Consider the following 72,089-nt stretch of genomic DNA (forward strand, 5'->3'; position numbering starts at 1 on the left):
TTCCCTACTATTCTGTTTACATTTTTACCATAAAGAGAAAAGCTTATATATCCAATCATTATATTATTATATTTTTAAATATAATTGAAAAATATATCAATTCAATGGATTTAAATGTCCACATAAGTAAAATATTAATGTATAAGACGAAGAAATTTGTAGTATACTTATATATGAATATACATATATGTTTGTATGTATCAAAACGTTTCATATTAAGACCCTTCTCATGTGTATTTTAATTAGAAACTTAATATTTAGGATTTTTCATTCTGTTTACATGTTCTTTTGACCTCTCCTGCACATACCTGGCAACCAGTTTATTTGCATGGCATAAATAGCAAGAGCTCTTACAGAGGTTACCAGTGGTGTCAGAGAGACTATCAGGTATTTCTGGAGGTCATTATTTGACATTATTAAATGCATTCAGCAGTACAAGACATGTAATTACTTCATGTGGTATAATACTATTTGAAGAAATTTATGTACAACGGTAGATGAAATTGCTTCAGATCGAACCTGGCACTAGGCAATCATAAAAAAAAACCCTGAAAAAAAATACTATAAAATAAAATTGACAGAAGAAAAAACTTCAGTCAGAAATTCTAACTTTAGTTATCCCATGATATTCACCAGGTCTGGGAATCTGAGTGTTTTTCTCAAGACAACAATGATTATAATAGTTCACCAACTACATGAACTGTTGTAGAGTTTAAATGTATGTTCAAAATCCTAATAAAATCACAGTTAAATTGGGAGGAACATGGATCCATACAATATGAGATAAGGAAACAGCCAAAGGGTAAACAAGTTTGCCAGAAATATTATTGAGGTAAAACAGGTAAAAACATTTACTTTTGGATTTATTTTTGTGAGCTGTTAATATACAAAGAGTCAGAAGTTTTATTTATTTTGTCACCTATTTTTTTTTGTTTTATATTTTTAATTCCACTGTACTAACTACAGAAAACACTGGTATTACAGAAAACTCTGGTATTATCAGGTATTTATAATCCCCCAATAACACCTTCTAATCTCTTCCTTTCCCTGGATAACCACCTCACAGCTCTGCAGACTTTGTTCTTTTAATCACTTCCTACATAATAACACTGTAGTACATGATTAAACACAGTCATTTTGACCTTTGACAAATACCTGGATGCACATATTCCCCAAGCACTCCCTGTCTCTCTTACACTTTACATTTCCTTTTAACACTGCCTCATCAGTTCCTTTTTCCCCCTCCTATTTTCTACAGACAGGACACTTCAGCCCAGTGGGACCTCTTCTGTTGTTGGAATATTCTTGAAATTTTAACTATTACCAAAAGAACAAGCATTCTTGACCTACTCCCAAAATTTCTATACATTGTGATCTTTGCAATCAGTCCATCTCATTTGCACCTTTGTCATGACTCACTTGACTTGGTTGTGAGCCAATTTTATGAAGCTGCAAATTTTTTTACAGTGTGCTGATTTTTAGATTTTTTTTCCTTTCTATTACTGTTGCTAATGGCTGTTCTTTATTCTGCTGTCTTCTCAACATATTCCAAGTTCTATCTGCATTTACATTTTGCCTATTTTAATTCCATAGGTACAATAAACCCAAGAAAAAAACAGTACATGAAATAATGTACAGCTACACCTTCTTTAAAAACACCATTTGACCTTGAATATAATCTATTTTAGAAAAAAATAAACAAAACTACTCTTTAATTTTTGTGTTCCCAAGGGACAAAAAGAACTTGAGGAAGTAGCTTTTTACCACTGCAGAAGACATTTTGCATGTAACAATACCCTTGACTGATTTTATTTGGGATTTTTCCATGGCCTTCACAAGGAATTTGGTCTCCTCCACCAAATTAATGACTTTCTCATTTCAGTTGCTAATGGGTTTTTTTCTCCTTGACCTTGGAGACATTCCAGGCTTGGTCAACCTCTTCATCTTCTTGCAGCTGTGTGCCACCACTGACTTTGTGTTTGTTGGATATTTGCTGCAACACAATTCCAGAAACCTCATTTCATTAACCTTGTGTCATCTGCTCCCCACCTCTGTCACAACTTTCACCTTATATCTCAGTTACTACCAGGTATTATGACCGGAGCTTTCCTACTGTGCTTTCTTACACACATCTCTACACCTTGTAAGTGAATAAAAATGTTAGCTTGCCTTATACATTTACTGTTAATAAACAAGGAGGATCACTGTAGTGGTTTGAACCAGGTTTTCCCCCTGAAGCTAAGAAAGCGGAAACCCCCAGGGCGTGGTGACACACAATCTGCGCTCCTCGAAATATAAACATACCACAACCAGACCGGAAGCGACGAGTTGTGGTTTGGTAGAAGAAGTGGCCATGTTGTGAAAGCCACAAGGAGAAACCAGCAGGCCCACTGGGGGCTGGGCCCCCAAAACCTCCAGCGGGGGCTGCGGGGACCTGGAACAGCATAAAGCTGGGCTAGGTGCCTGCAGCTGAGAGCTAAGAAAGTTTTCTCCACTGTGAGTGAGCAGAGACAGAGCAGAAGCAGAGAAGCAGCATCCAGAGACTGTGGCTGAGAGCCAGGACAGATAAGAACTGAACCAAACAGCAAACGGCATGCAGCAAGAGAGAGAACTCCTGGAAGGAGAGCCGAGAAAGACGAGAAAGCAGCAGGGAGAGAGGAAGCTGGGGTAAGAACTGGAATAAAACCCCATACCCCTCTGAGACCTCCGAGAAAGGAGGGAGATGGACTCCTATTAAGGACAGGAGCCTTGGAGTGCTGCAGCACCAGAGAGAGAGAGAAGCTAAAAAGCGAGGTTGTCCTGAGAGCTCAGCCAGGACAGTGTGTGGGAGGTTGACCTTGAGGCAGGGCACAGAAGCTCTGCAAGGGGCTTGAGTCCCCCTGAAGATACCAGACTGTCACGAAGACCCCCCGTGCTTCGTGGTATGACCGTGGTGGAACGACCTTTGTCTGGGGTGACGTAGCCCACGGAAGACCCCCTTGCCTGCGTCAAGGGGCTGAGAGGGGCTTGGAGGCCTCCCTTGTGAGTGCTGGCAGAGATCCAGCTATCAGCTGCTGCATGTGAAGAGGACAGATGACTGCTGTCATAGAGAAACTGCTGCTCAGAGACTAGAAGGGATCTGTCCTTCTTCCCTCCTGGACTTTTATTTGGAGGGGAGAAGAGATCTGATCCATTGTAAATACTTACGTCATGGTAGAGATAGCTGAGATTGTGTGTATAGTGTATTATAGTATTTATTTGTACAGTCATTGTAATATATTCCCTTTCCCCCACTCTGAGTCTCGTGTTTTGTCTGGAAAAAACACATCTTGTACTAGGTTGAGATGTGGGAGGGAGTTTGAAGACAGGGAATTAGATTTTTGATGTTCTCAAACCATGACAATCACTTGCACTAAATAATGTGGTTTAGTTTTGGTTAGTGGGTTTTCGGCTTTTTTAAATTTTCTTTTTAAAAAAATCTAAACATCACCACAAGACATTCATTTTCTAAACAAGACATGTTGAAATCACAAGCTTAAATTTTAGACAGTTAAGCTGAATGGACTAACTTTCAGTATTGAAATCCTAGAATTAATAGTAAAAAAATAAACCTGAACTATAAACAGCTCTCAAATATTCTTTGCCTTTCAATAATATTGGAAATAAAACTGTAAAACATTTACATTCATTTTTAACTTCGGACAACTTTCAAGGTTCCTAAGTATTTAAAAAACAAGTATAATAACATAATAATGAGCCTGTCATGGTTTGAGAGCCCCAAAATCTAATTCCCTACTCCAAGCCCCCTCTCACATCTCAACCCAATGTGAGATGGGTTTTCCAGACAACCACACGAGACTCAAAATGGGGGAAAGGGAATATATATTACAATGACTGTACAAATATATACTACAATACATTATATACAATCTTAGCTATTCTCTACCATGACATAAGTATTTACAATGGATCAAATCTCTTCTCCCCTCCAAATAAAAAAGTCCAGGAGGGAAGAAGGAAAGATCCCTTCTTCAGAGCAGAAATATCTCTAAGGCAGCAGATTCTCTTGTTCTCATGCAGCAGCATCTGTATCTGGATCGCTGCCAGTACACATGAGGCGTATCCAAGCCCCTCAGCCCGTTGTCTTCAAATTAGGGTCTTCCTCCGTGGGCTGTGTAGCAGGGACAAAACTCGCTTCACCACGTCATATCATGGGGTGTAAGACCCCCATGAAGGTCCCTTCCTCAGGGGATTCACCCCTGAGTCAGAACATCTCGGGCGGCTTTCAGTTGAAGGCCTTTGCCTCAAGAGTTCTACCAGAGCTCCTGTGCTCTGTCTCAGTCTGCCAGCTTGGTAGCAGCGGCGAGGGAGGAGGGGAGGGCCAAGGTCACCCCCTCTGCATTCCATCTGGTTGTCCTGGTTCAGTTTTCCAGGACTCCTGAGCTTCTCAGCTCCTCTCTGCAGTGTTGTTGCACTTTCGGACTTCCATTCAGTAGGAGTCCATCCTTTCCACTTAGGAAAGGTCACAAAAGGAGTTTGGGGTTTTATTTCAGTTCTTACCCCAACTTCCTCTCTCTCTGCTGCTGGCTCTCTCTCTCGGCTCTCTCAGACAACTTTGTGTCTTCTTTGCTCAGCTGCATGTTGTTTCTGCTGCTTATCTTCTGCTGGCTCTTAGCCACAAACTCTGGACACTGCAGCTGCTCTGTCTCTGCTCACTCACGGTGGAGAAAACTTTTTTAGCTTTCAGCTACAGGTACCTAGCCCAGCCTTATGCTGTTCCAGGTCCCTGCAGCCCCCTGCTGGGGGCTGGGGTGGGGAGCCCAGCCCCCAGTGGGGTTACTGCTGTTTCTCCTCGTGGCTCCTACAACATGGCTACTTCTTCTACAACCAAACTACAACTACCTGCTCTTCCATTCTGCTTGTGAAATGTTTAGATTTTGCAGAAGCGCTCATTGGGTAAGACTTCAAAACTTCAAGGGTCACCACCCCCTGGGGTTTTACCATTTTATAACTGCAGGGGGAAAACTGTTTCCCCCCACCACAGAGCCTAAGGAAAATAATTCTGGATACCATAGGAATGGGAGCAGCAGACACACAGTAATAGTAGGTCAGTGAGACTGGGAGGCATTTTAGTGGAAGAATTACAAGAAACAGAGAGTGTGGGGTTCTGGGTGTCAGTCCTAGGAGGGAGGGACACGGTGGCTGTAAAATTACAAGACTGGTAGGTGTAAAAAATTCACATCTATGTTCTGAGTGAGTGCCAGTGGCACTTTTATTATCAGGACCTTTAAACCACTCCCTGTCTGTGACCTATTCCTACATTAGTAAAATCCTGTGTGATTAACAATTATATGCCACCTTTGGGCAGTAGCTCAGAGTACTCTTCGCACTAGAAGCAAGGGAGGAATAGGCTGGTGAAACCTGAATGAACTATTTATGAGGATTATTTGAGTAGATGACAACCCTGTCTTCAAATGCATGATGACAGCCTCCTCGGAGATATGTAGGTACCTAACTCCAATATAAGAGTCTGCCAAGCCAGAGGGATGTGGGCACCTGAATACAAATCAGAAGTCAGCATTCCCAGAGAAGGAAAGGCTTTGCCTGCTCTTGTGTGCATCATATTACAAAACAAGGCACATTCACAAACAAGTGTAAGATGTCCAAATTATTATTACTTGAGGTTTCCTTTAACATATAAAAATTGCCAAATTGTTTTTTCTTGAAAACTCATAATTTTTTTCTCCTTGTTATATGATTTTCATTTTCTGAATAAAGATTTAATAATAAAATAAAATAAAAAGCAAAAAATAAATAGTGATCTAATATGTAATTTAAACAGAATTTCCCATATTAACTGGTCAAGAAAGTAAAGTAGAATATGTCGCTAGTCTGGCCACAGTTTTCAAGTTGTGTTTGGTTACATCATGATTTAATATGGACTCTTTTTTGAGACTTGGTTATTTCAATACAAAAGTTTATTGAAACACTGCAAACTGCAAACTTGAAATTTTTCTTAACAGGTTGAATATTTATGCTTTTAAAGAAATCCTTTTATGAACATTTATGCTTAGTAAATCATAATTATGTTGGATATCTATGGAAAACTGTGTAAATATGGCTGATGTGTAATTAAAAGTCAATCAGAATTAATTTTCAAGAAATAACTCAGGAATTCCTGGAAATTTCATTTTATTTATGAACCTATGAGTAGTTACAGATTATTTACACTGCATGTAAGAGGAGTGGGGTGGAGTGAGGTGGTTGTGTTTGCACATCTTAAGAGAAAAAAGAAATTTGCATAGCAAGGTATTCTAACACCAAGCACTTTGAACTAGATCAGTGACAGCAAAAAGTAACTGGTTTTGTGAGAAACCAGATCTAATGTAAGCATGGAGTACTGTTTTCAAAATATTTTAAAATCAAAAATAATTACATGAACTTACTGAATCAATATACTTCAACTTGCAAACATGTTATGAATAATAGGATTTACTTATGATATTGATAAGTTATTTGTCAGTTTCTAGTCATCAGAAATCCCTGATTTCTAGGAACTCAAAACCTCATGACGCTCAGGAAATTAAGATGTTCCTTGACTCTGCTCTTAATTTCAAGGACACAGAGTAAACAAATAACCATTTCAATATTAGACATGATAAAGTAAAAATGGTTTGTTGTGTTTAGTTATGTTGCTGTGTCCATACTAGTTAAAAATTTAAAGACATGCCTTTTCCTCCTAACATTTAAATCAAATGTTCCTTCAGCAAATAAGTTTTCATTGACTAGTCAATTTTATAAACTAACATCATATTCAAAAATGTACATATAAATATGTGCTATGAAACGTTTATATTTTCAGTTTATTTATATTGTCAGTGGTTGGAGGTTCTCAAGACTGGATTAGACAAATCTGACACAGTGTTGGCAGTAGTCCCACCCTGTGACAATCTTCTTTTGTGACTACTGAACTCAGTGAGGCAAATCAGTTTGAATGTGGGTTGTTAAGCTGAATCAGGGACTTGAAATCTTCTTTTTACAGATAATGAACTTGAGTAATATCAATCCCCTATATCATACTTACCTGTTTAAAATGAAAGAGGTTGTCATGCAGTAAAGTCTGTTCAAGCCCTTCTCACCAAGTACTAAACTGTATTACTAAATAAAAATTGGAATCTGTCAAGTAAGTTACTGTATAACCAAGATAAAATCAGACTTTTGTAAGATATAATGCCTTTATGCCAATAACTGCACATGTAGATGAAAAACCGATTATCAGGAGTAACTACACTACCTCATATATTAACCATTACTATTATTTATAGATGTTTTAATGATCATTATGTGGGCCAGATGTGTGAAGAAAACCTTATTTTTAACATCATCAAATTCCATTTTTACTTTCATATTTATCAGGTTTGGTATATATTTGTACTGAGTCATATTTTTTCCAGCGTTCAGAAGGAAACTATCTCCTATTCCTTTTGCAGTAATGAGTGTCAAATATACTCTGTTTTAAACCAGACTCTCCTACACTCTCCCATGGCTTTAAAAACCCCACACAAATGCAAATTTGAAGAATAGTGGATACCAATGCAAACATTTTTGCATAAATTCCTACTATGACTTTTTATTCAGTTTTCAAGTGCTCCAAAATTTAGAGAGAGCATATTTCTTATCTGGAATTCTTATCAAAGTGGTTGTAATTTCCTCTATTACAAGTCATCAGGCATGTATTCAGTCTAACACAGACTGCTGTCAGCAGGCAGACGTGACCTGGACACTCTTGGTTGGCAAATTCTTTAATATTCCTCCCTGCTCACATAGCCATTACCAAAAGAGGCTGCCACATGCAATTAAAGAGAACAGGAAGAAATTATTCACAATGAGAAGTACAATCATCAACAAAGTTACAGAGGAAAGAGGTTTACACAAAATGATATGAAGTTCAAATGCTTCCCTGAAAAATTTTCTGCATTTCTTTATCTAATGAGAATGTCACACTGCAAAAATCAATGCTTCTCTCTGCTGCAGTCCTGATTTTAAAAGGATACTTATTACATAGGAGCTGCTACTGAAGATGACCATTATTTCCCCATTCTATAGTTAATTGCATACTCTCATAAAGCTTTGTGACAAATTCTTGAGCAGCCCTTTAATTTCCCCAAAATTACTGGGATATTAGGCAAGGCTGTTTACAGTGAATTGGTATCATTTACACAAGTACACTAATACTACTGATACTGTCTTTGCTCCTCATAGATATATATAGTCACTTATTTCCTCCAACTATGGTCCCCCATAATATCTTTCTCCCTAATTTGGAGAGAAATAGATTTAATGACTGTTGAATAGAGGGATAAGAAAGTAGTTGGATGGTCACATCCAGAGAGTCGTGGTCAATGACTCAGAGTCTCAATGGACGTCAGTGATCAGTGGTGCCCTCAGGGGTCTGTGTTGGTACCAGTGTGACTTAACTTCTTCATTAATGACATGGATGGAGGGACTGAGGGACCCTCAGCAGGTTTGCAGGTGACACCAAGCTGACGGTGCAGTGACACACCTGAAGGATAGGGCCATCCAGAGGGACCTAGAAAAACTCCAGAAGTGACCCCTGGGAATCTCCTGAGGTTTAAGGCTAAGGGCTGGCGCTCTACTGGCATCGAGGCACCCCCAGGATCAGTCCAGGCTGGGCATGAGCAGGTAGAGCAGCCCTGGGGAGAAGGACTTGGGGGTGCTGGTGGGGGAGAGGCTGGACATGGTCCAGCACAGAAACCCCCCATGCCCTGGGCTGATCCCACAGCGGAGGCAGCAGGGCAGGGGGGGATTCTGCCCCTCTGCCCCCTCAGGTGAGACCCCACCTGCAGAGCTGCCTCCAGCCCTGGGGGCCCAGCACAGCAAGGACATGGAGCTGCTGGAATGAGTCCAGAGGAGGCACCAAGATGATGAGAGGGATAGAGCAGTTCTGCTGTGAGGAAAGGCTGGGAGAGTTGGGATTGTTCAGCCTGGAGAAGGAAGCATTGGGGTGACCTAATTGTGGCCTTCCAGGACCTGAAGGGGCTGCAAGGAAGATGGAGGGAGTCTATCTACAAAGGCCTGGAGTGACAGGACAAGGGGGAATGGCTTCAAACTGACAGAGAGTAGGTTTAGATGGTATATCAGGAAGAAATTCTTGGCTATGAGGCCCTGGCACAGGTTGCCCAGAGAAGGTGCGGCTGCCCCATTCCTGGAAGCGTCCAGGGCCAGATTGGACGGGGCTGGAGCAACCTGAGATAGCGGAAGGTGTCCTGTCCCTTGCAGGGAGTGGACCTGGATTGTCTTTAGGGTCCCAAAACATTCTGGGATACTATGATTATGCTGTAAGTGCTGCTAACAATGGCCCTGATCCATCGGATGCTCTACATAACAAGCTGGGGTTCTAAAGTAAGGACATTTCCTATATTGCTCCTCTAACTTCCAAACAGGAAAAAACAAGTAGAGGTAACTGTCTTAAAAAAGTAGGAACAAATAAAGATCATCATGTTGGCTCTAACAATGTACAACATTATTAGTTACCATCTTCCCTGTATTTTCAGACTGAGAAATTCCTGTGGCAGGAATAGGAGTTGGAGTGCATATTGTAGAGGTAAACAATGAAAAAGGACTAAGAATACTCATTAATTAATATGCACATATTCTCTCCAATTTCTGGAAATGACAGACAGAAGCATAGATTCACTGCAACACAGCATAAAAACAATAAATAAACTACTGCCATCTGCTGCTCGTGAGTCTGAGCTGTTGTGTAGTCATTTGGATTTGATTTACCTTTGTGTCATACTGGGAGGAAATAACAGACTTCTGTTTCAAATGTGTTTTCACACCATCAAAAAAAACCTCCTACACAAAACTGCTCAGCACCAGAATTTTTGACATAAAGTTACTTTTCCAAAAGAATATCAACCATTCTCTAGAAGAAATTAGGATTGCACAACTAGTGCTGTCATTCTAGTTTCTCTGAACTTTTGAGACATGTGTGCTAAACTTTGGTAATCATTTATTTATAAGACAAAAATGCTGAAGTAGCTCTGTAAAAAAGGGGCCATTTTTATTATGAATTCTACCAACTCTTTTTTTATGCTTGGTAAATCACCTGATTTGACTCTTTCTATCTCTGTGACTACAAATTTGTTACCTTCCTTGGTGGCTTCTTTAGAAATATATATGTATATAAATTATTTGAGGTAAATCTTAAAAGTATTGTCTCTTTATTTGCATGAATAAATGAAGTAATATAATTAAAAATGTCCTTGGAAAAATGAAATTATCAATTAGGTTACAATTATGGTATAATTAATCCTGTTTATCTTTAAAAAATAAAAGTAAGAAAACTCTATGCTCTGCATGGTTCCTAACTGCTGCTTTCTTAATTAGGGAATTCTTCCACGGGAGTACAGATAATTCTATTATTAAAACTTTTTTTGCTAATTAATCTTATTAATTATATTCTTGGGCATAGTCCATAACTGTGATGAAGCAACACTATGATTTTCTTCAGTTAGTGGAATCTGAGCTGCTTTCTGACCACGGTATTTGACAGACACACTTACCATCATGTTCTTCTCCATGGTGTTAATTAATAGTGTCACCTTTTTGAACAGGTGTTATTAAATACAGGGGGTCTTTTGCTATAAGATGATGTCAGCGAAGTAAGCGATACAGGAGCATTTTAAATTCACATATCTGAGGCTACTATTTACTAAATAACTATTGTATAAAAAAAAATAGAATCATCTAATAATACAATAATGTAGAGTAACCCTACATAGTTTAGTTGTGTATTTCAAAGGGATCTTTGAAAGTGCTCAATATTGGCCAAACCCCGCAACTGTTGCCCTCAATACCTTAATAAGAATGAGAACATTAGGTCAATGCCATGTGCTTCTCATAATCCAATAAGACACTTTACTTGTGATAGTTTGCAGAAATACAGCTCCAGACCATGTTCTAAAAAGATATGGGAAGTCTATTCCAGAAAAAAAGGTCATCTGCATTCCTGCTGGCCTAATTTCCGCCAGATGTGACTGCTCTCTGATAATAAAACATGGAAGGATCTTTAATAAAAAAAAAGGTATTTTGAAGCTATGAACACCAGAAATCTTTTGAAAGAAGTTTACCTAAATCCTTTGCAGTATCTGGGCAAAAAGTGCGGGTTTGATTTCTTGAGTAGGAAATACTCAAATTTAAAAATGGATTATTCAATTATTGTAAAGGAATTAGTGATGAAGTATATTTTAGGACTAATTAAAATATATTTTGATCAAAACCCAGAAAGCAATAGGCTTGTAGTCTTGTAGTACCTCCTTGTATTCAGCACCTATCAAAGAATTACTAGAATTGGGGAACTTTATGTATATCATGTCTATATATTTTATGTATAGTATTATCTACAAACCACTACTCAGTGTTTAGAGACTCTCCCTCTAAAAAGGAATCAGAAAATAACAGGTGATGAAAAGGGTTTTATTTTCTGAACCAACATCAAGTACTCCCAAACCTATTGCTGTCCAATGATAGCAGAGCATGAATACAATAATTTTGGATAAGTATTTTAGTTATAGTCCTCAATGCTTCTTGAACCACCTCTTCATAGTCCAAAGCCTGCAATTACTGTGACATTTAGAAACGAGAAAAAAAATCTTAATTGCATAATTTTGTAAATATTTGTTATTAATGGTCCATAGTTTAGTGTTGATAAAGCTCTTCTCTGAAACATGACAAATTGGTTCTTCAAGAGGTGCATCACAACCCAACATGTTTCCTCCTATCCTTGCATGCAAAATCAGTAATGAATGGCACAGTTTTTTCAGTCTTTAGAGTGGTGCAAATTAAGGTCTCAAAAAAATTCCCAAAAGACAAAGCTAAACATGTATTTAGTCTTCAAAACTAATATTTGATTATTAGAAATTACACGTCTTTCTAATATCTCTAGTAAACAACAGTCATTTAAAAAAAAAGTATGCCATAATACTGAGTTAATGAGTTTTCTCTCATTTTACGAAAAGACATAACAAACACTTTGAAATTAAAAACAGGTATCTTTTATTTCAGAGCTTGATAGAAGTTCTGCAGTTGGAGGAAGAATTAAAGTAGGAAAAGTCTGACAGTTTCCATCCAAAATAAGCAAAGGAGCTACTATAGATCTGCTGAAAGAAAAAGTGTCTCATGATTTTTAAATATACATCAGGTATTTGGAAATTCTTGAGTGCTGGATTTACACTGAGATCTTTGGAAGTCCTTCATGAACTAAAGCTCTCAGGCAAATCTAAGGCCAATTTTTCATTTATACAAATATCAAAAGTTAGATTCTGTGAGACTATGAAGACTGCAGTCCAGAGAAAATATTAGGTTTGAATCTCTCCCTTAAAATTTAACAACACTGTCATTAATTACTCCAGTTAAAAAAACAAGACAAAAAAAAACACAAAGCAAACAAAACAAACAAACAAAAACCCAAAACAAACCAAACAAAAAACCCCTAACAACCTAAACAAACTGCAGATAAATAAAAACACTGAAAAAATTCTGGAACATATTTCAACTGCAGATAAATTTTATGGACAATTTTACCCACTCAGGGAGAGTTTAACTGTATGTTTAAGTACCTAATATACCAAATCTTTTTTGTATGTATATCCATAGAGTATTACCATCTAAATCAATGTCCAGGAACCTTTGAAACGCACACCAAGGAAATTATTTGTAAATAAATGAACCCGCTCTGAAGATTTCTTTATCTTTTTTTTAACTCCTGAACCAAGAGGGCTACAATCTAAATGAAGCTTGCACCAAAAAAAAAAAAGTTTCATGAAATTGTAAGAAATTAACTGCTTTATTTGATCTTGCACTACAATTTTGTTTAATTTCAAGGTTGAGATTTTAATCTAAATTTCTTATGCTTGGTATTTTCTTTCTGTTCATTTTATTGATTTATGATCATTTTATTAATTTCTGTAAGTCCTCTTGCCATCAAAATCAATAATTGCAATGGGAATTTTGCATAGCTGTTGAAGTCCACAAGAAACTCATCACATACTGGAACATGGGAATTAATTACTCTGTGCTTTTGAAAACTGAAATTGCATACAGAATTAAATCTATAAAGGAAAATCAATTTAATGGGGGTCTCATAACAAGAATATATATTACAAAACTTGAAGCCAAAAAATGGTAATGTTTGTTCATAACTTGTATATGAAATAGGAAAAAGCCCCTTGAAAATTCATTTTGGTTAGAGGTTTGAGGAAAACAAGGTCAAACTCAAATGGGTGCAAAAAAAGTTCCTAGGATGCCCAAGGGAATTAGATCACAGAACACAGGAGATGGGTGATAAAAGAAATTACTAATTTGTCCTGGATTGTAAAATAGACATAAAATCAGACAAAAATCCTCCATACAGGTACCTCAGAAAACAAAATGTAAGAGAAGTTCTAGTTATACTCCATAACAATATTTGACCCAATATTTGCACAAGGACAAAGGAAAATACATTGATGATAATATTTAAGCTTGGAGTTCATTGATTGTTCCTAACAAAACAGCATTTTTTTTAAGGAAGACTGGTGGAAAATTCCCCTGTATCCAAGAACAGAAGCAAACACTTTTATGGTAGACTATAAAGCATGACAAGTGATTAACTCTATGTTTTGAGAGATTTTTTCAAACCCTAGGATTTTACAGAGAGTGTTTTACAGTTCAGTTTACTAAAATATTTTAGCTTTTACTCACTAGACTGCTATCAAATTCGTGGACATGCTCTTCATTGTCAAACCAAAGACAGATATGAAATACAGAATCCAAATACTGACAGTCACAGTGAGCTTCACCTGTTCCTCAATTCATTCCACAAATTAACCTTGGAAAAATCAGTGAATTTCTTTCTCAGGTACAGGGCAGTGTTAATTTATTTCAAAGTGTCTAACTAATAGCAGTGCTAATGCACTGGATATAATTTTAACAGCAACTGTTATCTTTATAACAACTCAGCATTGCATCTGAAGGGCAGACTTTTATTAAATAAGGTAGGCAGAGATCAAATGTTAAAGTCGCATAAATGTCCATGCAGGAGACAATCTTTATTCAAGACTCTACTATTCAAAATTAAGCAAGTACATTAAGTAAATTAATCATAGATTCAACATGAACATGATGAAGTCCTTTGCCAGAGACAGCTACAGAACCTGAATTTTAAACATGATGTATAATAAATTGAAAGTAATGCAAAACAGCAGGAGTGGAGTGTGAGAATTAAGTAGGCATAAGGGGTTGTCCTTCCTGAATACTCCCTCCTACTGCCTGTGAAACAGACTGGCACATGACTGTGAAACCCTTAAGTACTAATGTCCAACATTGTTTTGAAATGTACTTTTTTTACAGTCCCACCATAACAATTAGAACAAAATAATGAGCAAACACGCTATCTCAGTTGCCTCTTTGCACCATTTCTCGTCCCTGTTTTACTACTTAAAGATTATTGCACCCCGAAGCTGTTTGGATCAATTACTGCAGGACTTTTTTCATCTCTTGAAAACTTTGAGGTGTTCTTTAGAAAATTGCTAGATTTTCCAAGACTTTAATCTCTGTGTTGATGACCCATCTGCTTAGGGAACTTGCAGTTCTGTCTCACAGTACTGAAATACTGAGTTTTTTCCTAGTTCATGAACTTCTGCTCATAGGCATAGCTCAGTAAAGATTAGTACTAACATATTAGGTTTCACCTCATTTTGCCACCCCTATTTCTTTTTTTTTTCCCCAAGAAATACCACATCAGTAATTCTTTATTTATTTCTACTCTACTTCAAAAACATTTTTCCCCAACACATTTTAATTATCTGTTGGTTCAATGCATCCTGCTACACACACCCGCTTCTCACTGCTCAAACACAAATACTGAATTGCAAATCATGTGTCCCTCAGATTGTCACCATTTAATATATCTAATGTATATTAATAATTTTCTTTTGGTATTCTAACATTGTTCTCTTTTAAATGTACATACATCATTATTTTGGGAACTTGGAATCTGATGCTGAATCACCTGATTTCAGCAGGCTCCTTGAAAATTTAAGAAATGTATTTATGCTGAGATTAATTCTAAATGGGTCATATAATTATTCTTTGGAATAGGATTATTATAAAAACCAAATGTGTCTCCGTTGTTCCCTTGACTTCCTAAAGAAAAAGATGGAGAGCTCATAAAATGGTATGGCAACCTTGGGAATATATTTCTACTACAGCTCTTGAATTGGATTTGTTTAGATACTGTTGTGAATTTATGGAGAGATTACACTGACTTCATGTTTGCCCTCAAGCTGAAATGCTCCAATTTCTGCAGTAATCTGCAATTACTCTCTCTTGGCTTGAGTAAGGCAGCCCGTTTCCCAGATGCAGAATCTCAGGCATGAAAATGGTGTCCAGTTTGCACTGGAGCTGGGACTCAAGGTGAGATTCAGCCTGTGAGAGCCTGGAAAGAGTTATTTGGCATCAGTATCGATAAATATGTGTACATCATACTCAACAAAAGGTATTTCTAAATGATTTAGGAAAAGGAAGAGTCTCTAGAATTTGGAAATGTTGTACAAAAGATCCTCTATTTCATTTTATTTTTGATAAACGGTTGCACCTTGCCTTAAATTCTGAAGCATAAGATTCAATGTTTGGGTTTTTTTCCCAAATACAGATTCTCATAAAATAGAACAGCAGATCTGCTGGAGAACTTAGCACAACAAATTTTTTCATCTTAAGAACTTTGCCTTAACTGACAGTCATTTACACAATGATGTGCATAATGTCTGACATAATATAAAAATTCTCCTTAATAATTGCCACAAAACAAAATTATAAAGTCAAAGTCTAAAAAGTATTGCAGATTTTCCTCAAGTGCTCAGTATTAGTCTGCTAGATATTTCTGACTCTTTAAATCTATAATTTCATTCATTATTGATAAGAATATGCATCTGAGTGAAGACTGATTGAAAAATAATTATGCTAACCACATATTAATATGCAAAGTAAATTGTCATTACAAAAAAAAAAAAACAAACAAACAGGAAATTATGTTCTTTGTAATGTAGAGTGGGAAAACAGCTAAAGATATAACTTCTATTCATCACTTTCAATTGCGCAATTGTACAATTACTATCTTGTTATTCAGGTCCATTCATTCTTCCACTATCTGAAGCAGAGAAAACAGATGACACTCATCCACCGCACAATGGGAGGGCATGGGACTAAATCCTGGGACTAGATCCTGGCACTGGCCACAAATGTAAGTAAAAACTAACAACATGACATAGTTTCTTCTCAGTCACTGATAATCAGAGGCAAGAGGAGGATTTTTGATTTGAATTATTTGGTCTCAAGGGTGTTCCCAGTATGATGTAACTACAGTAAAGATTCACAGCCTCTGACTTAGGAAGCTAGTGTTGCTTGGCTCTCCCTAAAGCTGCAGTGATGCAGCTGGAGCTGGAGCACCTCTGTTCACTCTGTTGTTATTATGCCAGATACCAGCTGCTGTGTGTGCTGCTCTGTTCTTACAGCAAATGACAACATAATCAGTAAGACTTTGCTTGCTATGACTCAGTGAGATGAAGCATTTGGCAAAACAACATTTCCAGCACAGAGTCACGTATTAATGAAACCTTTCCTCAGTGCTCCCTGTCTGTGTGAGAACTAGGTCTTAGCATAGAGGGAAATTGCCTTGGACAAGTGAAGAAATTAAAGCAGATACAGTGTCTCTTCAGGGTCTTTGGTTGTGATACAATCACAACTACACCATTCTTGCATCACTTCCATCTTCCCACTTTTACCATCACTTTTATGCAGCCCCTTCATTTGTGTTCCCCTCTTGGTATTTAAGACAAGGGAGTTACAATCTTATCCTTTTCTTTACTGTTGGAAAAATCATTATTCTGTTTGTTACTCCTCCTTGCCCTTTCTCCTAAACAAAAAACAAAGCAAAGGATAACAACCCCAAAAGCTCCTAGTACACCATCACTGTTGTTCTTGCCCTTTTTAAATGTGGCTTCTCATCAGTTTGAAATTTTTTGTTGGTGGAGGGGTGGGGAGTGGAAGGTAATATGAAGAACATGACAATATCATTGAATAAGAAGATGTCAGCCATCATTGAGAAGGACTGCCACAGTCCAAAAGGGGGGGATGGGGCCGTGGCACAGCACGGGTTCAGGAGACAAGGTAGGGTGCAGGTAGAATGCTTTATTCAAGCGTGCACGCGATTTTTTATCAGCTCAGGAGTGGAAAGGGCCAGAACATGGAGCGGAGCATGGGACAGACTAGCGGGAGAACAAACCAGGATAGGGACACGGGCAAAAGGGGGAGGAGCGAAGGAGGAACCGGGGAAGGAAAGGGCGAATGGTGGCTGTCTCCTCTGCAGTTTCTCCAGCTAACCAGCAGGGAAGCAGGGAAGTGAACACGCCTGGAGATACAAATTCTGGGGAAGCACACAATGTGTATACACATAATAACTGTAAAGTCTGCATCATAAAGTCCTTTCAATCTCTGTACATCTTTTTCCACTTCTGAAATCGTTCCCATTCTGATTCTTGGTCCTCGACAAAGGACAATAGAGTTTTCCCTTCTTTTTGAATTCAGAGAGGGAAGGGGAGCAGCAGTGGCAGCAGCAATGGCACTCCAGTGTACCTGTGTGTACGCTCAGGGCTTCCATTCAAAGCAGGCTCTGGCTGCACACAGGTGTACAGGTCAGAATAAGTAATGCCTTTGCTGTGCCTTAACAACAAGGGAAAGATAAAGGAATCTTGTTGGGAATGAAGATGGAAAGTGTCGCTGCTGTACCTGCTGACTTTCTTTCATTATTTTCTTTCAGGACCACTGTGACCCTAATTGTGTGTGGAGTTCATAATGATGCTTCAGGTTCATGACATATTCCTTGAGGGAAATAAAATCTCCTGCCAGTGGTAGAGGATGCTCAGTGAATGCAGCTGTACCTTCTCTCCCACAGTTTTGCTGCCCATTTCCAGCCCTCTTTGCAATTCCAGCAGTCAATATCCATGCATTTTGACATACTCGGGGAAAACATGTTTATTTAAATCCTGATTTTGTATACTTACTGAGCGAAGTAATAGCAAGTGGGAAAGCAAAAGTAATTCTACCTTCTCACTTTAAAGATTTTCCTCACTCCTTTATCATATACGAAATACTATTGTATTTAATATGCTTAATATTAATATTAAAACCAAAAAATAAACCAAACTCAATAAATAACATCTCATATTGCTACTTCTGTAAATGGCGTGTTAGGCTAGATGGACCACTGATCTCACCAAGAGGGAAATTCCTTATGTTCTTAAATCCTTTTGACTTTTTACTGATTCCAAGGGAGAAGTCTTGGGAGTTATAGTGAAAAACCTACATAAGTGCTTTTTTTATTAGCACATGAAGAGTTTTATGAATCTGACAAAATTTAGTGACTGCAACATATATTCACCCACAAACTACTGACATGCTAATCAAATGTCTTTTTATATGCAATATTCCTTAGGCAAGAAAAATCAATAGAGTTATCTATCCTGAAAACAGAAATAAGTTAATCTCAAACTCCAAAAAGCAATATAACCAAATTACCTAGGAAAGAGTTTTTCCAAAACATGACTATTGTTCCATATAACAAGCTTGACTGAGACACGGGTGATTTTTTTGTATCCCTGAGCATGTCCCCACATGGTTAAGTACTTTTTGAAGTGCAGCTGCCATAGGATAGTCACCACTACTCTATCACTCCAGCAAATTACATGGCCCATTTTGGGTAGTCACGTTGTGTGATGTCTGACTTGAAATTTTTTTTCCTGCACCTTTGAATGAATTTCTGCAGAACTAGGCTATTAACACAGTGCTTGTATTTATGTAATATCAGGTGTATTACTATAATAACTATAATGAACCCTCTACTAAACCTAAATGAATAACTGCCTTTGATCCAACTTAATGGTCATTTTGCTTTATCAAAATTTGGAGAGGATCTTCTTTGGTGTTGTTGATTGTAACCATCAACAAGAGTCAAACACTAGGAACATTTGGAAATCTGTGTGTACAAACTGTGTGACCATCTGCTTGTTTAACTTATATGAGAAGACACTAATTATATGAGAAAAGAGCCAATTTGCTGCCTGAGAAATGATGAAAATGTGTGAGCATCACAGATATACAATGCAGGCTTGTATTTCAGAGAAGCATTTTAGGCAGCATATGTCTGGAGGGACAGATATGCCCAAGTCCACTGCAACCATGAGAGGTCATTCACTAGTCTTGCCTCTTAGATTCTGTGGAGTTCAAAAAACACTTAGCTACATCTTTTCAGCTACATCTTTCTTTACATAGGGCTCTTTTCCTCTTTTTCTACTCTCTGGGCTGCTCCATCACCTCGCAAGACAGGACTACAAATAATAACTTTGATTTTCTTGATGCTTTAGTGCTTGACTGTCATTTACTGTAAATCCTCCCCAAAACCATAGAGAGAAACACTCACTGCTCCATTTACCTTAGAAGACAATGCTATATTCAGATCCCAGCAGAGGAAACAGGTGTCTCAGATACTCCTGATTTGGATATCTTTACATGTATTTAATAATAATTCAACAAATATTTATTCTTCAGTTTTCACTACCTCCTCTTAAACTCATGAAAAGGTAGTACTTAGGCACACCTGTGGATCTTTAAATATTTTCTGAATCAAATCCACAAGAAGATATTTCTGATGAGAAGACAATTTGCAGAGATGTAATGCAACATATAATCACTAAAATACGGATTGTTTTGAGATTGGCAAAATCAACAGTGCAGATTTACTGTTTTGTACTGTAACTATGCCAAAAAGATCGACAGCCTTTCTTCCGTCTCAGACAACAGATTGAAGCACCCAACCAACTGCTGGCAAGATTTTGAGACTTCATGTTTTACTCCTTGAATAGTGATGAAGATATATTATTCCCTTCCAAAGAATCTTAGATTTATAAACCAATTGTTGCTACATTAATCAGTATCTGCATTTCAGTTTTATGATTTCCAGATTTGATCATCATAAGAGTAGCATAAGTTTCTAAAGGCAGAAATGTTTATAATGACTTTTAGGACTTATTTCTAGCAATCAGGCATTTTAATTGTTATATTATCAGCTATTTTTAAGTATCTAATGCATTTGAGATACAGGAGCCTGTCTATTCTATGTGGACTATACTCAAGCCTCAAAGGACTGGAGCATAGGTCCTTATTCCTCTAGAACAGAGTGATAGTTCAGACTTTATAGAGAGAGTCAGCACAGAAGAAACCATGTAGTAGTGTCTAGGCCAGAACTATAGGCTCTACAAGACTATTTTACATCTACCTAAGCAGAGTGGTCATCTTAGTTATTTTGCAAAGTGCAGTTGCACAAGTTCTCTCCTGTAACCCAATGCAACTTCTGCTTGGCAAATCATCAGTGGTATTCCTGACAAGGGAATGCTCCCATATTGGGCAGATGTTCTACCTCTTATAGCTCTGGTGGTGAAAACTGAACAGGCAGCCTGAGGCAGTGTCAGGAACAAATGTATCACATCCTGTCTGTCTGATCCACTTGCTGTGTGTTTCATTAAGAAATGCACATCTGCTGCATGCAGACTGAGAGCAATGAAATTGCAAACATATTCTGAAACAACAGAGGAGATCTTTCTTGATCCGTGGTCTGAGGTGCATAAGCGACTTCCCTGAAATAAACCTCACCTCACTCTTCATTTCACAGCCACATCCATGAAGGAGGTTCTGCCAGAACACAGTGGTGGTTAGAAATCTGACTAATTCTGCCTCCTGCAGTTTCCAGTATTTTCTGAAGATCCAGCAGTGCTCCTGCAGAGGAGTTTGTCAGACAGTTATGGAGCAGACTGCCCTCAGTGGGGAGAATGGAGGAGGCCATGTGTGAGAAGGTTTCATGAATTATTCAAGGCCTATCACAGTACATATGTGTCCATGATCTCTCCTCTAATGGTGAAGAGCAAAATGCCAATGAGAGCAGATATTTGTTAACTGCCATGATAACTGTGTGCAGGGTGTAAGGAGCCAGAGAGCTCCCAAAATCTGGCTGATCTGCCTGTGCTCTGGCTGCTGAAGTATAGTCCTGATGCGACAGCACCTGGCAGAAGGTGGTTTAATTGCACACTAAGCTGCAATTAAATGCAGGATGGTTGTAAAATGTGCATTTGGACAATTACAGGCACAGAGAACTGTGGAATTGCCATGTGTTGCAGGGAAGTCCTTTGCACTGCACAACATTTGCAGGGAAGAGGCTGTGAGCACGTCCCAGGGTGGGGATGGTGCCAGTGTTCATTTGCACAGAAGAAGGAGGCAGGCAGAAGATGCACCTGTGATAACAGGGTCTGACTCCAAGAAGGTAAAAGGCAAAACAGGATGTTGTATGTGCCCATACGCTTGTTTTGCAGAGTGAATTATCATAACAATGTAAAATTTTTGCTGGGGAGGAGCTGTCATAGTGGATAATGCAACTTCAGCAATGTACTTCTGACCTGACAGATTGCCTTTTGGTTTTGTTTTTCCTGTGTTTTTTTTATTCCTCTTTTTTCTTTTTATTACTTTTTAAATTGTTTTTATTTTTTAAAGACTCTTGAGGTACTCAAAAGTGCGTGAGAATTTATTAAAGACAGAATTATATTTCAATTAATGCTTCCTTAGGATGTCTGATTTATGAAATGCAACAGCACAACCAACAGTTTGTACTCGTATGGAGTGTAAACAACGACAAGGTAATAAAAGTAAAAAAGAAAAAAAACCACTTGTCATTTGAATTCCCTCCTATCTCATTCTGAAAAATAAAACTAAATAAATGCATAAGATAAACATGCTCAGTTTTTACCAATTGAGCAACAAAGGGCAGTAACAGACTGGGAGGAGGGAAAAACTGATGTATTATTATTATGTCTTTGTTAAATGTGAATCCTACAAGAGCTCTTTCCATGATTTTTTCACATGCAATGTGTGGAGTTATAGATATGTCCTTCCTGCATTTTTGCTGCACTTTTCATACCTGAAGGAATACCTGTGTTTTATGTTTGGTGAGGTTGACCTTGCCTACCAAGCTCATGGGGCAGAGAGGAGGCTGCAGACGCGAGTTTTCCATGTCAGGAAGCTGCTCCATCACCTCCCCATGTTGAATTGGTTGTTTGTATCGCACCTTTCTGTCATGCTGCCTCATGGAAACAATATACCAGTAATAGCTCACCTTATTCATCCACCTGATGTTCTCAAGAAGCATTTGTTTTGCTGAGAATTCTAACATTCCAGCATTTGGATACTGATTAATTTTTCTTTTGTCTTGATCATTCCCACATCTCTTGCTGGCAGGTGGTAGGGCTTCCACCCGGGCAAGATGTCCCTGAAAGAAAGAAATGTTGTTTATTCTTCTGCCTATGAAGAGGAAGTATGAAGTATCTTATATCCTCCCTAAATGGTCCTCAGAGAATATTTACTTTTTAGCTTTGGTGCAAGAAAACACATTCAGGGGAAAAAAAAATCATTTATTACTGGACCCACATTTGCAAACACTTTTGTATTATCATATATTTAGCAACAATCTTTGCTTTTTGGCTTTCCAGGGATGTGTCAAAATACACTGGGTGTTTTTGCATTACAAGAAAGCCATATGTGTTGCACAGCAACATCAGAGAAGCATTTTGTTTGCGCACTGCACACCGGAAATAAATAAGGAATGAAGATTAGCCTGTCAGTCCTTCCTGCTACCCCATGAGCCTGCTTTTTCTTCTTTTGAAAACAAGGTAACAGAGGAAGAAAGCAGTCTCCTTCCCTTCCCAGCACTGCATCACAGAAGAACCTTAAAGCTATAATTACTTAAAAAAAAAAAAAAAAAAAAAAAAAGCCTATTTTACCATGAGTAGAAGAAAGTCTTATATCCTATGTCATTCTTTTAAGACTTTTTACAAGCCATTGGGTTGGCCTAAAAGTCCACCTGGAGCCCTGATAATGAGCACTGGGAATCATAACTCGCAAATTAGTAATTTCACCACCTGACCATAAGGTAGCTATATTCAAACAGCCACAGAAAATTACCTTTTTCTTGAATAAGGATCACTTCTAAAAGCTTTTTTCTTGGTACAAACATTCATTCTTACCCTAAGGATTATGGACACCCTTGTTGGAGCTCTCAGAATGAGTTTTTATCTTACAGAGGAGGTGTGACTATATCCCCAGCTGTGTGATGAGCATCTTGGCTTGTTACCAGCCTTTCACTACAAGTTTTTCTGAATTATATTTGACTACATTTTTTCAGTTGGTGCCAGCAAGTGCCACAGGAATTCCAGAGGTTGGACAGTAGTTTCTATCATGCTGGCAGGGCTGCATAAGCTGTTTTCTTGCTGCTGAGGGGACATCTGGGATGAAGCCCTGGGCCTGCCTTGGGCAGTATTTAAATGCCCTGAGACTGGATTTTGGTACAAAGAGGGAGGAAGGTTTCAAGCCATAGAATCTGATTTATTTGCTCCTTCTGAATGAGTGGCATTGAGCTCAAAATTGCTGCAGAATAGTTTAAAAATATAAGGGGCTTCATTAAACATATCATTTAGAGTTACCTATGGTTTTGCTTTTCATATCAAATAATTGCCTTAAGTATTATATCTTGATTTAAAAGATGTGAACTCCTCACTGTCAGTATTCTGATTATCAGATATTCAGATTATCTGAATCATGAGCATCTAGCACATTCTATTTAGTTCATTTCTGTCCTTTATCTTCTGGAATTTATTCCAGGTTCACAAGTAGAATAAACATTTTATCCCACCAGAGTGTTTACTGAACTATAACATGAACAGCCACACACAGTCTAGCTGTCAGTGAATGAATTTCATTTTTCTATCCTCTCTTCTGTACTTTTTTGACATGAAATTCATTATTTGATCTTCAGCTTAGCCCCTGAATCTTTTATTTTGGTAGAATATCTGTCTTCTTTTAAGGCAGAAAAAAAATATCACAAATAACTTTGAGATGTCCTACTGTTTGTAAATTATTTGCAGATATGAAGGTAATACAGGCTCTGTTTTAGGGAGAAAAAAATTAAAATTTACCTCTAGTTGACTAGGCAGTTAAGAAAACATACAATCTGACTTGCCTTATGTAATAAGGACAAATTCATTTTCTAGTTTACATACATGTAAGTAAAGCATTTTTTTTCTCATAAAAGTATTACCTGATATTTATTCTGGACATTTCCCTGTTCTGAATAATTTCAATAGTACTTTTTGGAACAAAAATGGCTTTTGTAAATATGCCTTGTGAAAAAAATAAAAGTCATGCATCTTATAAGAGCACCGGAAGGCTAAGTTCCAGCGTAAAGGAGTTATCCAGCATTATCTCCTTGACTCAGAAAACATATTTTCCCATTTCAAGTCTCCCTACTGTATTAGATGCAAAAGTCAGCTTTTCCATGCCCCTTTTTACGCTTCTACAACCTCTCTCTATTGCCTATTTCCATTGCATTGTCTAGAATGCAATTGATGATTACTTGTCCAATTATCCACAAAGAACCCTGTATATTCAAGAATCTCCAAAGCCTCGTGGAGGCAGTTATTTAATCAAAGGTCTGGAACACAAAGCTTTTTCCATGACCAAGGGGAAGCAGTCGTAGAAATGTATTTGGAAATCCTGCCTAAATTCATAAGTCGAGATTTGAGCATCAAAGAAATACATATTACTGAGACAAGGTAATATACCTTCTAACTGAAGACACACATTTCTAAAATTAGTCCAATTATAATGGCAAGATTGAGAGTGGACGAGTGAATGAAGAAGGAATCTGTCACTTTACTAGTGAGGCAAAAAGTGACTTTTAAGCACTAGGGACATTTTTGAGGACTTGGAAATAACCTCAAGAGATAAACACCTTTGAGCTTTCCTTTAGAGATGGACATCCAATTTCCCCTCTTCTAAGAGAAAAAAAAGTACCTTTTCCCTCAGAAGGATCATGTGCAGTCCCTTTAGTACATAATATACCATTTTCCCAATGAGTAAGAAAAAATATCAGCTTAAGAGAGAACTGTGGATTTTCCTGACTAACATGTATTTACTCTAAAATATGGGAGCACCTTCACAAGAGAAAGGGGTGCTTGCTAGAATATAGCCTTGTGTTTCCTTAGAGGTGGGATTTCAATCCCAAATTTCTGTACTGGGGCACTCTAGCACCAGTCTGTTGTGTAAATTCAGGGCTCTTCTTCTGTCTTTTGCACAGGACTGAACGTTCATGGAGCTTCTCCATCAGGTGAATCTCTTCAAGTTAAACAACAAAAGAAACATTTATTCACAACTCTTGTTCAAGTGTCAGCATGAATTAAGTGTGCAATTATCTCCAGGACACAATATCACTGTATCAAGTGCAGAGACAAGTCTAAACCAATTAATCTTTTTAAGAATGCACTACCTCTAAAAGTGAAGCTAACATTGCTTGATATGCTTTTACCCCATGGAAATGTGCTAAATCTCAGAGGTAGTTGAAGGATCATTGCAATATTACCCAGCAAACAAAAGCACATCACAAATTCTCCTTGTGAAATTTGCCCAGTAAACCTGTCCTCTCTACTTAATTAAAAGTACCTTTCGTGGAAGAAACAGAGGGAAAAGTATCTAACAACTCTAGGCAGTCTGCAGTCAACCATTTAAAAGAGGCTTAAAAACTCCAAGTATGAACCACATCCCACCTGTGCAACATACAGATGATTGATGTGATCTTTTTGAAGAGGAGAAAGGGAATGCACTGCAGAAGTGACAGAAAAGAAATCTTCAAATTCCAGTAATGCTCTCCATTTCGTTAAGATAATTAATCTAAAATTATCTTTAGAAAAGAACTGTCCATAGTTATGTGACAGGTACCATAACAAGAGGTAATCCATTCCACCCTGCAGACTCACTGAAAGTAAGTATTTTGACATGATATGAGATTGTACACAGTAAACAATGGGAAACCTTTCTAAATTATTTTTTTCTGAATACTGGAGAACTATTAACTCCTTTTTATCTATAAAGTTCAAAATAGATGAACCACTTTGCCTCACAGACAAGAAAAGTCCCACTATTTAGAAACGCTAAAGCCACAGACAGCAAATTCACTAATCACAGAATCACAGAATCATAGAATATCTCAGGTTGTTTCCTCTTTGATGCTTTGACAAAAAGTTACTCAAATTGGCATTAGAAAGGTGTGGGACAAAGCTGCACCTAACTGCAGGATAGAGGCAGAACTTCTGTGGAAAGGTGACATTTTATTAAAAAAATGAAATTTGAATATATGCTAGGACTTTTATTTTAAAATAAATTTGTAGTAGGTAAATCATACAATTTGTAGTAGGTAAATCATGTGCTTAATCTCTTAAGTACTTTATAAAATTCCTGCAAACATTGGAGAGTTTTCCTGTGGGTGAACGGCAGGACTACAAGAGCTGGAAAGAACAGCTTTAGAAACAGACCCATTACAGCGGCAGCTCCCTGGGACCAAGCAAAGCAGAAAAAACAACTCCTTGTGTTTTTGCTGTACTGGTTTTTCCCTGAGTTACGTACTTCCCCTGGTCCACGTGCCCCCCCTCCCTCCCCTCAGAACCCTGCGGTCTCCCCTTCCCACCCCCGATCGTGGATCTTGTTGCGCCGCCCCTCCCCAGACCCTTGTCGGTCACCGGAACACGATCAGCCCGTATCTCCCATTGGTCAGTGGCTCCCAAGCCACTCCCTCCCCCCGGACCTCGACCCAATCACAGCCCTCCTTCCTGCCCTCACCGAGCCCGTATGAACCGCGCGAGTTTGACATTAAAGGTCTTTCTGCCACGGAACACACCAGGGAAGCTTGGTCTTTTTCTCCCCCTGCCACATGGGGCAGTGCGGCCGAGCTCCGCTCTGGGGAAACCAGCAGAGAGTTCACACACAGATCCGTTATTTTCCCTCACATGGTTTTTATTGTTAAGTCTTCTGGAAATTAGTCTGTCAGTGATCACCAGATATAACTTATTGTTAGCATAAGTCAAATGATGAAGTCAATATAAGTTCACAGAAATCAGTGTTAGTGGTACTATATAGGTCAGACCTAATACAATGTAAATAAACATATCTAACCCGTGTCCGTACACTAATATCATCTCTGAAAAAAAAGACTTTTCTTTCTGATCCATATGCAGCAACCACTCTGCGCAGATACGTCTGCTGTCAACTCTGAAGACCAAGAAGTGTGTGTGAATAAATAAAATTTATCATAAAATATGGCCAGAGGTATTTTTCCTTAGTGCTTTTATGCAAATTTTTATTAATCCAGGTGGGTAAATAAGGCTGACAATCAGAAATATCCTTATTTTTTCACAGCAACCTCCATTAAATACTAAATGAACAGTACCTCATTCAAAATATTTGAAATCAAAAACTACTACATTAATAGAAATACCACAGTTGGCATCTCCTTAATAGTAGGACAATATATACTTTAAAAAAAAATTGTGATCAGTCTGCAGAAGTCTTCCAGAAAAAAATCATGCATAAATTCCAGAAAAATCTCATTAAATTAAAATGATACGTTGAAAGAAAAATTTTCAAAACACTTTGAAATTATAGACTGATGGAACAGCAAAAAAATTTATGTAACCTAAAGTCTAACCACTTCACCTATCATTAGCCATTCCATATTAAGATACACCAACACCTTTAGTCTCCTTCTCCAGTTAAATAAACCATTTTTTATGGACTCAGGGACACAATTGGTGTCACCAGGATTGCCTCAAATTACCAAGGAATTAAATCACTGCCAGTAAAAGCAGGGAGTTAATTCCTTCTGCTACATCTAATGAAGAGTTCTGCACTTTGTTTGCTAAAGCCACAATAATCAGAAAAAAAATTTAAAAAATCTTTATTTGTATATATATTTCACTTTGCTGTTTGACCATGCCATAACTCTATCTAAAAAAACCCAGATGTAGCTACAAACATTTTTTTTTTAAATAAAGTTGATTTTGATGAGGCAGATCAGAAACTAATGTGCAGTCTCAAACTCACGGGAGCTGTTACTTGTAGAGGGATGTTCCGTTCAGATCAATATTCTTTTTGTCTTTAAAATTATAGAGTAGGGTTATTTATAATGGCAGGATAATAACTGTGCAGCAGATTTAAAGAGAGCTACATTTATACCAGATGCAGGGAAAAGGAGCTAAGCACTTGGCAATATTAAAAAACACCCTGGTGGTCAGAGGTGTAACAAAAATCATTATTGTAAAATACACGCAGTAATTACAATATAACTATAGGTAACAATTTATATTAAAGAACAGTTGTGACTGTTATAGACTACATGCTGCTAATTACCTTTAATCTTTGAAGAATACTGTGATCTACCGCTTCACCAAAATAAACAGAATTTTATAAATAACAATTCTGGCATGAAAGAATATTCTAGTTTTATGGAACTCTGATTTCCTGGAGTACCTAGAGTGCTGGGTTCAGCTCTGGGATTCTCAGTACAGGAAAGACATGGATCTGTTGGCACAGCCTGGAGGAGATCTACAAAATTATCAGAGAGGTACAACATTTATCCTACAAGGAAAGGCTGAGGGAGCTGTTTTTTTTTTTATTCTGGAGACAAGAAGGTTGAAGGGAGACTTTATTTTAGGGCTTATAAGAGAGTTGGGCACAGACCTTTTAGTACTGACTGTGGCAATAGGAAAAGGGGTGATGATTTTAAGCTAAAAGAGGGCAGATTCTCACTAGATATAAGGAAAAAGCATCTTATGAGGGTGTTGAAACATTGCCACAGGCTACTCAGAGAGGTGGTGGATGCCCCACCCCTGGACATATTCAAGGCCAGGTTGGACAGTGCTCTGAGCAACCGGGTTTAGTTAAAGACATCCCTGCTCATTGCAGGGAGTTGGACTAGATGACTGTTAAAGATCCCATCCAATACAAAATATGCTATAATTAAAAGTACAATAAAAGCTTACTAAATTATATTTCTGTCTTCCCTCAGCCACTCCTTCCAATAAGTAGTTGTGCCATGAGATATTAAAGGTGTTTTGCTGGAATGTATTTATAGAATTATGAAATTAACCTATAGTTTTTATAGGTACCTACAAAATGGTGCATAACTGTGAATTCCTAAGATATATTGCATTGACCAGTCAGGGGGATCATATTTAGGCTATTTGAGTGAGCAGCATTCAAATAATAGAGCACTGGAAAGAAATATTAGTATCTTAGAGGTCTAGCCGTTCAAACTCTGACCCACAACCCTCTTATTCTACTAAAAAAAATATTTCCCTGTATTATATTACGTATTGTCTTGCAGGCCAGATGGTTTGGATGTGGGCTCACTAGAACCAGGTTCAGCAGTCACGAAGTTCTGGTGGTTATTAAAATACTATTACTTAGAACATTAAATTTCAGTGCCACAAAAGATGGTAAATAATAGTGTATTTGCCAGTCTAAGGTATAAATTCTAAACCAAGTCATTTGACTAGTAAGACAAAAATTTAAGCAAATTGCTCCTAAATGAATTAATGCAAATGTTCAGGTCTAACTGCTCTTAAGCTTTTGCTACAGGTAAATATGAAATAATAAAGGAATCCATAGAACTGCATTTTAAGAATTTTTGTTGAAAGCAGGGAAGGTGGCCAATGACATCAAGGCTTAACCTCTGTTTTTGCACGTTTGGTTTTTTTATAATTTGATGCATAAATTACAAATGGTTTATTTATTTTTTCCCTAACTTCATTATGTCTCCTTCTGTACACATTCTAAATCTCTAACAATCTCATAACAAATTTCATATCAACTGCTAAATGAGTTCTATTCTATGATAACAGAAATAATACTCAGTCTGTATTTTTGGGTAACCATCAAATGTAATGTGTGTGCTTTTAACAGTGTATATATTTGCTCTATCAGCTGCAATAGTCTTTATATTGAATCAATATATCATCAAATAGGATGTATACTACAAATTAATTTTTTTCTTTAACGATTGTTAGGTTACTGTAAGGTATCATCTTTCACCACATTTATCTTTCATGAATTTACATACTGCTAACATTCAGATATTAGTGTTTTTATAAAAGAATTTATGTTACTCACATTCATTCTGTGTTTCTAGTTTGTTCTGCATAGGAAATATTGCAAATTGAAATACGTCATAAAAGAAAAGCTTAATGTTGTAAAATACTCAAATAGTTTATGTCAGAAAATAAGAATTTGCCAAATGAGCCTGAAAAGATTTGTGAAATAGAGATGTAGATGATGAACTGATTTGAATTTCTACTGGTAAATGCTTGACTCAAAATCAAGATGGTTTTTCTTCTCTGATGTAATGAAACACAGTGTCCAGATTTTATTTTATTCAACAGGCCAGAGAAAATAATGATTAGTGTGTGGCAACACAGAGTTTGTTAAATGATAAAGGACAATATGTAAAACAGTATGTTCTATCTTCAGGTAGTGAAGCAAATAAATGTTTTTATAAAAATTGTAGAAAAGGCCACTTGCTACTAAGAAAAATGCAAAATTAAAAGTAATGCTTAACAGGAAATTTTAATTGTGAAACATTTGGAAGGGGACTAGGTTAAAAGTAAATGTAATAATCTTGTTGTCAGGTTTAATAAAGTTTTTTCAATCCTAACTAAATCATGTAAGAAAATCCTGGTTTTTGATTGGGAAAAGTCTGAAGATTAAATCCTAAACTAAGATTAGGGTTCATTCATGCAAACACTAGATATTTTTATGCTAATCCTCATCCTCACACTGACCCAGAAAAACCTGTAAGTATGTTCTTTACCCTGAGAGTGCACAGATACCCTTTGAAGGTTGAAGAATTATAAGTGTACGTACTATTCTGCGAAGAGCACTGAGGGATTCGTACAGTGTCCTGGTGCAGAAGACTCTGAGCCTCTGTTGAGGTTCAACACTGGCCAGTATCTGAGTCCTACCAGTCATCGTCACTGGGAAGGGGGAGACCTTCAAAGGGTGGAAGGAAGAAAACTCATGGCTTGAGATAAAAGGCATTTTAACAGCACAAAACTGTGCTTGCAAGTATAATGGCTACTTGGGAAGGCAAACACTTCAACTCTTAATGCCCCCCTTTTGTCCTTCCTCCAGGTTTTATTCCTGAGTACAGAGAATCACAGAATGGTTTGGATTGGAAGGGACCTTCCACAGTCTCAGGTTGCTCCAAACCCCATCCAACCTGGCCTTGAACACTTCCAAGGATGGGGCAGCCACAGCTTCTCTGGACAACCTGTGCCAGGGTCTCACCACCCTCACAGTAAAAAATTTCTTCCTAATATCTAATATAAATCTCCCATCTGTCAGTTTAAAACTGCTACCCCTCTCCCTATAACTACACTCTCTGATAGAGTCCCTCTTTCCTGTAGGCCCTCTTTAAGTACTGAAAGGATACAGGTCTTCCTGGAGCCTTCTCTTCTCCCGGCCAAACACCTCCAGCTCTCCCAGTGTGTCTCCAGAGCAGAGAAGCAGAAAAGATGTTTGCAAGACTGATGTCAAAGTCAAGGACACAAGATGTGTAGACACATTCATTTTACTAGTGGAGCAAACCTAGGGAATCCAGAATAGTAAATTCTTCATTTTCTCTGTTTTTGACATTAGGGTGATACAAATGATTGATTTTTGGTTTGTTATTCATTTAAAACAATAAATCAAGGTGGTGTTTTTAGAGGTACACACAAAAAAAAAAGGAGAATTAAACTCATAAAACAGTCATAGACATAACACCCACCTCACATCATATATACAGTCAGTGGTTATATCACTGTTTTTAAATATGGAAAACATGAAATCAAATTATCTATTTGATACACCTGCAATCAGTCCTCAAACTTAGAGTATTCTGTGTTGAATTTCAATAATGCAACCTTATGTCTATAAGATGAAAGCTGTACTGGTCACACAGCCTTAAGCATGTTCTATTTCACTCAGTCACAAATTATGATTCTTGGGAGAGAAGGAATGGGGTAATATTTGATAATTTCTCAAATGTAGAATGAGATCAGATAACACAGGCCTTTAACCTAATATAAAATGTTAAAATCTACTTAACTAGATTCTGGTATTGATATTGAAACAGAATTGTTACTACTATGTAGGAATTTAAAATAAGTCAGATTCTGTTATAAAAATCTTTATTTTTCTCTGTTGACTACAAAGAGAATATTGATGACTAACTCTGTGTCCAAATCTATATCACAGACAGTACAGGTGAGTGAAACAAGCCCCAGCCTGTGGACCAGGCTTGTACACAAAGAAATCTCTTCCATCCCTTCCACCAGATAACCTGTTTTCTGAACACATCTTTTATCTGCCCTCCTTATTCAGTGAACAATCAAAAATCCCAGACGTGGTTTCATGTCATGTATAGCCCACTGTGTAATTTTGGCCATTTTCTGCCTGGCAGCAGAAAAATATGAAGACAAGTTCTGTCCTGTTGCTCGCAGCAATTAAATCAGAGCTTTGCTTTCCCGTAAGTCAACAGGACAGGAGGCAGTTTATTATATACATTTTGTTGTAGACATACCAAACCACTTTCTATTCAAACTTTCATGGTGAACCTGCATGATGTTGTTTCACACAAGTTGTTTTACTTACTGTTTAATCTGCAACGGAATGAGTAGAATAAATCAACATATGAAAACAGGACTGCATTTTGTTGCACACATAGCCAATACTAACAAATACTGTGGAGCAACCATAGGCTAGGATTTTATTATCAGCTTATAAACAAAGTAAGGATCAGGTTACTTAAATAAATGGACTGCCTTAGAGCATTCAGAGCAGTCAAGTGAATCTATTGAGTATAAATCATAGTATTGTCCTTCTTCAGAGAAACCTTTCTGTGAACTGTGTTGGAATTTTATTGGAAACCTGTATAATATCATGGATCTAACTAAAAGAGATTTTATTTGAGGCTGGGTTTTTTTCAGAAGAGAATAATGGTTAATATATTTAATATCTATAAGTTTCTATAGGCAAAGACCCATATCCCAACCAAACTTTGAAACTTTAGGCACCTATCTCTAAAATTTACTCTCCAAAACCATAATTTCAGGTACCATCTAACACAGATTCTGGCAAATCCAGATTTGATGGGACAATGTTTAACCTACCATTTTTGTGTCTTGGACTTTGTTTTGTTTGGAGAGGTCCAGAACTTACTGTCCTGGACACTATTTGCCCTCAGCCTTCTGAAATATCCTGTTACTGGGGTAAAATAAAAAGGACACTTCAAAATGTAGCTATGGGATCTCTAGGTATTCATAGTGCTGGGATTCTTGAAGAAGAGTTCCTTCCTAAAATATATTGTGATCCTGAGGCTGGGCCCATATTCATATGATGCCTCAGTTTCACTCTGGAAATGGATTTATTTTTCCCCTCAAGGTTTGGGTGATCAAATTCATATTTCCACCCACCACCCTGTAGTTTTGGGTAGCTGAATGACCTCCACCCTTGGTGAAATTTACTCACTCTGCAGAAAGAAAAGATGATCCAGTGGATACCGTCAGGATGGGTGAGAGGTTATCTCTGTAATTATGTTCTTTGAAAATTCATCCTAAAAACAAAAAAAAAAAGATGCCAGTCAGAAAAAATTTATACTTTCACAACCACAGGACTGTAGATTATTGCCAAAAATGCAGCTCTGATCTGACCTTGTCTGTGATCACTCACTTCAATTAAGCCATTCCAAATTAATTAATTATGCCATTTACACAGCAACTGTGCCATGAAGGGGCCGTTTAAATTCATCCGTCTTCAGGGTGGAAACCAAGGTCATATTCATGGATGAGCATACCTTGATTTTCTGTCATGGTTTGAGATAGCCCCAAAATCCAATCCCCTAACTCCATTCCCCCTCCCACATCTCAACCTAATGTGAGATGGGTTTTTCCAGACAAAACACACCAGACTCAAAGTGGGGGAAAGGGAATATATTACAATGACTGTACAAATAAATACCATATCACATTATACACATGATCACAAACTATCTCTACCATGACATATAGTATTTACAGTGGACCAGATCTCTTCTCCCCTCCAAATAAAAGTCCAGGAGGGAAAGAAGGACAGATCCCTTCCAGTCCTTAAGCAGCAGCATCTTCTGAGGCAGCAGTCTGTCTGTCTTCTCCACATGCAGCAGCTGATAGCTGGCTTTCTGCCAGCACTCACAAGGGAGGTATTCAAGCCTCTCTCGGCCCCATCGCCTCCAACCGAGGGGTCTTCCGTGGGCTTCGTAACCCCAGACAAGGTCGTATCACCACGTCATATCACGAAGACACAGGGGGGTCTCTGTGACTGTCTGGTATCTCCAGGAGACTCAGCTCCTTGCAGGGCCTCTGTGCCCTGCCTTCAGGCTGCCACCGTGGCAGCAGTGCAAGGTGGGGGAGCCAAGGTCAACTCCCCCCGCATTCCATCTGGCCGTCCCGGTCCAGCTCCGGGACGCTCTGAGCTTCTCAACCCCTCTCTCACTCCAGTGCTGCATGTCTAAAACTCTTCTCCTTAATAGGAGTCCATCTCCCTCTCTTCTCAGAGGGATCTCAAAGGAGTTTTGGGGGGCTGGTACAGTCTTACCCCCAGAACTCTGTCTCTCAGGCTGCTGGCTCTCTTTTTCCTGGCTCTCCTTCCAGGAGTCCTTTCCCTGGTGCTGCATGTTGCTTCTGCTGCTCCTTCAGTTCAGGTGTTATCTGCCCTGGCTCTCTGCCACCGTTTCTCTGGTCAGTGCCGGCTGCTGCTCTGCGCCCATGGAGAAAACATCTCCCGGCATAACTACAGGCACCTAGCCCAGCTTTATGCTGTTCCAGGTCCCCGCAGTCCCCAGCCAGGGGCTGGGAGGGCCCAGAGGGCCCAAGGGGCTCGGAGCCCCTTCCTCGTGGCTCACAACATGGCCATCTCTCCAACAACAACACAACTACAACTCCTCTCTTCCGGTGAGCTTATGATACGTTGACATTTCTGCAGGAGCGCCCATTGGGCAGAACTTCAAAACTTCCAGGGGTTTCCACCCCTTGGGGTCTACCACTTAATTTAGCCTCGGGGAAAACAAGATTCAAACCACGACATTTTCTAACTTGTCTTTGATAGGGATTTAAAGTACACCACATATGTTCTTAGACACTCCCTTCAATTAGTACTCATAAAAAAGAACTCCACTTCTTGATGACTGTCAGATGACAACAATATTTTTGTTAATAAAATAAAAATCACATGAATAAAAAGCCCTTCGAGTTATCAAGGCACAAGAAATCATCTATTGTAAGAAACAAATAAAATTCACACTTTCAAGGTGAAATATCTAAAATAATTTTTGCTGTTGAAAACAAAGGCCATTTTTCAGGCTGTTCAGCAAATGAGTTAAAAAAACTGGCTGAAGGGATCTGAAATGCCTGGAAACTGTCTATTTTTCTAAAGTGCTAAACAACTTTGGCTTGGTTTTTTTCTGGTGCTACAAAGGAGCTGACCACACTGTGAATAAAATCGGCACTAGCAAAGTCTTCTAAAGGAATTTATCTCATTCTTCCTTCCTTTCATTTTTTTTTAAGAAAAGGTTACTATGCAGCTCAGATGAATAAAGTTAAATCCCAAGATACAACATTGTTTCAATGTCCCCATTAATTTAACTCAGTAAGGCATTCAACACAGGAATATGTTCAATTTAATTCTTTTATAGATCTTTACATCCCTCAAAATGCTAGTTTGTGGGGGCTTTTTTCTCTTTTCAAAGCACTGTGAATGTCTTTGTAAACATAAATTGAGGTAGTAGATGTACACACCAAAGTTTCTTTGCAATTTTCATAGTCTGGGGTTTTTTTAAGTCTCAGGTTGTTATACTGAATAAGAGTATTTAAGGTCATGTGATATTAGTGATTTGTTGAAAAATATTAGTTGCAAAAATATTTTTTGATTTTGTCTTTTGTTTAAAGTTGGCAGATAATTCCAGAGAGAATTTAGATAGCCCAATGAATTCTTTCACAAACTAGTCAGCTTCTTTTGAAAACAGCTGAACAATTTTCTTTCACTATTTTTATCACAAAAATAAATAAATAAACAACGAAAAACAACAGAAGACCCCCATAGACAATAAAGCAACTGAATTATTTCAGTTATTAAAGGCCTGTGAAGGAAACACATCTTCATAAATTGAAGATTGGTAGAAAACTTCAAATAACAAATAGAACAAATTCAAGTAAACTACAGCCTGGAAAGAGTAAATTTGATTTTTTTTTATATGTATTTCATTATTATAAGAAAGAAGAGCCTATCAAGCCCACACAACTGGTTAAAGAAATTTTACACTCTTTTACTTTCACTGAAAAAGTTTTATTCTTGAGTCGTTATTCTTCATATATTCTCTGATGTAGTTTATAGAGAGGACAAAATATTAATATAGGGGACAGCAAAGGTAACAGAAATTCGCTGGATTTTAGACTATGTGCCTTACAAATGCGGCCTTAATAGTTATACTTAGGCCTCTTGCATTTTTTTAACAATACAATTGATTAATCACTTCCAGAAAGTTACATTCCAGCAGGAGAAAGTATTATGTTTACAAGGATAAGTCACAGTTAGTGAGATTAGATATTTAGAAAATTACATTCTTCGTTTATTATTTCTGTGAAAAATTTTGCTTGCTAAATAAAGGCCTTCTGCATTAATCTTTTCTTTCACTAAGTAAGTTTAAGTAACATGGACAGAGTTAATAATTTGGATATTCCAGGTCCGTTACTCAAGTTAGCTCAACCAAAGCCTAAGATGTATGTGCAGACACATCCTGAGTGTGAAGTCAGAGAGGCTGCAGGGTTCATAATTCTACATATAAACAATTAAATTCCCAAAATGGCAAAATCTTCTAAGATAAATTCTTCTAAGATTGAATTTTCAGATTAATATTGGGGGAAAAAAAGAAGACACATAAAAGCCTACTACTGCAATGAGGATAGAAACACATTAGGACACAGAAAGAAGGAATCTTTCAACCATAAAAACAGTACTTTATGACTTGCAATTATTCTTACATGACATGAACAGTCAAACATTCATTTATTTGCTATTTTTTGTCTGATTTTTTTTTTCCATGAACGGTACAGCTGTGGATGTTTCGGTTTGCAACATGGATTGCAGAGAGTATTTGACTTCCATTACTGACAGCAGTTATCTCAAATTCTAGTTTGCTGTGGAAATAGAGGGGACTATAAATTCATTTTTATAAACTTTCTGAGTCAGTTCCTTAATATTCTCTTTCAATTACCTTCTCAGAGATATTTTTTTTTAATAATTGCAAACAGGATGGTGACAGATAAAGATCTTTAGAAGCTATTTTAATTTTAAAATAGAAGTGGTACATTTTTCAATAGCTGTGTTTTCTCTTACAATGAATGACAATGGCTATATATATAATGAGTTTTTCCTACAGTTTAAGCTGTTGAATGACTCTAGACTGCTTCACTAATTTGAATAGACTTTTTCTAGATAATTAATCTTACATGAATCAGATTAGAAAGAATAAGAGAAGCATTGCACTGAATAAGAGAAGCATTGCACCCAAATCACCTCCAATTAATAGCAAGTAAAATAAATGGATTGTAATACCACATTATTGTAGCAACCAGTGAGGAACATTAAATAAATAAATACACTGCATAACCAATGTAAAGATGTGAAAAAAACTGATGACTTTTGACATCTCAACGTGTAATTAAATAATAATATTTTCTAACTATTAAGTTATTTGGCCCCATTAAAGAAACGTGTTGCTCTCAAGAACAAAAGGATATTTGAGATACACACACACACACACACACATACACATATATATACACGCACGTAACTCTTCAGATCTGCTAAGAACAATCTCCCCTTCTTAAGTTTAGTGTATAGTGAAGAGGAAAAGGAGTAAAAACACTTACCAAAACTATGCCCAAGAAACTGCAGCTGTGAATCACAGAAGAATTCATCTGCAGTAAGAAACAGAGTCATCATGAAGTTATGGAGTTTAATATACCCAATTTGTCTCAATTTGCAGACCAAAACTACTCATTTTATTGACTTTACAGAGGGAAAGTAAGATAGTAGTGCTGCAAATAGAGAAATTTTTTGCTTATGCTCCTTTAACAAACTTGATCTTTGTTTTCTCTTCTCCTAAAAAATTCAAATGACAACTTGTGGAAACACTGAGGAATTTAATGCAGAAATTGGGACAGGCAGCACAGTAATAAAAAACTGTGTCACTTCTTTTGCAAACAAGATTATATATTAGGACAAGTAGAAATCAATATTTCTCTATTTCTCTATCAGCAAAACCTATTCTCTCTGAAGAAGTATGTTGTGGCCAGAGATAAATTAAGAGGTCAGAATCCTGTGAAGAGGATTGTAAGTCAAAGACTGATTATTTTCATATAAAGTCCAAATTTACAGAGCAGTGAAGTGCAGCAGGACATCCTGCAGAACAGAGTGTTTATGTATGTGACTTCAGAGAACATATGGACACCACTGCTTCACTCTAATAGAGAAATAATTTTTATACTGCCTCAATATAAATAAATTATATTGTAAATATGAACTGTATAGGGCACAACCTTACTCAGGCACTGGTACGTGATTGACCACAGAACACAGCTCTTATCACTCTGCCCTGATGCCAGACATGATTTTTGAGGCATCTCTTGTCCAGGGCCAGAGTGTAAGATTTCAGGGTAGAATGAAACATACAACAAGAAGAAATCTAAACCCACCTTTTTCTGTATCCAACCTCTGTAATAAAAAATTTCCATACACCGTAGAAAATACAGCTTTGTCAGACAGTCAACATAGCTTTTCTTTCGAAGTCTAAATAATTATACAGCAGCAGCAAGGATATTTTACCCCATACAGTAACATTCAGTCCCAGAAATTGTATCTCTTAGAAATGAAACTCAGGTTTGCCAAGTATGCACTGGGTTTGGGAATATCAAAACTGTGTCCAAAACTTCAAGATTGGGAGTTGTCCAGGTTTCTGTCAATAGTCTTTGCTACCTTAGATATGTAATAGAAAACTAAGAGCTTTAAATTGAAACTGTCATGCTTGTTCAGTGAATTAGTGTAGGTAAAAGAGCAAAGAACTCAGAACTTCATTATGAGCACTATGCCTAATGTGGAATGACTGTTCTTCCAGCCCTAGATTATTTCCTCCTTAATAAACAGAATTGTTTCTTCATTATAATGTTTCCAAAATGAGACCTCAGTCCTTTAACTTTGATTCTCAGAGCAGGGGTTATTTCCCCTTAACTAAGAATACTGTGAATAAAAGTGTGACTTCTGCAAGCCTATCCTACAGGAATAAAATTTGAAGTTCATGTAAGCCATTCCACACAAAACTGTGTTAGAGAACTGACAGCATGCTTCAATAAGCTTTGAAAAAAGTCACAAGGAAAAGTAAACACAATAAATTATTTTGGGACAATACAAGGCACCAATCTCAAAGTAATATCAGTAAAAATGAGGCTATATCAAGGGAAAATAAGTTCTTTAAGAATACTCCCCCCTTTTTGTTCTTTCCTTCCTTCCTACTCCCCCTCCCCCCTTTTTTCCCTGGGAGCAATTTAAAGATTTCATTGTGTGCCATTTTTCCATGAAACAGTAAATTATGTTCTGAGTGAACTCAAGTTTCAAGGCAAGGGAAATGTGCACATTTTAAGTGAGACAACTTAAAATTTGTCTGTAATACTATCTCGTGTTATTGCTTATTGCAGCTGAGTCTAAAATTTAGGTTTCTTGAAAGAATATAGACTAATATGAAGAATAATAACTAATAGTAACTAATCCAGAATATCTGTTAATATCTCCATGTTAATATGTCTGCTACTCTCTGACACATAATACAGTGATTACCAACTTGCTGTCTTTAGACCCCCCCAGAGTCCTCCTCATTGCTTCAGAAGTATATGAAAGTATATAAAAACTTACAAGGGAAGCTAGAAGATAGCTATGCATCTATATAAAAAAACCAAGAGATTCAGAAACTGCTAGAGGTTTAAAACTGTACCAAAACAGTTGAAATTGCCTAAAACTCTTGAGTTTTACATAGTTTTCCTCATTTCTGTTTGCATAACTTGACATTATTGGTCTAGTATTTTATAGCTACAAATGTTTGACTGCTCCTTTGAAGGATTTTTTTGTCTGTTACGACTGTGGAATATCAGGGTTTATTTGAAGTCACCACATATACTGTGATTTAAAGTCTCAGCTTAACCTTATTGATAATTTTGTTGTGTAGTTAAGTTCATTACAGAGAACTGAATCTTCAATTCAAACTCTGCCTGACCTGTACACTCTCCTTGTCTTTAAATAATGCCATGAGTTACTAAGGAGCAAACTCCTTATCTTCCGAGACACATGTGGAATAATTAATTCAGCACTGTCAGTAAAGCCCAGGTTAAGTGTGAGGAAATGATAAAATGAAGCACAGAAAACATACTTTTCTATCATGCCACTTTGATAAGTAATCCATAAAATAACAAATATGAGATCCTGTAAGGCTTGTGTGGAAGCACAGAATCACAAAATTATTAACATTGGAAAAGACCTTCAAGGTCATTGTGTCCAACAGTTAATCCAGCACCACTGTGTTTACCTCTAAACTGTGACCCCAAGTGCCATATCCACATGGGTTTTGAACACTTTTGGGGATGGCAATTCCACCACTTCCCTGGGCAGCCTGGGCAGCCTGTTCCATTGCCTGACCACCCTTTTAGGGAAGCAATTTATCCTAGTATCCAGTCTAAACCTCTCCTGGTGCAACTTCCCCAGAACATACTGAGACAAAGCTGAAGGTGTATCACAGTGGTCAAGTTCTTTTGCCTGTGCTGATCACAGTGGTCTCAAGAGAATTGTGGATATCCAGCTCAGGATATTTGAAAAGCTTTTCAGTTAAAACTGAGAGTCATGAATCTGTTAATCAAAGTATCTGTGCATGTACGTTATTGCCCCAGACTGACTTTGCTGCCTGCAAGGATGTGTAGCTACAGCAAAAACTTCCACCATACAGCTGCAGGACTAGTTTACTTTGTTCTAGTTTGCTTTGGCTGAATAGCAAGCACCCAATTTGTTATGATTTCTAGGATTCCAGGGCAATTTGAGTTTCCAATTCGGGCATGCTGTGTAATCAAAGCAATCCACTTGCTTCATGTAGCATCAGTAGCATGATGGATAGGGGTCACCTTTCCTTTGAACATCCAGCTCAGCACCAGTAGTTGGGGTGCTAGGAGGAGCTGTGTTTCTGTGCCAATCACCTCTGAGGCTGCTTGTATTCCTCCATAAGCCACTAGGATTTTCTTCTCTGTGGAGGTGTAGTTGGCTTCAGATCCTCTGTAGCTTTGGCTCCAGAAACCGAGTGGTTGGCCTCGGGTTTTACCAGGCACTTTTTGCCAAAGGCTCCAGGAGGGACCATTATCCCCAGCTGCAGAATAAAGCACATTTTTCATATTTGGTTCTGTCCTGACTGGTCTAAGGGCCACGGTGTATGCAATCTCCTGTTTAATCTGTTTAAAGGCTTGCTCTTGTTCAGGATCCCATTGGAAATCATTCTTCTTACTGGTCACTAAGTAAAGAGGGCTCATGATTTGACTGTATTCAGGAATATGCATTCTCCAAAAACCTATGGCCCCCATGAACGCTTGTGTTTCCTTCTTGTTAGTTGGTGGAGCCATCGCTATGATCTTGTTGATGACTTCCATTGGAATTTGACAGTGTCCATCTTTCCATTTCACCTCTAAAAATTAGATCTCTTTGACAGGTCCCTTGACTTTACTCATTTTGATGGTGAAACCAGCTTTGAGGAGAATCTGGATAATTTCCTTTTCCTTTTTCAAAAATTTCCTCTGCTGTGTCCCCCAATACAATAATGTCATCAATATATTATATGTGTTCTGGAGCCTCACCCTTCTCTAGTGTAGCCTGAATCAGTCCATGGCAAATAGTGGGACTGTGTTTCCACCCGTGGGTCAGACCGTTCCAGGTGCACTGCACGCCCCTTCACGTGAAAGTGAACTGTGGCCTGCACTCTGCTGCTAAAGGGATGGAGAAGAATGCATTTGCAGTATCAGTGGTGGCTTACCGTTTCTCTGCCTTGGACTCCAGTTCGTACTGGAGCTCCAACATGTCTGGCACAGCAGCACTCAACGTGGGGTGACTTCATTCAAGCCATGAGAGTCCGCAGGCAGCCTCCATCCTCCATCAGACTTACATACAGGCCAGATGGGGCTATTGAAAGGTGAGTGAGTCTTACTGACCACCCCTTGACTCTCCAGCTCTTGGATCATTTTATGGATGGGGATCTTGATTTGTTTGATACTGTCATCTATGCACTATTGTAGTGGCCATTGGCACTTGTTGATCTTTGACTTGTAACAATCCCACAATGGAAGGATTTCTGATAGGCCAGGTAGGGTAGATAATTGTCTAAATTTCTCTGTAGCCACTGTGGCTACACCAAAAGCCCATCGATACCCCTTTGGGTCTTTGAAGTATCGTCTCCTGAGGTAATCAATGCCAAGGATGCAAGGGGCCTCTGGACCAGTCACAATGGGGTGCTTTTCCCATTTGTCTCCTTTTAAACTCACTTCAGCCTCTAGCACTGATAATTCTTCATGTCCCCCTGTCACCCCAGAAATCCAAATGAGCTCTGTGCTTTTATACCCTGATGGCATCAAGGTGCACTGTGCACCAGTGTCTACTAAAGCTTTATATCATTGCGGATCCGATGTGGCAGGCCATCAAACCCACACAGTCCAGTAAACCCTATCATCCCTTTCCTTCTCCTGGCCAAAGGCAGGGCCCCTCTATTGTTCTTGATCAGAGTATTCGCTGTCTGATCCTTCATTGCCCAGTTAGAGGTTCCCTCACTGGGATCACAAGAATTGTCTTTGGTCTTTCTGCTTCTCAAAGGTCGCTGATCTCTTTCCAGGGCCTCTACAGCAACTCTGTGGACAGCCTTCTTACTAAGTTTCTTCCCTCTCAATTCTTGTACCCGGGCTTCAAGTTTATAGGTAGGTTCACCATCCCACTTCTTTGTGTATTCCCCTTGGTCACGCAGAAAGAACCATAGCTCACTATGTGGCCTGCTCCTGGGGTTTTCTTTCCTCCTGAGTTGGGCAGGAGGAGACCGAGACTGAGACCAGTTTCTTAGGCTGTTTTTGCGGCGATTCTCACATTCGGGGCATTCATGAGGCCTCTCCATCCTCTCCCTAGTGTGTGTTCATTGGTGTCAGACATGGGAGCTTTCTCTGAAATCTAACTTGCTAGCCAAGAGAGTGAGGAAGCTTCCACACCTTCTGCTATACTCCGTATGCAGGCACAGATCGTATCCACATTTGGTTCATTCATTCTTGGATGATATAGTGTTATCAGACAATTAACATATGATGCAGGGGCACCTTGAATTACTTTTCTCCACAAGGGTAGCATGCAAGGAACACGCTCTGGATTTTGGTAGCGGGGGTTATCTGGGTCACTGTAAATCATTTCCAGCATGGCTAGTTCCTGAAGGTATTGGACGCCTTCCTCTGCAGTAGTCCATCTTCTTGGAGAGCTCATTAGATCTTCTTTAAATGGGTACCTTTCTCTCACAGCAAAGAGGATCTGGGTCCAAAGACTGCGAATAAATCTCTCCCTTCCAATTTCCAGTTCAATTTTACAATCTCTGGCAATAGATCCTAGTTGCTGTGCTTCATGACCTTCTAACAGGTGACTTCTAGCCCCATAACCCAGCGTCGGAGTAGCCAGGTAAGAATTCGTTCCCCAGGTTGGTGGCTATAATCTCTCTGCAGTTCCCGAAGTTCTGATGGGGTCAGGGACCAGGTAACTTTGCTCTTCTGTCTAGTTTCCTCTCTGCTTCTCTCACATGGAAGTGGAGGTGGAAGCACCGACTATTTGTCCTGTCTCCCTTTCTTCTCTTGGAGGTGCGAGTGGGGTAGATCCTTCTCCTTCTTCCTCCCTTACTAATCGCAGAGGTAGGCCTGTAGGTCTTGCAGATCTCCTTATCCATGACTTCCTTTTCACTACAGGGGCAATAGTGACTTCAGATGTCATGGTTTGGGTCCTTGTCTCAGTCATAGTGTTTTTAGAATATTGAACAGCAGCTTGGTAGGCACAGGCTAGGCCCCAGTATAGGGTGAGAAGTCACTGGTTTTGATTGGGGTAGGCAAGGCATCCTTCCATCAAACGACATGTCAGTTTGTTGGGGTTGTATAATTGTGCTGGTGTGAAGTCCCAAGCAAGAGGGGGTGTTAGACGCCCTAAGAACCTGCCTAAATTCATCCACATCCTTTGCCATCCAGGAACTGGCCCCTTTAGAGAACATCCTAGTAAAAATTCTCTCTCAAAGTTGGTTTTGTCCTGGCACAAGGCAACAAAATCAACACTACCTTCCCCACTGCCCATAATGTTTTAAGAGCATTGGTTAAAAGCAGTAATAAAGCCAAACAACTCAGGTATGGATTAGTAAGGATCGCGGGTGCTTTCATTACCAGGCCATCTATGTCAAAATCAAGAAGAGAAATAAGGTTGATTTCTTTCCCTTCTGTGTTTTTTTTCCACACCCTATCAGAACTGTTAGTAAAATTACAGGTGTCCCCACAAGAACTGGGCGAATTGCCATGTTTTTATTATATGTTCCTGGCTTAGTATAAACAAACAGATAAGTGAGGCAGTTGTTTTTATAAACAATGCATCTTGGCGTTTTTCCCGGCCAATGCACCAAAAACTGTTCTAGTTTACTTTGGCTGAATACCAGGCACCCACTGGGCCTGCACCCGAGTTCCCGCAGAGGAAAGGGGATGGGAGAAGGAGAGAGGGAAGGAAAAAAAAACCTATGAGAAGTCAAAACTGCTAAGAAAGATTATTTATATTACACAAAGATAGGAAACACTATAGGCAGTATGTATACAAAAAAAAAAGGTAAAACCAAACAAAGATACTTCCCAAACAACTGACGCTTTCTTCCCAAAACCACAGTGCTCGGCAACCGGAAAAGAAGAGAGGGATCTCTTCCTTCCCGGCTGTTTAAATAGCTAGGCTGACATAACATCACATTGAATATCCTGTTCCTCCTGGGAAAAGGAAGTGCCATTTGAGTACACAAACCCATTTTAGATATTTGAAAAGCTTTTCAGTTAAAACTGAGAGCCATGAGTCTGCTAATCAAAGTATCTGTGCATGTACATTATTGCCCCAGACTGACTTTGCTGCCTGCAAGGATGCGTAGCTACAGCAAAAACTTCCACCATACAGCTGTAGGACTCATACCCAGGTCCAGTTCCATGCCTATGATAACCTCCTGGAAATCACTTTGTTGTAAAAAATTAAAAAATAAATAGCAAGAAGCTCACTACACTGAGCCTGCAAATGTCCTTTGGAGTAATTAATTAATGAGCATAAGGTGGACTCAGATAAGATATCATTAAAAGCAGTGGCAGCCAGGTGATGGTAATGCAGAGTAACCACTTAATTCAGTTTTGTCCTTTGTCAAACCTTGTAGCTGTTTGTAACATCAATAAGCCAGTTCTATGCATCTTCTGTATTTATAAGTAATTGTTGTGGTCCAGCCCGAGACAGCCATCAGGCCCCACACTCATTTCCCCACCACTGGGATGGATCTGAGAGAGAACTGGAAGGGTAAAAGCTGGTAAACTCATGGGTTGAGATAAAGAGAGTTTTATAGGGAAACACAAGCACACAAGCTTTTTTTTTCCAAGTCATGCTTTCTTTCTGTGCTGTAGTCTCGATCACAGAATGTGCCCTTCTCATTTTAATTTGCTCTGTAAATAACTTTACACAGTCATAATAAAAAAAAGGAACAGTCAGTTTGGGAAAAACAAATAATTGTTTTATATTTCAGAGCCTTTGCTGGTGCAATCTTACTGCCTCAAAAATTAACCAAGCAGGAAAAATTACACAGATAAAATTATGTGTCTGAAGAGACTCAGAAATTTTAATAATTTTACTACATTTTATTTTAAGACATTTATTCTGGATGACTTAGGATGGGTGATTAAAAATCAGTGCCAAATTTTGCTCTCCTAGTTTCTAAGTTATACAGCAGGTGGTGGAGATGGAAAGGAATAAGGAGAAAAATATTCTGCATGAAATGTAGTGTAAGTTTTGTGTGCTTATGAAATTAATTGGTGGAATTTTCTGCAAGAGTATAGTAGCAAATATAGGCAATACTTTAGTAGTATTTCTTCAGCACTTTCGTAAAAAATCAACATGGGTATAGATCCATGCCCTTGTTTTTTAACCTTTTGCAGTTTTACCTTTATTCTAGAAGTATCTAAAAAGTGTTTACCATTGTACCTTGAATAGGAGAGTAAGAAAAGGGTGACGAGACAAGTATGTTTGACAAACAACTCAGCTTTGAAAGAGAAAATGGTGAGCATTAGATCTTATTATTGATTCTCTGACATTCCTAAGGTGGTTTCTTCTAAGAATGGGACCCAGAGGCACTAAAGTGGCATCTGAAACACAGCAAACAGTGTAGTCCCATCTCAGAAGTGAAATACCAGCAAAAAGAAACCTGTAACAGTTACAAACAGTTCTCAGAACCCACTGGACAGTGCAATTACCTTGTGCACAAGATGGCTAGAAACAACATTTAGCAGGTCACTTTTGCACAGCCTTTGTAAATTTTTTACACTGTTATTTGCTTCACCTCATTTAAGTTATATCATCCTGATGTAATTCCCCCAGATGTTCCATTTATATAAGCAATGAGTGATGATTGCTAGACAAAAACACACTTTTGATAGAATTACATTTAGAAATATACTGAAGTAGTTAGAATTCACTTTCCCTGTGCAGCATGATTGTAATGACATTAGCATAGCTCACACAGTGGTAAATTAACAGCTAATTATATTTATCCTGAAACTTTTAGGACAGTTTTCTGGATCCATCAAAAGGCCTATATGGTATTCCTGATTTACTACTGCTGAATAGAATCTATGCTTATTTTAAGGCTTTTTCCATCTATTTATAAGTTCTTCCCACTATCTTAAGCTGGAAAAGAAATACAGAAGATCCAGCTAACAAGGTACAACAAGTTAAAAACACACAAAAATCTATGCTAATTAAAAAATATTATTTCCAAAATGGGTAAGTCTCTCCTTGGAAGTGCTAATCGGAAATGAAAAAAAGATACTTAGTTTCAAAAAAATAGACTGAGTTGACATTGTTATGTTAATTTATCCAATTAAAAATGGTCAAATATGCATTCATGGGGCTTCAGGTTAACAAGTAGGGGTTGTATTTCACAGACAATTAGGAACTTACTGTCTGGGTTCAGGGTTACTTTATGCAGGTTTTGTTCATAAATGTCTATCAACTAAAATTGAATTTACTTCTGAGGCTGCTTTCCTTGGCTAAACTGGGGAAAAAAAATCATTAGTCTGTTAGTAACATAATTGCTCTAATTTACCACAAAACCAAGACTAATATAATAGCAAACACAATGGCACTGCTGTACAGTGACTCTCATTCTTATTCCTATTATATTAAAAATATTTAGTTTAGAGAGAACAGAGTTTCTTACTGTTACCAGGGGAAGCTGCTTGAAAAGTGGAACACTTTTGTCCTTTATTCTCTCCTAAGGCTTTTTTACTTTGGACAACTTAATTCATAGTCTTTAAAAATAAAAATAAAAATAAAACTCACACATATGAGCAAGGTAAACTCCCAATAGCCACCTTTACTAAATAAATACAGTATGGAACATTTCCTAATAGAAATCCTCAGATGATGGATTTTGAAGGCTCCTGAAACAAAATAAATTGGGACTTAGCAAGAAATTTGCAACTGAATAGGGGGTTCTATTTTACATCATGTGGTTAATGACAGTTTCTGAATCATTTCTTACTTCTTTAAAATGTAGTCGCTGGAGTTCAGAAAATATTCAACAATGAAAGGCTGAGAGCTGATTATGGCAATTTCTGTCCCATCTGTAATTGATTTCACAAGTAAACAAAAATTCCCACTCCACAGGGGATGCAAAGCAGAGTGTGAGTATTTATATATTTCTATTTTGGAACCTATTACAATTTCAATATCTGAAAATCAATGTTATTTTAGCTTATCTCTAAGTTATTTAATGAGTCTAAAGAGACATTATCAACTAACTAACATAACACCATCTAATAAACTGAATAAAAACCTTTAAATGTAAAAAAGAAAACTACATAGAGCTTAGAAATACATGTTAATAACAAATCAGTTGGGATTTACATTCATTTGGTTAAATGTCAAAACCACTTTACAGCATTTTTTTTCCTTTTTAGCTGGATTTCCTACTCTTAATCCAAGAACAGAAACATCCAAGCCCTTTCAAGCAGTTTTTTACCAAATGTGACTGTGTTTTTCCGGAGATTAAACCTGTCCTGGATTTCTAGAGCTGGGGATGACTCTCTGCCTCTGAATATCTGCAGCTCAGCTGCTGTCCATGCAGTCATGCAGTCTGGAGACCAAGAGAATGTTTTCTGATAAAAATCTTTCCCTTGAAAGCTGAATTTACTGTAGGTTTCCAAACTAGTTGCCTAAAAATGTGGAAACCAGTCTGTCCAAGACAAAAGTGTGGAATGTGACCCTTGTGCATCCCAGCCTGTGAATCAGATGGGCAAACACCTAAAATCAAGTACCACTGATGTCCTGGGACTTCAGATAAAAAATATGACACCCACAAATAGAAATTATTTTCTAAGACGTGGCTCGTTTTGAGCTACTTCAGAGAAATACCAAGATAGATGCTCAAGATGCTCAGTATCTTCTATAAACAGGCTTAAATATTACATGTAAATACTACTAAAGATGTTCAAATGTCTGCATATGTGCACAAAATCACATAAAGTATTGTGGACTTTGTTCAGATATTTAATTGAAAACTGATTCTTCAGCCATTTCATATTTTGCTTCACATCAAAAGCTAAAGTGAACTAAGTCTGGATACCATTAAATTACACTGGAAAGTATTTTGAATGTCAGCTCTACAAAATATGTCTCCATCATGGCTGGGCTTCGCGAACAAAGATTTGGGAAGGACTCTGCCCACATTTGCTACAAGCGCGCTGGTGGTTAAAGAGGCCAGTGTGAGATAGACAAGTCCGGTTGCAAAAGGCACAACAGAAAGACTCCTTGGATGGTATCGGCAAGACACGGTTCTTTCTGCATTGTCTTTTCTCCTTGAGAGTGATCCTGCGTGTGTTCTCAAAGGAAGCAGCAGTGTTAGAGATGGTGTGTCTCCAGACCTCCTGACTGAAGGCCAGAGTAGACCAGTTATGGTGATCAATATGGCCAAGGCTGAGATGTTGTTTCAGGGAGTCCTTGTATCTTCTCTTCGGGGCTCCTCTCATGCGGCAACCAGTGGCAAGTTCACCATAAAGCACAATCTTAGGAAGGCAGTAGTTTTCCATCCTGGAGTTATGCCCTGCCCAACGCAGCTGTATTCTCAGCAACATGGCCTCAATACTTGTAACCGCTGCCTGTTCTAGAACAGATGTATTGGTCACATAATCTGACCAGTGGATGTTTAGGATTGTACGGAGACAGCGTTGATGGAAGCGTTCTAGGAGACGCAGGTGGTGGCGGTAGATGACCCATGATTCAGACCCATATAGAAGAGTAGAGAGCACAATGGCTCTGTAAACACTGATCTTTGTACTTTTCTTCAAGTGTTTATTTCGCCAAACTCTTTTATGGAGTTTTCCAAAAGCTCTCTATGCCTTTGCTAACCTGTTGTCTATCTCTCCGTCAATCTTACCATCCGAGGAGGTGAGGCTGCCTAAGTAATAAAACTGCTGGACTGATTTGAGCTCTGATTTGTCAATGGTGATATAGGGATGATGAAAGACTTCCTGAGGTGCAGGCTGATAGAAGACTTCTGTCTTCTTTAAGCTGACTTCCAGCCCAAAGAGCTCAGCAGCGTCTTCAAAGCAGGATGTTAAACGCTGCAGAGCTGCTTCTGTGTGGGCAACAAGGGCAGGGTCATCAGCATAGAGCAGCTCCTGGACAAGATGATTTAAGGTCTTAGCATGGGCCTTCAGTCACCTTAGGTTGAATAGGCTTCCATCAGTATGGTATTGAATGTCGACACCATCTTCTTCATCAAGTTCTGCCGTGGCCCTTTGGAGCATCATGCTGAAAACGATTGTGAATAGGGTTGGTGCAAGAATGCAACCTTGTTTCACACCATTGGTTATTAGAAAGGGCTCAGAAAGTGCAATATGTATAATAAGTCATCAAATATACATTTTATTCATGCTTAACCCTTTCCTATATATTGATTTACTTAAGTCATGATGGATGAGGACAAAATACTTTGAAAAAATTCTCTTTTGAACTATGGTATTCACTCTGTATGACTTTAAGTATCACAGAATCACAGAGCAGTTTGGGTTGGAAGAAACATCTGGAGATCATCTAGTCCAAACCCCTGAACAGTCAGGGTCATCTGGAGCAGGTGACACGGGGATGTGTCCAGGTGGGTCTGGGATGTCTCCAGAAAAGGACACTCCACACTCTCCCTGGGCAGCTGTTCCAGGCTCTGCCACCTCCATGGAATGAAGCTCTGCCTCATGTCGAGGGAGAACTTCTTGTGTTTCAGTTTATAGCCATTGCTCCTCATCCTTTCACTGGGCACCACTGAACAGAGTCTGGCACCATCCTCTGACACCCCTTGGGGATGTTGGTGTGGACTGATGGGATCCCTTCTCAGTCTTCTCCTCTTCAGACTAACCAGGCCCAGGTCCTACAGTGTCTGTTCATCAGGGAGATGCTCCAGACCCCTCATCACCTCTGTGGCCTCTGCTGGACCCTCTCCAGTATCTCCTGCTCTTTCTTGAACTGTGGAGCCCAGAACTGAACACAACACTCCAGATGTGGCCCCACCAGGGCTGAGCAGAAGGGCAGGATCCTCTCCCTGATCTGTTGGTCACACTCTTTCTGATTCACCCCAGGATCCCATTGTCCCTCCTGGCCCCCAGGGCACTGTCAGTTCATGGTCAACTTTTCACCCACCAGGACCCCCCAGTCCTTCTCCACGGAACTGCTCTGTAGTAGGCCACCTTCAGCTTGTTCCTCTGTTACCAATTCTTACGCTCTTAAAAACTGATGTTATAAATGAAATATGCAGTGAGTGGGCTAAAGTTGTTCATTCTGGAAAGCATCTTTCTCCCTATTTGTTAATGAAAAAACATCTGTTCTCTTAAAAAAAAAAAAAGTGAGGGTAGTTGTGATAGATACCACTGAATGTATTCCAAAAATATTTATTATACCCTGGAGTGAGTTTTTATGTAGAAAAGACTAAAAAATTATTATATAAAGAGACATTTGCAATGACTTCATATATATATATTTATATGCTTGTATGCATATATGTTATTTATAAATGCAATAAACTAGATGTGTCAGTTATTAAAGAAAGCATCAAGTTTATATCAGATCCCTTTCCACTTTTTGCTGTCTTTGCCTTTATTGACTGAAAGCTATATAAATATTCCCTTTGGATCTTTCCTCTCCAGACTCTAAACTTGATGTATGACCTGCCAGAGAGGAAAATCTGTAGCTTTTATATGTATCTATTATTGTGTATACAATGTGAGAGTGTGGATATTTATACATGTGTGTATATATATATATGTGTGTGTGTGTATATGTATAATGCACATATATATGTATTATATGTATATCAAGGACAATATGGAACACTTCAGCTGAAAAGTGGAAACAATGCAACAGTATTTACATAGACTAAAATTTCAGTATAAGCCAGATGTTATTTAAAATGTTATTTAAAAATTATATTCTGCGCAGAGGTGAAGACCTATCAATTTTAAACAAAATAATTATTTAAGTCACACAGTAAAGGTGCTTTTGACAATAGAAAATAACCGCCACCTCAGTCACAATAAAATCTAAAGCTCATCAAGAGGAAAAAGCCAAAATCTTTTGCACTTTTTCTAACTCAAAATTAATTTGAAGAGGTTTTTTTATGATAGCGATAGCAATAGATGATCAAATTATTTGATTAAATATCTGAATTACTAAACCATGAAGTAACTTTAAGACTCATATCAGGGAAAACCCACAAGCATTCGAGACTCTCTCCATGCTACAATCACAAGGTCTGCCTTCCAGCTGCATGCACAAAATAAATTTCTTTGCTCATTTTGATTATGATGAAACAGCCCAGAATAACTAGAATAATTTGTTCAAAAGAATCAAGATTGTCAGGAGCCGGAATTAAATCTGAAGAAATTGTTTCTTGTGGGAAAAAAGAAGGGGCAGCTACATTGCAAAGCCAATTATATTCCTGAGTGAGGACAGTCGCCCAAAGAGTTGTTGAAGGATCATCTCCGTGCTGCATCATCAGGCTAGGGGCAGGGTCTTTATATCAACAACTTCAGGATGCTAATGGAACAAATGTGGGGAAACATTGCCTTTCAAAAGTCAATTTTTCTGTAACTGCCAGTCAGCCTTAATCTCTTAATCCAAATTCAAACAGACAAACAGCACTTTTGCATACGTGCATGATTAAATCATAGAAATAAACCCCTCCCAAAACTGGCATTTGGGGATTAACTTAATTTCCATTTTATCCCAAATTGTGACAATCAGTCAAAATAAAATATTGTGTATAGTGCTTAGAAAAGCACAAATATGTTGTATCAAGGAAATGCTGAGCACAGGAAAATTTTCTATGTATTCATGTCACATAAACTTCAGTTTCTAATTTATTTTTTTCTCACCAGGTGAAAAAAATATAATTTCATGTACAATAACTATATACTCAAGTACAAAAGGTGAATTTTATTTTTCACACATTGCAAAAATTGTATTGTTATGCCACGTTTTTAAAATTTTCTTTCCATATTTGTATTTTTGCCATTCTCTGAAAATTACATGGAAATTTAATTTCATGTTGACTTCTATAATGTATTTTTTTAGCACAATACCTGTTCACAACATATAGTTTTCTGATACTTATATATCTAGAAATCTATCATATTCATTTATTTAAAAATAATATTGCCTATAAGGTTGTAAGTTTGTGCTAATGGTGCCAGAATTTATCATTCATGAGTATTACAAATAATTAAGAAAATTAGTCAGTTTAAAAGCTCTGATTGCCTAAATTGTTACTAGTTTTAACACATATTTTTGAGTTATACTTCCTGGGTGTTTTGGGAAAAAAAGCTCTCTTGGCACCTTTTGGCACTTTAGAAACAGAAGGACTTTCATTACTGTCTAGTTTTGTCCTTCTGTCTCAATGTTTTTTTCCCTTTGATGGGAACTGGAATGGACTACCTAAATATTTATGATTCTGTGATCAGGCCTCTATTTACCCTTTAGCGCTTAATCAGGATGGACATATTTAAAACATCAAGTCTGAATCTCAGCCTTCCTGTAGTCAAAATACATTTGTCCATAGATTTAAACAAGTTCACGACTCCATCCTCTGAGGCAGCTTCTTTGGAAAATGTTTTTGTGTCATCTCCTAGCAGTTAGTTGCTACCAAGCACTTCAGGTACAAGAGGTTTAGCAAGGACAGCCTAAAATACTCTCCAAAGTAGTGCTAGGGTGACTTTGGTACTAGTTTCCAGATAGTTCTTTATGTCTCTTTGCAACTGTTTGAGTTTATTAAAACTGCGTAAGTGTCATTCATAACAGATCAAAAATAATCACTTTGATATTATTCTGCTACACCTGATCTTTCCTTGGATTTTCATACTAGGAATGATTCAATTTTATTCTTGTAGTGCCATGTCCACACAATCATGTGCTTTTACATACATTAGGGAAAGATGAGCAACCAAGAAATGTTATTTTTGATAAATTCATTGCAAAGTATAACTCTTATTTATATCAACAAATGTCTTCTGGTTGTATTAGCATTTTGAAATTGTAGCCATGAAAAATAGTGCACACTGATGGAGAGAAGAAAAAAGTTGGAACTTCCTTCCTATAAATTTTTGAATTTCAGTTTAGTTTAAATTTTACTTCAGATTTATGGTCTAGACCAGAAAGAGGTTTTTAAATCCTGGACTAGATCTTAAACTAAAGAGAAATTCAATTGCTTTTTCCATTCTGGGAGCATCCATGGGATTTGATGGATATAAGACTAAAAGCACCATCTGGGTGTTAAAAAAAATTTAACAAATTTACCATCAACAAATTCACAGTCTATTTCAAATTACTTCTCTATAAATTGGGCATTTTTTCTTTTCTTTTCTTTTTTTGCTATATAGAATTTCACATATTAGAATAATTTTCACATAGACTGCATAGCCAACCACTATATTTATAAAATATATTGTCACCTCTGGTATGAAAAGTCAGTGTCTTCATGTAAGTTCTTAGCAGAAAATTCAGGTCTGCTCACTGATGTCACATGGCACAGACTCCGTATTTGTAAAATATGCTGTTATAGATACCTCCAGATGCATAAATATATAGAGGTAGAGATATATGTATTCACTCCAAGAGAATAGCAACCAAGATTTCGGTCCACTAAGATTGTATGCAGCAGTATTTGACTTATTTTGGTCTAAAGGAGGAAAGAGGAGTAAGGGGAGGATATAAAGGGTTATTAATGCTCTGTGTTAGTGTACTAAGTATGGAAATTAGTTGAAGAGAGAGGTCCAGAAAAGTAAGAAAATAAATATTGTGCCAATTATCAGTCTGCCCAGTATAGAACATGAACAGTATAGAATATTCTCCAATACTGCAAACTTGTCTCTTGTAGTTCACAGCAATAACTCTGCCAGTGGCACGGAGAAGGAACTTAAGAGTTCAAGAAAAATTTGCAGACCCAGTAGCCAATTAACAAAGACCAAAGTCGATGTTATGTGAGGTACTGCCCCCAACTTCTGCACTATTTTAAGTACAGGTATTTGTCTGCTAGTAACTGAAGAGGCTGACCACTAATTAACCAAAAGAGATGAAAGATTAAAGACCTCTGGAGACCTTCATTTTGTATGTTTGGTAACCTAGTGTAAGGACCGAAACTCAGCCGCTCAGCAGGAAGAAGCTTGAAAGGATTATGTAGCAGGTGATGCCAAGATTTTGTCCCAAAAGGAGCAGAGAACTGCTCAATGACAAAGTTTTAGTCTTTAAGCAGCGAGGTATTTATTTAAGGCAACGTTGGAGAGCAGCTAGCTCGCACTGGACAAACTGCTCTGCCTCTTCAGTGAAAAGACAGGATTATATACCATTTTTACAAGTGATTACAACATTTTCACATACATATTCATATAACTACAACATCTAGTTATAATATTCACAACAGGTGGAGTTTAGGCGGAGTTAGAGGTGTGGTCTTCAATTTGAGGAGAATCTAGGAGGGTCGTTCCTGTTCTTCATCCTTATGAGCCCCTGGCCCAGCCTCCATCCTCTTCATGAACTTTGTGAACTTTCCTACTTTGGCTACCTTTCTAGTGTATCTGGTAGAAGTTCCTGGTATCTTGGCAAGGTGTACCTATGTTTTGACTCACTTTCCCTCTTTATCAGTTTGTTTTCTTGAGCACATATACCTCTGTTCTTTCATGTCAGTGTATTCTACATACGTTAATGAATTATTGCCTCCGCTCTTTCTAAGACCAAGTTTTCTGTGCCCTTGCTTAAAATCTACATTTTGAATTTAACTCTCTGCTCTTCGTATTGCTATATTACATTTGCTTTCTAGGCCTTGCCTGGCTTCATTTCCCCCCTTTTCTTAAACTTACAAATTCTTTTGTCAAGTTTTAGTTTTGAGGGTGTTGATAAGCTTGTATCATTGCCCAGATTACTTGTGTCTTTGTGATTATGTAGTTTACACCACAGGCATATGTTCAGAAGGGTTAGCAAGAACATAGCTATCGCTATGATCAAGATTGGGTGTATTAAATAATGAAAAACCTGGGTTGCTGTTGGGGAATATCCCGTAAAGATATCCCACCAACGGTATTCCCCTACTTGTTCAATTTTTGTTAAGATATTCTTTATTCCCGCTGAGTCATGCTCTACTTGCCACAGCATGCGTTGTGTGGTTTTGTTTACTTCTTGAACTAACTTCTCTATGTTGGGATGTGTGAGCATTTTTTTAAGAAGGTTAATATCCATACTTATTTGTAGCTTTGGTATATCATGATATAAAGTGTATTCTGCTTCAATTAGTTGCTGAGTGGTTACAGGAGCGGTATAGTCAAAGTTACAGCCTACAATTTTAGTGAAGTTGCATATGCAAAAGTTAGTATTATTGGTTACTTCATGACAGTTATCTATGGTGATGTCACTACAAACAGTTCTTACACATGCACATCCATTACCTACATAAAATACTTGTGATTGAGCTCTATTGTGAGGAAGTATTTCAAAAGTACATACACTGTTTTCAGCATCTAAGCATAAATCTTCTGCTTCTACTATGGCATTTTTGCAGATATATCTTAATTGTCCTTTAGGGATACATGCTTCTGTGCTAACTGATTGTCATTTATTCTTAGCATTATCATAACTAGCCCAAACATTATGATCTACAGGTTTAACAACAACATTTTGATGTATAGCTCCCAAAGTCAAGACAGGAAAGATAACTTTCTCCTCTGCAGCGCTAATAGTGAGAACATAGGCCTCAGTGTGCTAGTGTTGTGGATTGTATATAAAATTCTCTAGTTGCCACCAGGCTTGGTGATCTTTCTCAAACTGACTGGTAGAGCTATTTCTTAGTATCATTTCTCTTATTTCCTGAGGTAGTGTACCTGACACTCCTTCTCTCAAGATTCCTGCTGCCATTGACTGTACCCATTGTTGTAGTTGGGTGCACTGAATAGTAAGTGCTATCTCTTTACTGATATCCCCAGTATAGTCTGCAATTTTAAGAAAATCTTCAGCAGTATGATTCGCAAGTCCAATAGTACTTATCGAGAGCCCAATGGTCAGCACTGAGAGGATTAGAGAGAGGGCTGGATTCATTATGTCGGGTCTTCTTGCTTGTCCTCTGGAGCTTTCTTAACTCGAGAATAGTGCATCCATGTGGGTCACTCCTTTATCTGAACTGCGGTGAAGGTGGTCAGCAGCACTTGGAAAGGTCCCTCCCACTTCTCTTGTAAGGGTTTTCCTAAAAGATTCTTAACATACGGCCAATCAGCGGGATTAAACAGATGTAGTTTACAATCAGGTTGTTTGGGCTGGTGTTCTACTACTACAGCAGCATTTTTATCAAAATGTTTTCCTACAGCAATTACATAATCATATATATACTGATTACCTATTTGATCTACAGCATCGCTATTTACAATGTGCATAGCATAAGGTCAACCGTACAGTATTTCAAATGGGCTTAATTTCTCTTTTGGTCGAGGTTTTTAACTCTCAACCCGATAAGAGCAATAGGCAAAGCTTGGTACCATTGTAAATTAGTCTCTTGACATATTTTAGCAACTTGTTGTTTGATAAGATGATTCATATTCTCCACCTGTCCACTGGCCTGGATGTGACTTGCTTTATGGTGGTGAACAATTTTGGTCCTGCTATTCTGGCCTGTAAATACTGATAAAGTGGATCTAAACTCCAATGGGCTTTTTCATGTTCTGTTTTTATAAATTGCCACATTAATTTCCCTGGTATTATTAGTTGTCCCATTTCTAACTGTCCCCATCCATTGTCTAACAATTTGCCTTTGTTCTTTTGAATCCATCTATGATCTGATTCCTGACAATCTGGTTGGAAGTTAGTATCAAGTTTCCCTGGTACTAAGGTTGCTATGTTCACTTCCCCAGTTCTTGCAGCAGCTAATTTAGCTTCTGCGTCAGCTTTTCTATTCCCTATTTCTGGAACAGTGTTACCTTTCAGGTGCCCCTTGCCATGCATTATGGTCACTTGTGTTGGGAGTTGGACTGCTTCTAACAATTGTAGAATTTCTTCTGCATGTTTGACGGTTTTCCGCTGGGCAGTCAGCAGTCCTCTTTCTTTCCAAATTGCTCCATGAGCATGCACAATGGAGAAGGCATATTTTGAATCTGTCCAGATATTTTTCCGTATGCCTTCTGCCAATTCCAGAGCTCGGGTAAGAGCTATCAGTTCTGCTTTCTGGGCTGAAGTCCCTGCAGGTAAAGAATTTGATTCGATTACCTCTTCCATTGTGGTCGCTGCATAGCCTGCCATCCTTACTCCCTGTTTCACGAAGCTGCTGCTGTCGGAGAACCAGTTGTCCACATCTTCAAGCGGTTCTTCTTTGAGATCCAGGCGGCTGGAGTGGACAGCTTTCATGGTCTCCAGGCAGCCGTGCTTGAGTGGTTCTGCTGGCATTCTTCCTTCTAGAAATGAGGCTGGATTCACAATGTTAGTGACTTGAATGGTTATATCATCTGACTCAGCTAGTATTGCCTGGTACTTTAGGAATCTGGAAGGTGACAACCAATGGCCGCCTTTCTGCTCGAGTACTGCAGATACAGTATGGGACACTAACACAGCCATTTTCTGGCCCTATGTGAGCTTTCTGGCTTCTTCTATGTTTATGATGACTGCGGCCACTGCTCTCAGACAGTTGGGCCATCCTGTGCTTACCTCATCCAATTTGTGTGGTCCCAATTGTTGTGCCAAGACTCCTAAAGCCATTCCTTACCATTCATGAGAGAACAGACAAAATGGTTTTGTTACATCGGGCAGGCCCAGGGCTGAGGCTTTCATGAGTTCTTGTTTCAGTCTCTTAAAAGCTCCCTCTGCTTCGGGAGTCCAGACTAGGATACTCTCAGCCTCTTTCAGCAAATCATACAGCGGTTTAGCGAGTATCCCATATTGATAAATCCATAAGCGGCACCAACTTGTCATTCCCAGAAAGGCTCATAGGTCTCTCGCCATTTCCGGTCTGGGCATCTGGAAGATGGCTTCTTTTCTTGCTGTTCCTAGGGATCATTGTCCTCTGGAAATTTCATATCCCAGGTACACCGCTTTTTCTTGCACCAGCTGTGCTTTCTGTTGAGAGACTCGATATCCACTTAAACCCAGGAAATTCAACAGAGAAATAGTCCAGTTAACACACTCTTCTTCTGTTTCAGTTGCTATTAGTAGATCATCTACGTATTGTAGAAGACTACCATCTCCTTGTGGCCTTTCCCATTGTTCTAATTCTTTGGCTAATTGGTTCCCCAAAATTGTTGGATGATTTTTATAGCCCTGAGGTAACACTGTTTGTATTAATTGAGCCTTTCTCCCTTTGCTAACAGATTCCCATTCAAAGGCAAAAACCCTTTGGCTTTCTGGGGCTAAGGGAAGGCAGAAGAATGCATCTTTTAGATCTAACACTGTGAACCAAGTCAGACTGTCTTTTAGTTTTGCCAAAAAGTGTATAGGGATTAGGAAATCTGATCCACATTCTACTAATAACTTCAATTTTTTTTAAGAAATGTCTCTATTATTGGTTCAATTCTTCTCCTATCTTTCAATCCCATAGGGGTATACTTTATTTAGGATTCGGTCAATGTTTTGCTTGCTATGTTCTGGTTTCATGCAGCTTATGGCTAAACTTAAGGCTGTTATTAATTGTTAATTCAAGTTTGCCTTTGTCAAATTTAATTACAGTTCCCAGATTTTCTAGTAAATCTCTACCCAGTAAAGACTTTGGAGGATTGTGTAAAAATTGGTGAATTCTCATTTGTTTCCCAATTTTGTATTTGATATGTTTTAGAAAATAAGCCTTTTCTGGTTGGCCTGTTGCTCCCACGATTTGTACACAGGGCAGCAGGGGCTGAGAGAAATCCCAGCGTCTGAGGACCAGGACGCTTCTTCACAAGACCTATTGATATTTAATAATGTTGATTGGCCTGTCTCCTGCAGCAAGATATGGAGAGACTTTGTGATGATGTTATCAGACCATGTAGAAACCCCTTTTTTCCTCCCCCTCAGGTAATCCTTGTTACAGGAAATATTAACCAATTGTGTAACTGTAGCAGAAACTTGTGTAATCCCCTAGTTAACACAGTCCATCCCCTAGTTAGCATAACCCATCCTCCTCATTAACATGTCCTGCACCCAAGACCCTTAAATTGCGTTTCACGTGTTCAACAAGGATTTCAGTTTTCACCCTCAAACCTGGGATCAGATAGTTATTGACCTCTTCAACCAAGAACAAATACAGGTTTGCTCAAAGAAAGAAGTATGTTGCCTACCATGAAACCAGCATCCTTTCTGAACAGAGAACCAAGAGGAAACTTTTTATACATTTGTGCCAGATTCTTCAAGGGTGAAAGTATCTTGAAGCTATATTAAAGTAAGGCCCTCAAAATATGAAACATCATAAAAATTACTATCAAATAAAATTTTACTATTATTTATACAAGTACAACTTTTACGTATAATATTTATAGCATTTTATATTCAAAAATTTTCCCTATAACTATTAACATCTTTTCCCTAGAGCTTTTTCTAAATAATTTGGTGTAGCACTTTCTTAAAATTCTGACAAGACAGCTATTAACTGAATTGGAGTGAAAGAATTATACATTATATTACTTCTCCGTATATAATATTTTCATCATAATTTAGTCAGTTAATTCAGGGGACTCAGCAAAGGACAGTGTGTGATTACTGTTTGTGGTCTTTAATTTTGATCACTCTTTGCTTTCAAACTACCACATAGAGGACTACCACACCTAGGAGATCAGAGGTGCTCTCAGGTCCCCAGGGCAGATACTCACATAATGTTCTAGGTTGATTGATGTCAGACAGTGAAATTGTGGAGTTTATCCATCCCTGGAGATACTCAAAAGCTGTCTGGACAGGGTGACCCTACTCGAGCAGAGGGCTTGGAGCAGTGGCCTTCCAACCTCAACCATTCTGTGACAATCCTAGTGGCACAAAGAAGAGTTTGGATCAAGGGCATACTGTGACATTTTCTATGTCCTTAAATAAAACCTTAAGATTTTCTTTTAATGTTTTCATATAGAGCCTTGACAGAACAGTAGGTTTCTATACAGAGGTACAGTCCTTATTGGAGACTAAATGCAGTCTCATTTCAATAACTATGTGTTCTCCATGACTGAATTACATATGACGATACTAAAGTATATTCCTACTTACCTGTATAACCATCTCATTGAATTCAAAATAGGTCTTGAAAGAAAACAGTTAAACTGTTTCTGAAAATAACCTGGAAAAAGGAATCTTCTGTCTGACTACCAATATGTGTTCTGAAGAGACATGTCAGATCTTACCATTCCCTGTATTTCCCTTAAATGCATGGCCTTCTCCATATTAATCCACTTGTAGCCTAGAAATGTAAAACAGTTTTTAAAGAATTAAAAAATTAATTAATTGTATAAAAAGTAATCAACTTTTATATGTTATTTATTATGACATTATTTATTATCCTCTTATATGAAATTTCACTCCTGTTTTCCTCTCCATCTTTTTTTAGGTGACTTTATGTTGGTGTAGAGTCACGACGGTCGATAAAGACACAAAGAATCTAATTATGTGCAGAAAAGATGTCTGACTTTATTTTCTCATCTGCCTTTTTATACCCCTTGCTAGTAGCAAGCAGTATCCTTATTTTAGGTAAGCAAGCAACAGCATTTTCATTGGCTAGGATCTACTGGTGACACATCTGGCAAAGCTCAAGGCCTTACTGCGGTTCCCACATCCTAGGCCTACCGACTTTACAGTCTGCCTTTGTTTCTCCATTAGAGCTGTGTACTGACTTCCTTATCATCAAGGATACACCCGAAAGTTTGCCCAGTCAATATCTTCATCCTGGGAGCTACCAGACCCGCTATTAACCCCTTCAACTTTAAACTACTCAGTTCTGAGGGTCAGAACAATCATAGGATTTGAATTAAAATACAAGATAAGCCTATGTTAAGTGACATAATAGATCATGAATTAAATTGTGCTCTCAAGTAAAGTGAAAAATAGTAGCAAAACAGTGAAGAGACAGTCCCTACAAGGAGACAGCACACTGAAAAATAGCTAACCTTATTTTTCTGTTGCCTTGCTCCAGCTATAGCTTTTGGTAATGATTATGTGAGAATAAGGGTGAAGGTTGCAGAGTGCAACCAGAAGACTGTCTCCATTACCACACAGGTCATCACTACAAGAACTTGGAAATATTTATCCAGATATGAAGAATTTAGTCAGCCTAAATAGGAAAAATACAGAAATAATTCACATTTTAGTTAAAGGTATTAAAGACCACCTTTAAATGGAAAAAGCACATTTTCTGTTGCTTTGAGTGATGGAGGAGGTGTAGAGTACTGACTCTACTGGGTCTTTAGTATTCTCTGAGACTTTGTAAAAAGCCCCTTCATCTCACCTTAATGTCAGACATCTGTAATACAGACACTTAGATCTGAGCTAGTTATCTGGATGTCTTTTACAATTGTCTGAGAGAAACAAGTACAATTTATTTAACCTATTTGAAACACCTATTTTAGGACAAAATGAATTGTGCTCTATAAATGCCACTTTTCTTTCCAATTACTGTAGTAGATACATATGAGTGTTAATACAGTTATCCAAGCACAAGCTGATAAATCCCACCTTGCCACCTCTATTTTCTCTCAGCCTTTTTTTCACAGCTACCCATTTAAGCTCTAAGAGTTCAGTTCTAAGTTTGTGTGTGGATTAATACAATGGTGTCTTCAATCAATCAAGAGACTACTACAACAGCATCTTTAAACAACCAAGGCCTTATCCCAATATTGAAAGATTGGCATTGCTAATGTATTTGGAAATCCTTTCCTCACCTCAGAGTTAGGATAATTTTACAAGCTCCAGCCCATAAACCACTAAGCAGCTTTTATCTTGGACAATTGCATGAAGGACATCTCAGTGGCACTATACAGCATTAAACCTTCATACAGGTCTTGCAATAGTATTTTCATTCCTCAGACTCTTCTTTTCTAAAAACTAACAACCAGACACTGTTATTTTTACGTAACTTAATCTCATTTTTCTATTAGGAAAATGTAATCAGGAAAGCTCTAGCCTTGCTCTTGCTCTCTAAAATTCCCTAAACAGCAGCTTCATACCTATTGCTCAGACATACGGCTTTGTTCAGAAAGACACCATTCAGAAGGTGAGGAAAATATCACTATGAAAACAATTTGGAAGAACAAAGAAAAAAAGAAACTTTTCTAATTTGCATTTTTAATTTCAGTGTTTGTTTTTATTGCCTACCTTCTTCTGTCACAGAGTCTGATTCAATAAAAATTATTTTGACTTCAGAGAAACTTCCTTTTACTCCCAAAGGAAGAAAACAAATTGTGAGGCTGCAGTGACATGAAAGCAAGCTGCTGTTTTTATTAGATTCAGGTACAATCAAAAAAGTAAAATTATTTCCATTTCTACCAAGGGAGTATTTACAATAATGACATTTTGCAGTTTTGTAAGATCATTGGGTTTGCACACTGTGGCAATGTAATTCACCCTGGGAGTTAGCTTCTGGCCTTAAGATATATTTTAGCCTTTTCTCAGCAACATGATTGCATCAGGACCTCTGTTATTATTTGAGAAATGTGACCAAAATACCCTTTCCTGTCTGCTGTTGTGAAAATGTCTTGCTATTTGCATTGTACAACATACTGGAAAGACCATCTTGCCTTCCAGCTCAGTACCCCATCCTCAGAGCTCAATCATATTTATAGTCTTCATGTTTTGCAAAAATTTGTATTGGATTTTTACAATACCAAAGCTAGAACTTGTGTTGCCCTCTGCAGGTTTTTTTGTCCACTTCCTTCCCCTACCGGTTTATGAAACACTTATCTCCTTGTAATGACTTTACATCGGAAATAAATGGAGCCTAAATTCCGCCCTCAGACAAGCATGCAAGTTTTTGTTGATAGAAATAATAAGTTAGACTCATATCCTCTTTAAACCTCTGCAGCTCTGCAGAGAATGCTCAGGAAAAGCAGATGGTATCCTCTCTGCAGAAGTGGTTCTGCCAGGCATAGTGACATTTACTTGTCAAGATGAAAATAATGAAAAATTAATCCTGTTGCCATTAGTGGCAAAAGGATAAAACCTCTTAAAGAGATTCATCCTGTTACACTTTAAAAAAAAATTTGCACTTGTGTTTTGACAGAAGGGAAACCTACAGGTGTCTGGAAATATCAGGCAGTATCAGCCCAGGTTAGAATGTGTTGTGTTTTTTCTCCCTATGCGTTTCTTCACTCTTACTGTGAGTGTTCTGTGAAAAGAGGTCTTCATCTACCCTGTTTAAATGCTAACAAAAGACAGAACAGATAAACATGAACGATCAGATGGAAGAGAGGAGTATCTGCAGCCAGGCTACTGAGTACCATTTTATAAACATTAAAGAGGTATGAAGACGTTTTGAATAAAAACATTTAGGAAGGACTTTCACAAGCAGGATAGACAATCTAAAAAGAAAGGGGAAAAAAAAAGATACTTGTTTAAAAAATTAAAAAATAGATGCATTATGATCATATGCTCCAATGTGATTATTTTTTGTAATGTAAGTGCAGAATGAAGTGTGATTGGCAGAGGAAGAAAAATCTGTTAACAGCTTTGAAACCTGACGGATGGCAATTGGTAAGACAGACAGAAGGATTAAATAGAGCAAAGCATAATAAAAAAGGTTTATATTTATACCTTACAGTTTCTAAATTTCTACAGATAAGTCTGTACTTCCTCATGTGTAGAATCTCTAGCAGGAACCATAAACGTAAACATTTATGGATAAATAAACTTGAATACAACCCTGATGCTAATGGCTAATTCCTTAGTTAATTAATAAAAAGCAGCAAAAAATGCATTTTCAAATCACCTTAATTTCAAGATCTGCTGTTAAGCTTCAACAGTATTGGAGGTGTGTTTCTATATGACCCATTTCAAAATGCATTTGCAAGCTAAATTAAAATTAGAATTTACAAAACACATTAAAATTTCCATCAAACATTGATAAATTCTTTTAAATAAAGTGGTGAATGAAAATTTTCAGTGAAAACAAGGAATTCAGATTGACTTGTAATAATAAGTGTATCAATACTTTCTGCTAATGATGAGTAACTTGAGAAACAAATAATTTAAATGTGCTGTTGTAGAATTCAGTTTTAAAACGGGAGATAGAAAGCAAGACAAAAACAAAGTATTAGGAAACAGATCTGAAGTTAAGTCTAGATTTCCTTCCAGCAACAGTTCCAGGCCTGTCTATCAGTGGCAAGGCTCATCTATTTTATTTATTCCTGTCACTTTGTAAGGTGTCAGGCAGTATAAATATTTAACTTATTTAACTGCTGTATAACAGAGAAGTAGAAAATATTGAAAAGGTTTCTGGGTTTCTTTATTCTGTTTGGGAGGTTTGTTGTTTGTTTATTTTGTTTTTGTGTTCAAAATTTGAACTTAGCATTAAGAAGTCGTTAGAATATAAGGAATTTTTACAGTCATAAATGAATGTTTTTAGAAAATTAATTTTAACTACAACAAGAAATATCTGATACCAGAAAACAGAAGACAAAATGATAGAATCAAAGAGTATTTGATTCCCTTATTACACATTTTTGAGGAGTCTCCTTGAAAGTTAACAGATAGAGTTATTCAGAGTGACTTGACACTTGTGCAATTACATAAATTTCTGTAAGAAATTTTGAAGCAGTCTCCTCTATTGTCAATAATACATGTAATATACACACTGCAGCAAGATAAACCCAGCTAGGAGGATTAAATGCAGTTTGTCACACTTACATTTCACCCTTGAGGCCTTCCAAAGCAGCCATATCACAACCAAGGAGGGAATGGTCTTTGGTAGCAGGTAATATCACTGTAGTTTCTATTACAGATATCTTAAATTTCACGTTAGCCTCAGTAGGTCAAGGATTTAATTTGTTGCGTTTTAAGGAACAAATATTTGAAGTGGAAAGAGAAAACAGTTGTAGTGAGGTGATGAAAATCTTCAATACTGCAATATAAGCACAAATGGAACCTAAGCATCAGTTATATAAGTATGTTTTGTGACTATATGGAAAATACACCAACTCTTATCTTACATTTATTTTAATAAAATGTCATCTAGATAAAGCATACAGGGAAAAATATCAAGATTTATTTAAGAAAATTTCCACCCACCAATATCTCTCACAAAGCACACATTGCAGCGTTGCTATGTAAATTTCACAGTAAATATCTGCACACGATAGCCTGCAAATGGTGATAAAAAAATATTCAATCTGCTCTGGAGGCAGGGGGTAGCACAATGACATCTGCTCTTACATCTCTTCTCACTGTCAGCATGCAAAAATTCAGATAAACCAGAAGGCTGAAAAAAAAAAATCTGGGGTGCGCTTACTACAAATGACAAATACTATAAGGAAACAATAGCTCCTAATTTATTATAATGCCGGGATCTGTTCCCTTTGTGTTTATAAACAAGTATAGTTTATAAGTGAAAACAGATTGCAGGGATATTTTTAGAAAGAAATGAACAGACATTGAACAATTACATGTAATAGGAAGAAATTCCTAGGAAATAGATTGTTTTGATCAATGAATCTATCTTAATATATTTATTTGTAATGACTCTACCAGTGGACAAGGAAGGGCTACAGAAGTCATTTGTATGGATTTCTGTAAAGCCTTTGACACAGTCTCCCACATCATTCTCCTTCTGTTTAAACTGTAAATGGATGGATTTGATGAGTGGACTGTTAGATGGATCAGAAAGTGGTTGGATGGCCACAGAGTCCCAATGGACACCAGTGACCAGTGGTGTCCCTCAGAGGTTTGTATTGGTACCAGTGTGATTTAACGTCTTCATTAATGACAGAGATGAAGTGACTAAGGGACCTTCAGCAGGTTTGCAGGTGACACCAAGCTGACAGTGCAGTGACACACGTGAAGGACAGGGTCATCCAGAGGGACATGGACAAGCTCCAGAAGTGGCCCCTGGAAATCTCATGAGGTTTAACAAGGCCAAGGGCTGGTGCTGCACGTGGGTCAGGGCAACTGCCAGGATCAATCCAGGCTGGAGATGAGCAGGTAGAGCAGCCCCGGGGAGAAGGACTTGGGGATGCTGGTGGGGGAGAGGCTGGACGTGGCCCAGCACAGAAACCCCCCATGCCCTGGGCTGATCCCACAGTGGGGGCAGCAGGGCAGGGGGGGATTCTGCCCCTCTGCCCCCTCAGGTGAGACCCCACCTGCAGAGCTGCCTCCAGCCCTGGGGGCCCAGCACAGCAAGGACATGGAGCTGCTGGAGCGAGTCCAGAGGAGGCACCAAGATGATGAGAGGGATGGAGCAGCTCTGCTGTGAGGAAAGGCTGGGAGAGTTGGGATTGCCCAGTCTGGAGAAGAGAAGCTTTGGGGTAAGAGAAGCTTTGTGGCCTTTCAGGTTCTGAAGGGGCTGCAAGGAACATGGAGAGAGACTATTTACAAAGTCCTTGAGTAACAGGACAAGGAGGAATGGCTTCAAACTGACAGAAAGCAGGATTAGATTGGATATTTGACCTCATCACCACCTATAACTACCTGAAGGGAAGTTCTAGCCAGGTGGGGGTTGGTCTCTTCTCTCAGGCACTCAGCAATAGGACAAGGGGGTACGGGCTTAAGCTCCGTCAGGGGAAATTTAAGTTGGATATCAGGAGAAAATTCTTTACAGAGAGAGTAATCAGGCATTGGAATGGGCTGCCCAGAGAGGTGGTGGATTCACCATCCCTGGAGATTTTTAAACACAGATTGGACGTGGCACTGAGTGCCATGATCTAGTAAATGGACTGGATTTGGACCAAGGGTTGGACTTGATGATCTCGGAGGTCTTTTCCAACCCAATCGATTCTATGATTCTATGGTTCTATGATTAGGAAGAAATTCTTGGCTGTGAGGCTGGTAAGGCCCTGGCACAGGTTGCTCAGAGAAGCTGTGGCTGCCTCATCCCTGGAAGTGTCCAAGGCCAGGCTGGATGGGGCTTGCAGTAACCTGGGATAGTGGAAGGTGTCCCTGCCCATGGCAGGGGGTGGAACTGGATGGGCTTTAAGGTCCCTTCCAATCCAAACCATTCTGTGGTTCAATGACATTTATTTGTTATTGCAATGTATGCATAAGTGCACTCTTTATTTATATAAGTAACTTTTTAATATTTGTATAAATCTAACTTATACTTCCCAAGTATGAGGGGGACATATTTTAGAATTTTATGAATTATGACCATAATCTAACCCCTTTAAATTTCTCCCTGAGTCTATTCTGTCTCTGTATATTTTCCCTAGATTCCTTTTTTTTCAGAAATACAATTTTTTGGTAACGCAAGTACCCCATAAACAAAATTTAATAGTTGAAGAAAAGCACCAGTGCTTACTTTATTATTGACAATATCAGAACTTAACAAAAAGGGGGTGTCTGCTTAAGGGGGAATTTAGTTGCTTGCTATTAATTTTATCTAATTCACCTGTCTGTCATTCGCTGATATTGAACTTTATCTTTATTTAAACAGTCTTCTCCCTCCCCTTTTCCATTTTCCTTTTGGATTTCAGAAGGATATTGCTGAAATGTTCTTGCTGAATCCTGTCAGCAAATTGTCTTTGGCTCAGATTAGTTTCTTCCTGCCATACCAATGTCAGGAATCTTACAGGAGTGCAGCATCTTCTGCGGTGTCTGACCTCCTAAGGAGCAAGATCTTACCACTGCACAGGGCACTAAAAAAGATACCCAAGAAGGTCTTTAATTGGCTTTGTAGTGAATGTTATAGTCACTTGCAGGCACTAAGGTGCTTCTCTTATCCACAGATCTTTCAGTCTTCACCTTGGTTAGTGCATATTATTTCAGCGTTATGAATTCTTGGAAGATTCTCTGTGGGGCTTCAGAACTTTCTGCCTGGTGCCTTCTGCCATTTACAGGATTAATTAAATTATTCCCTAAGAAATGTCCAGAGTCTCTCAATTCCTGGAACATCCTCTCTATCAGTTACCCTTGAGGCTGGATTTGAGTTTCTACATTTGTCTTTTATTTCCCAGTATTTAGCTACTGAATCTCTAAACATCTTTTAAATACAGGGGCTTTTGTTTGACTAGGATCAGTCTAGACTAAGGTCAGTCTAAACTGTTGTTCCATCAAAAGAATCTATCAGAAAGAATAAAGGCAGATTTATTTTTTTTAAAGCTAGAAATGCTGAATATTCCATTGCTGTTTAGCCTTAGAGAATTTTTTCTTCTGTAATCATAAGTTCATCATCATTTCCAGTTGTTGTCTTGGGCAGTCAGAAGTTCATACATTTTCTACAAGAGCTCCAAAGCAATGTGTAAATGTTCTATTCCAGTTATAGCCTTCTCAAGAGAGGAGGTAAAAGGAGTTTTGCAATGAAGGTTGAAAAGGAAGATGAATGATGAAAGATGAGCCATTCAGGGGCTAAATGAGTGGAGGAGAGGAATAGAAGGAAAACTAAGATAAAAGGGACAAATAAGAGGAAAACAGAAAGGGTAAACTAGAGTGAAAGAGTATCTGTGCTATTGAAAGCCTTCACTTAGACCCTTAAAATATTTACATGGCAGATATTTTTAATAGGTGGGACTTGCTCAACTAGAAAAACTTGGGTTTGAACTTAGAGACAAGTGTGTTCAAAAAAGACATGTGAGGCTGAAGTGCCTTGGTTGGGAATTTGGTGAGACTGAGGCACTAAACACAGTGGTGGGTTGAGCTTTAGGTCCGTCCTTGTCCTTCAGTTTCTGTTTGTTCTGGGCTTATCCAAAATTCATCTGGGAAATCTGGGGTGTGTAACAAGAGGCATGATTTCTTCACTTATTAGAACCTTTTGAAAATGCATTCATTAACCATTAGTAATTAATAAATTGGTTTTGAAACTTCTAATGTAGAAGCTCCCAAAGCCATTCATGAAGGCTCTTGCACCAGTGCTAATTGCTGAACAGGTACCTCATAAAAGATACTGCTGTTTTTAGGAATATAACTTATTATCTACTTGCAGCCTTTTACTTATTCAAAACTTTTTTTTTCCAAATAGAGTTGTTACTTTGAAGCTTCTTCTACTAGGGAGGTATGAAGTTTGGCCTAATTTGCTGAGGTTATGTTAGTGAACAGTGAAGCCGAGTGGAAATAATACTTTGACAGTGTATAAGTCTATATTTTTTTACCCAATTAGAATATTTTTCTCTCTTTTACAGCCATAAGCCCAGGCTCTATTGTTCTACGTGCCATCATTAATCACTGAGGAGAAAATCAATACATCATAACAACATTAATTGGTAGGGTTTTTTAAACCAAATAGCTACTAGTTTTGACAAATGTATTTTACTCAGGTCCAGTTCTATTGGAAAAATAATATTTTAAGTACCGCAAATGCAGTGGTCTTAGTAGTGGTTTTGGAAGAGAGAAAAGAGTTGCAGTTCTGCAGCTGGATTTTCAGGAACATCCAGAATAAATTCTAAATTGTGAAGTATTTATCATAAACCATATTGTTACTAAATTACACTGTGTATTAAATATATACAGTATAAGTATGAACTGACACTTATGGTAAAACTTCTTCATTATTTAAAAACTACATTTTCTGTTAGGGACAGATTTTTTTTAATATAACTTCTCTTTTTTCTTCCTCCCTGCTCTTTTTCTTTTTTTCTTTTATTTCTTTTTCTCTTTTATTTTCCTTTTTTTCATTTTTCTTTTTCTATTTTCTTTTTCTTTTGTTATTCTTTTTTCTTTTTGTACGTTCTCTTTTTTTATTTTTTCTTATTTTTCTTTTTTTCCTTTTTCCTACTTTTTTCTTCCTTTCTGCTTTTTCTTTTTTCTTTTCATTTATTTTTTCCTTGTTTCATTTTTTTTTTCTTTTTCTTTCTTTTTCTTTTTTTTTTTTTTTGCTTTGTTTGAGAGTTTTTTGGAGTTTGTTTGTTTTTCCCCTCCTTCTTTCCCTCCTTTTTTGCCTCTCCCTTTCTGGGCTGCTTCAGAGCCAGGGCAGAGCCCTTTGAGACATCAGAGCTTTCTCAGCCACCGTCACCAGCGAGGTCACAGTGGCCACATGCGATGCATCACAAAGGGCTTCTCTAGAGGAAGGTGCCAGCACTTTCCCAAGAGTTTTTAGCAGATCAGGAAGACCAATGTGTTGGGGTTTTTTCATCTGTATTTCTTCTCTGTACATATTTTAGCAGTAGGTTAGAGGGATGAAACTACCAAAATAGATCTCAACCTGAGCAGAACGGACCTCACAGAACGTATTTCTCCCTAGTCAATCTTACATCTCCAGAGTGAATGCTAAATATTTTAAGCAGAAATTAATAATTTTTGCCACATTTCCAAACCTTTCTTTTCCTTGGAATCAGCACAGCAGTTCATTTACTATACTTTCTGCTTCACCCTCTGTGCCCTGTGTTTCAGGTCACACTTGAGGCATGGTTTAAATTTTTAATGAGTAGGAATTAGTGTTGGATCTCAATAACACTGACTTTAGGGTTAAGGTAGTAAGTAATAAAGAAATTAAATCACCTGTATTACACTCCAAAATTAGTCTTCCTTGTATTGCTGAAAATATTTGAATGAATCAGAAACATTAAGGATTTAAGGAACCTGTATGGCGAGTGGAAAGAAAACTAATTTTATTTTTATGTAGCTTTCGGTGTTATTACAAGACTTGTTTATAGTATGAGTTAGGTATTTTTAAAACCTGGATATTATTTTAGCTTAAACATGGAGATTTAGATGTGGCAGAGAACCATTAAAGAGGAAAGAAAAGTTAATATTATTGCACATAAGATATGACCGCGGTGAAGATAAGGAAATTTTGTCATCTGGAAACCTGAACAAAAATGGCTCATTCCAATGAAGCATTGTGGGGAAGAAGTTTCTTTAAAAGAAAAAGATGAAGAAAGGAGATGACTGAATAGAAGGAAAGTAGATGGCAGAAGATTGCCAAAAACAGCAAGTCACAAAAACATGGTGGATTTACAGACAGTTTTGGAAATATTGCTCTGGTGTTACTGCCATCTGGACAGGAATTGTTCCACCTGCCAAGGACCAGATCTGGAAGGGATTTTGTGTTACTTCTTCCCAGATTAATGGTGCTAGGGAAAAAAAAAAAAGAGCTACAG

General features: G+C 38.0%; 3 long non-coding RNA genes across 3 annotated transcripts; 1 reads left to right on the forward strand and 2 right to left on the reverse strand.

The window, feature by feature from the left end:
• The first annotated feature begins 12,119 nt into the window (after positions 1-12,119).
• Positions 12,120-18,178, forward strand: LOC127463927 (uncharacterized). The gene is made up of 3 exons (XR_007901090.1): positions 12,120-12,205; positions 16,199-16,285; positions 17,861-18,178. It is a non-coding gene; the product is annotated as an uncharacterized LOC127463927 (long non-coding RNA).
• Positions 18,179-22,373: 4,195 nt separating this feature from the next.
• Positions 22,374-31,216, reverse strand: LOC127463928 (uncharacterized). Its single transcript, XR_007901091.1, has 3 exons — positions 30,886-31,216; positions 28,495-28,569; positions 22,374-22,411 (listed from the first exon to the last, which is right to left on the reverse strand). It is a non-coding gene; the product is annotated as an uncharacterized LOC127463928 (long non-coding RNA).
• Positions 31,217-31,511: 295 nt separating this feature from the next.
• LOC127463929 (uncharacterized) lies at positions 31,512-34,855 on the reverse strand. Its single transcript, XR_007901092.1, has 3 exons — positions 34,636-34,855; positions 33,532-33,616; positions 31,512-31,608 (listed from the first exon to the last, which is right to left on the reverse strand). It is a non-coding gene; the product is annotated as an uncharacterized LOC127463929 (long non-coding RNA).
• Between the last annotated feature and the right edge of the window lie 37,234 nt (positions 34,856-72,089).

Source organism: Manacus candei, unplaced genomic scaffold, assembly GCF_025592945.1.
Source record: "Manacus candei isolate 608988 ecotype Guabito, Panama unplaced genomic scaffold, ASM2559294v1 h1tg000181l, whole genome shotgun sequence".
In the NCBI taxonomy this organism is placed as follows: domain Eukaryota; kingdom Metazoa; phylum Chordata; class Aves; order Passeriformes; family Pipridae; genus Manacus; species Manacus candei.